At 42.7% G+C, this 72,089-nt stretch overlaps 2 protein-coding genes, 1 long non-coding RNA gene and 1 other non-coding gene across 5 annotated transcripts; 2 read left to right on the top strand and 2 right to left on the bottom strand.

The window, feature by feature from the left end:
• Positions 1 to 26,346: 26,346 nt before the first annotated feature.
• Positions 26,347 to 27,355, bottom strand: LOC124265133 (the record flags this gene model as incomplete). Its single annotated transcript, XM_046699928.1, is given in 2 exon segments — positions 26,347 to 26,889; positions 26,891 to 27,355. Coding segments are annotated over 2 exon segments (1,008 nt in total), but the record flags the coding sequence as incomplete, so codon positions are not given.
• Positions 27,356 to 32,982: 5,627 nt separating this feature from the next.
• Positions 32,983 to 47,856, bottom strand: LOC124265131 (ankyrin repeat domain-containing protein 1-like). 2 transcript variants are annotated; one of them, XM_046699926.1, is made up of 4 exons: positions 47,304 to 47,856; positions 34,303 to 34,374; positions 33,850 to 33,921; positions 32,983 to 33,526 (listed from the first exon to the last, which is right to left on the bottom strand). In XM_046699926.1, the coding sequence occupies exons 1-4, from the start codon at positions 47,839 to 47,841 to the stop codon at positions 33,123 to 33,125; spliced, it is 1,086 nt and encodes a 361-aa protein (XP_046555882.1). In that variant the 5' UTR covers positions 47,842 to 47,856; the 3' UTR covers positions 32,983 to 33,122. The 2 variants fall into 2 exon arrangements, with proteins under 2 accessions (XP_046555882.1, XP_046555883.1); XM_046699927.1 differs by lacking the exon at positions 33,850 to 33,921.
• LOC124265132 lies at positions 35,106 to 41,397 on the top strand. Its single transcript, XR_006895347.1, has 3 exons — positions 35,106 to 35,118; positions 41,073 to 41,077; positions 41,306 to 41,397. It is a non-coding gene; the product is annotated as an uncharacterized LOC124265132 (long non-coding RNA).
• Positions 47,857 to 55,168: 7,312 nt separating the features above from the next.
• Trnam-cau lies at positions 55,169 to 55,240 on the top strand. Its single transcript has one exon. It is a non-coding gene; the product is annotated as a tRNA-Met (tRNA).
• Positions 55,241 to 72,089: the final 16,849 nt, after the last annotated feature.

The raw sequence follows: 72,089 nt of genomic DNA, 5'->3' as shown, positions 1-72,089 counted from the left end.
GATTTTAAATGGTTCATGGTAGAATAGAGATAACCCTTGTGTGTTTGAAAATCAGAGACAAGCTTTACTGAATTGATGGCGAATAAATATTTCAATTGAAACCTCGCGTTCGGTTTCAATTGAAATATTTAGTCGCCATCAATTCAGTAAAGCATGTCTCTGATTTTCAAACACACTAGGTTTATCTCCTAATTATATTACAGTGTCACTATTAGGTATTATATTACAGTGTCACTGTTGTGTATTATATTACAGTGTCACTGTTGTGTGTTATATTACAGTGTCACTGCTGGGTATTATATTAAGTGTCATTGTTTGGCATTATATCACAGTGTCACTGTTGGGTATTATATTACAGTGTCATTGTTGGGTGTTATATATGTAGCAGAGACATTTTTCATGGTTTTAATAAGTCAGTTTGTTTGTTTGTTTGTATAGAACTATTTTACAATTATTGAATATAAAATGGTGTTATAATGTTTTATTGTTTACAAGTAAAATAAGAATAAAAAGATTATATAAGTCATAAAAAGGTCACTAAAAGTATTGAAGGTTGATGGTAGTGTTCTAAAGTTTGTGGTAGTGTTTTTAAGTTTGTGGTTTTATGCATATGTCAATCATATTGATATTTGGTTGTATTTCTCAAGTATTTCAGATGAATTTCATTCATCTGAAACGTTCTTATTATGTTTAGGATTCACAAAATATGCTGGATCTAGAGTATGGTCTCATTCTGGATTATTGTTTATCACATGACCCTAATTCCTAGCTTTTAATTGGCTAATTTCAAATTCCCATAATTCCCAAGCACCAATATGAGCACCCCAGTAGAAACACTTTAGCACAGCACAGCACCCAGGCAACAAGGCAACAAGGTCCACTAAACAGCATCAAACAGGTTAGTTAAATACTTTTACACTAAATTATGCTTAAGTGTAAATGTTCTTTTACATCTCCATTAAATTAATTGCAGTCTAAATGTTATTGGGTAATTTGTAATATATGGTCATGTTGTAAACCTACTAAACTTGGTTAATTACCTTAAAGCCAAAGTTCATGTTGTATTGTATTATAACTCATGAAAAACCAAATAGCATTATAAGTAATGTTCTGTTTTTACAACCATTTCCCTCAGATTTCTAAACGTATTTAAGTGCAATGGTTTTCTGTGTGTTCTGTGAGTGGAGAGCAGAAAAAATTGTGAAAGCATTGTCATGTTGGTGAATGTTCTGTATGAGCAACCATGGTGCTCAGCCTTCCCTTTGTATGTGCTTACAATGGTTTTCTTTGCGTTGTGTGAACGGAGATCGTCAGTGACGGTGAATGTATTGTCACAATGAAGAATGATGTTTGTAATTGGCAGGTTACATATGTATCAGCACAACACGGTCTAATCAATAAGTCTCTATTCCACAAATGGGTAAGATGTATTTTATATGTCAATGTATACCCTTTTTTTCTTTATGTACACCTTTCGCGAACCTTTAAGGGTTACCAAATATTTATCTGGCTGTATGTCATGGTAATTGTGAACTTTATTGTCTGTCAGATATGTGTACATATTTTTGTAATTTAACATTATTTGGGCAAATGTGTTATTTGGCAATGAATTATCTCCCTTAATTGTGGTAAGCTAATTGTGATTCCTATGCAAAACATTATGCAATGTGTACATGTTTCTAATAATTTTATGTGTGTTTCAGGGCTTGAAGTATGATATATAGTATCTGAATAAACCGCACCTCACCCCTACAGCGAGTCATGTGATCCTTTGACATTACTTGGCGTTTAACCAGCTGTAACATAGACATCAAGATAAGCGAACACCCGTAACATATCACATCATGATACAAAGTCAAGAATGTGTTTAGCTTGACCGCACTTTCATATTACTGGCAGATCCTTAGTAAATCAATCAAGCTTTTGCTACTAAATTCTATTGTATACAACTAGGATGTGTTGTCAAAAGGTCTGTGTTTATGATGAATAGGATGTATTGTATTGACCACCGGGCACATCCTATTTGCTATAATCACAGCCCATGTGGGCAACACATCCTATCTGCTATAATCAAAGCCCATTGGGCAACACATCCTATCTGCTATAATCAAAGCCCATTGGGCAACACATCCTATCTGCTATAATCACAGCCCATTGGGCAACACATCCTATCTGCTATAATCACAGCTCATTGGGCAACACATCCTATCTGCTATAATCACAGCCCATGTGGGCAACACTTCCTATCTGCTATAATCACAGCTCATTGGGCAACACATCCTATCTGCTATAATGACAACCCATGGGGCAACACTTCCTATCTGCTATAATCACAGCCCATGTTGGCAACACATCCTACCTGCTATAATCACAGCCAATTGGGTAACACACCCTATCTGCTATAATCACAGCCCATTGGGCAACACATCCTATCTGCTATAATCACAGCCCATGTGGGTAACACATCCGATCTGCTATAATCACAGCTCATTGGACAACACATCCTATCTGCTATAATGACCACCCATGGGGCAACACTTCCTAAATGCTATAATCACAGCCCATGTTGGCAACACATCCTACCTGCTATAATCACAGCCAATTGGGTAACACACCCGATCTGCTATAATCACAGCCCATTTGGCAACACATCCTATCTGCTATAATCACAGCCCATGTGGGTAACACATCCGATCTGCTATAATCACAGCCCATTGGGCAACACATCCTATCTGCTATAACCACAGCCCATTGGGCACCACATCCTATCTGCTATAATCACAGCCCATTGGGCAACACATCCTATCTGCTATCATCAAGGCCCATTGGGCAACACATCCTATTTGCACTAATTACAGCCCATGTGGGCAACACATCCTATCTGCTATAATCACAGCCCATTGGGCAACACATCCTATCTGCTATAACCACAGCCCATTGGGCACCACATCCTATCTGCTATAATCACAGCCCATTGGGCAACACATCCTATCTGCTATCATCAAGGCCCATTGGGCAACACATCATATCTGCTATAATCACAACCCATGTGGGCAACACATCCTATCTGCTATAATCACAGCCCATTGGGCACCACATCCTATCTGCTATAATCACAGCCCATTGGGCAACACATCCTATCTGCTATAATCACAGCCCATTGGGCAACACATCCTATCTGCTATAATCACAGCCCATTGGGCAACACATCCTATCTGCTATAATCACAGCCCATTGGGCAACACATCCTATCTGCTATAATCACAGCCCATTGGGCAACACATCCTATCTGCTATAATCACAGCCCATGTGGGCAACACATCCTATCTGCTATAATCACAGCCCATTGGGCAACACATCCTATCTGCTATAATCACAGCCCATTGGGCAACACATCGTATCTGCTATAATCACAGCCCATGTGGGCAACACATCGTATCTGCTATAATCACAGCCCATTGGGCAACACATCCTATCTGCTATAATCACAGCCCATTGGGCAACACATCCTATCTGCTATAATCACAGCCCATTGGGCAACACATCCTATCTGCTATAATCACAGCCCATTGGGCAACACATCGTATCTGCTATAATCACAGCCCATTGGGCAACACATCGTATCTGCTATAATCACAGCCCATTGGGCAACACATCCTATCTGCTATAATCACAGCCCATTGGGCAACACATCCTATCTGCTATAATCACAGCCCATTGGGCAACACATCATATCTGCTATAATCACAGCCCATTGGGCAACACATCCTATCTGCTATAATCACAACCCATTGGGCAACACATCATATCTGCTACAATCACAGCCCATGGGGCAACACATCCTATCTGCTATAATCACAGCCCATTGGGCAACACATCATATCTGCTATAATCACAGCCCATTGGGCAACACATCATATCTGCTATAATCACAGCCCATTGGGCAACACATCATATCTGCTATAATCACAGCTCATGTGGGCAACACATCATATCTGCTATAATCACAGCCCATGTGGGCAACACATCCTATCACATCATATCTATTATCAGTACACATTTGGCAACACATCATATTTGTTATTAGTACAGCTGTGGACAGCACATCATATGTATTATCAGTACACCCTTGGGCAACACATCATATCTATTATCAGTACAGCTGTGAGCAACACATCATATCTATTATCAGTACACCTTTAGGCAACACATCATATGTATTATCAGTACACCTTTAGGCAACACATCATATGTATTATCAGTACACCTTTAGGCAACACATCATATGTATTATCAGTACACATTTGGCAACACATCATATTTGTTATTAGTACAGCTGTGGACAGCACATCATATGTATTATCAGTACACCCTTGGGCAACACATCATATCTATTATCAGTACAGCTGTGAGCAACACATCATATCTATTATCAGTACACCTTTAGGCAACACATCATATGTATTATCAGTACACCTTTAGGCAACACATCATATGTATTATCAGTACACCTTTAGGCAACACATCATATCTATTATCAGTACACCTTTAGGCAACACGTCATATCTATTATCAGTACACCTTTGGGCAACACATCATATCTATTATCAGTGGACCTGTGGGCAACACATAATTATTATCAGTGGACCTTTGAGCAACACATCATATCTGTAATCAGTACACCTTTAGGCAACACATATACATGATCAGTACACCTTTGGGCAACACATATACATGATCAGTACACCTTTGGGCAACACATCATATGTATTATCAGTACACCTTTAGGCAACACATCCTACAATCAGTAGACCTTTAGTCAACACATCATATCTATTATCAGTACACCTTTGGGCAACACATATAAATGATCAGTAACCTGTTCGCATCACATCATATGTATTATCAGAACACCTTTAGGCAACACATATATGATCAGTACACCTTTGGGCATCACATATACATGATCAGTACACCTTTAGGCAACACATCATATCTATTATCAGTACACCTTTGGGCAACACATATACATGATCAGTACACCTGTGGGCAACACATCATATATAGTGTATATACCAAGCTCTCTGTAGTTCACCTGTCTACAATCAAATATAGTGAAACTTTGTATCCCAAAAGGGGATATTTAACTAATCAGTTTGAAATCTAGTTATATCATATGGATAAGTTTGTCACACTGGGCACGCAGCTGTAGTATTAAATCATAAATCCTAAAGGGTTAAGATTTCTTCGACCCATGAAGATCCGAGGTAGAATACGTCTTCAGCAACCCATGCTTGCCACAGAAGGCGACTATGCTTGTCGTAAGAGACGACTAACGGGATCGGGTGGTCAGGCTCGCTGACTTGGTTGATGACATGTACTTGGTTGAAACATGTCATCGGTTCCCAATTGCTCAGATCAATGCTCATGCTGTTGATCACTGGATTGTCTTGTCCAGACTTGTTTACAGACCGCCGCCATATAGCTAGACTATTGCTGAGTGCGGCGTAAAACTAAACTCACTCATTCACAATGATTCAACACTTCAAATGATATATGTCATCTCGATAGATAGAAATTAGAAAATGAGATCATGTTTTTATTCTACAATGTCAGTACATACTGTATGTTTCTAGATTTGTAGGTTTCATATAAAAAGTTCACCAATCAGATATGTTCTTTTTTTTTTTACATATTTTCAGTTCAGACATTTGTTTTGCAAAAAACTAATGCTGCCATTTTTGTCAATCAAAATGTTGATTTAATCAAAATTTCTCTTTTGTTCAATTACTTTCTTGTTGCTTTGATTATTTTATCATTGCTGTAATAATTTCTCTGAGTATATACCAAAATATGTGCATGTTGCTGCATAGTAATTACGTCAATATATGGTACTTGTTGGTCCCTGCCTGGCGCTCGGCATTAATGGGTACAACAAGGACTGGTCGGCTCGGAGTCAGTCTAATGTGTCTGGGTGGGGTATTCATGCTTCACTGCGGCATGGTATCTCAGTGGGCTAGCACTATAAAATCAGCTTCAGTCTGGGTTAGTACAAGCAGCCGCACATACATATACACACGCATGCACGTCGTCATATGAGTGAAATATTCTCAAGCACGAAGTAAAACCCAATTTCACCTCACCTCACCTATCTGCTTAATGAAGCGCTTAGTACTAGTAGTGTTGACGGGCGATGGGTAGCCTAGTGGTTAAAGCGTTTGCCGAAGGCCTGAGTTCGATTCCCCACATGGGTTCAATGTGTGAAGCCCATTTATGGTGTCCTTTACCCTCAGTCTAAGTAAACTTAGGCTCAGTATTATTCGTTACACTGCTATACTGAGTGTAGCAAAACCTTGTGGAAGGTCGCGTCTGGTAACCTTTGCAATTGACCAATCAGAACACAGCTTACCAAATCGCGAAAGTTGACATTCTGACATACCTTTTGAACTTTTACTTCGAAAAAGTTTTGTACATGGACGATTACGAATGCTATTTTCTGTATGATCGCTTCCGAGTGATGCACATGGAGCACGCCACAACAGTGAGTAAACAGTCGCTGAAAATAGCGTTTTGTCAGTATTCAAGGATGTCAGCTTGTGGAAATATTAGCTAATGATAACCATGTCAACAGAAACCCAAAAGCGTATATTCTGCTGGTCATATATCTGTGTTTTATGTGGGTTTTCATTTGTTGTGAGATCAGTGTTGGCGTCCGGGGAAGAGAAAATCCATTTTGTAAGTCCCGCCGAACCCTAAATAGTAGCCGTTGTCTGATTGGTTAAATCCGTTCAGTCGTCTCGCGTTTGATTGGGCGGTCATAGGTCGCTCAAAGGTTACCTGACGCGATCTTCCACAAGGTTTTGTTAGACTCAGTGTAGCAGTGTAACGAATTATACTGAGCCTAAGTTTAATTAGACTGCTTCTTCCCTGATATTGCTGGAATAAAGCTAAAAGCAGCGTAAAACTAAACTCACTCACTACTAGTGTTGACCCGCATTTCTCTCATAGACATTGTAAACCAAAAGTCACTGTGTTCTTTAATCTGATTGGTTGAAAAACGGGATCAAATGGTATTCGATTCCCGAAATTTGCTGCGTATTAATACATACAAACATCGCTCACACCATTGTATTGGTACGTCGTCAGCTGAGATGACGTCATTCAAATCATAAAGTCCGAATGACGTCACAAATGAGCAGTTCCAGATTCTACCCACTCTCCTACCGAGAGTTCCATGCGGCAAGCCAGCATAGTACCTCTGCCACAGGCCACAAAAATATGACGATTCGTCACATTTTACACAGTCCTTTCAAACAAATAAATGTACAGATAGGAAATTCCCTCAAGTACAGTTAAAATCATTTACCACATCAAACATGAACATAGTTGTATTCACAGGAAAGCAAACGAAGTAAATAACACTGCACCACTTGAAATGCGCGCAGTGAACCATTGTTTATGTCAGTTGTTCGGCTCACGTGCCGATAGCCCCCCACCCCCCCTGCTTAACGGTACTACATTGGCATAGATCTACTACAGCTGATTACTATGTACAACTGGGAATGGGTTTTGGGGATGAAACGCCTGTGAAAAGAGCCAAATGCTTTTGCTGTTTGGATTCCAATCCGTGGAGACTGTATGTTGTTGGGGGAGGGAAGTGGAAGAGGGAAGGTTTGCAAAAGAAAATTTACGAGTTGTGCGAAATTAAAATTGACAACGAGTTGGAGCACTGCGAAGGAGTGGGAATTTGTCACAGCTGTGAACTTTCGGTAAATAAATGTTGGGACCTTATAAAAAGCATCAAGGACAATGTGTCCAGGATTACTTCTGGACATGGCAAGAGGGAGGGGAAGACGCCGGAAGAAAAGAGGACCACTAAAAAAAGTCAAACATCAAGGAGTCACCCATGTCGAAAGCTATTTCAGTCTGTCTCTGATAGTCATGAGCCTTGTTCATATGAAGGACTGCCCGACAATGTTATTTTGAAATCTTGTGAGTACAAATCAGTCCAGTTCCATACTTACGCCAGTGGCAATTCAGATTTACCCGGAAAAAGTACTCCATATTGTACATTGAATCTGATTGTTCTAGTCTTCTCCGAGACAAGGGAGTTATCTGGAATTCACTATACCATGATATCAAGGAAATCAGTAAAGATCAAGTTTGCAAGATAAAAGATGCTGTAGACAGTTGTAACGTTGAAAAGATTGTGATAACATTGTGCAGCATTCCCCAAATTGAACTTTTCATGAAAAGGAAGATTTTGGAGGAGGTTGATAATTCCTGCAAACACTTAACTTCAACAAAGAACCCATCAGTCCTCAGAACAAACCGACCAGTGAAGGACTTGTTAGATGGAGATTTACCCGACAAGTGCTTAGATGAAATGTGCCAGAGGTAAGAATGCAAGTAATTAAATTGGTTAATAAAAAAAGATTGATCTGTCAATCACTGAGGTCATTTTTGAATTTCAGTTGAAGTTATTTAGTAATATATGTGGATTTATGTGAAGTAGTTGCTCATAACATTTGAATTACATGTAACTTACCATTGAGAAATAAAGTGTAGTTATGAAAAAATGTATATTACAATGTAATTTTGGCCATTCAAGTTCACTGTGCTGAAAACCTTTTTCTTTTCTTAAAGGATCTTGCTTAATGGACAATATTTGTTATCATTTCAGGGCTCCCATTTCAGATTCAAATTTGTATCATTTCAGATCCCCCTTCCTTCTTGACATGTTGGTTACTGTGGCTACACCCACATTCGAGCATGCCTCTAGTCGACACCATGGAGCCATATCACTGGTGTACAGCATCCTCATGTACATGAGGAATGAGCAGCTATCAGCATTTCAAAGAGTCATGACACTTATTGCAACAAAAGGTTCAGTTAATGAACAGCTAAGAGAAATCATGACTGCATATGTATATGTAATTTATGCAAATAAGACATTTTTCATATTTCACTAAACAATTCCAGAACTTTTTTTTTTCTTTGAGAGGCATTTTAGAAGTTGTGAAGATGAAGGAAAACTGATTTCTATGGATAGTCAACTTCTTTATTGCAATGAGTGCGACGTTTCGGTGTAGGTACTAACACCGTTATCAAGCAAGTGATACAACATCTGAGGTAAGGAGAATATATATATAGCTGTATAGTGAGTATATACAATTAACAAGGTTGATGTGATAAGTGATTACAGCATAGGAGGTTGATGTACAGAGTGATTGGTTGTGATTAGAATAAAGTTTATACAATTGATGAGTTTGGGTACTATAGTTGTGATTACAAGCACAAAGGAGGGAGCATGGAAGTCCGATGGACAAAGGAGGTAGGGAAGGATTACTGGTGGTGGTGTTTAATTAGGTGGTGATAGGCTGACGAGATGAAATAACCTTGATCTCGATTCATGGTGGGGTTGTGGGGTTTTCCTTCAATTCCAGAAAACTCTATTTCATATGAATGCATACAGAGGAATTACATTAGAGGAAATAGATGCATTGTGTAATGAAAGAATTATTGTGAAGATGAATGTACTATGTACATGCTATTACCTGAACAGGTTAAATGTATGCTTTCCTTCTCAAGTTCCTGAATGAGTTGTTTCGTTTGTTTGCTGTAAAAACTGTTCTTTCATAAATATCTGAAAAGCTCCTTGTCAACAAAAAAGCACCAACTGCGTTCTGTCATTTGCTGGTGAGATCAGCTGTAACAAATTATATCCTGTGGATTAGTTTGGAGGAACTCAATTTGGAAAAAATCCCATAAAACTGATGGAAGATTTAACAGAAATGAACGCAACTTGGGAAACAAAGTATTTCACTACATTAATTTTATCATCTTTTCAAGTATAAATGATCAACAGCTGATTTGTGCCTTATATTAGTTATGCCATGTAATATACCAAACATGTAGCCTGTATAAACATTTACATATCTGTAGCTGATTCTTACCCTCTGTTCTTCCCCCTTTGTCTATGCTAGATCCAGTGCTAGCTGATCCCCTTTGTCATGTGACATGTAGCTGATTCTTACCCCTCTGTTCTTCCCCCTTTGTCTATGCTAGATCCAGTGACATGTAGCTGATTCTTACCCTCTGTTCTTCCCCCTTTGTCTATGCTAGATCCAGTGACATGTAGCTGATTCTTACCCTTCTGTTCTTCCCCCTTTGTCTATGCTAGATCCAGTGACATGTAGCTGATTCTTACCCTCTGTTCTTCCCCCTGTGTCTATGCTAGATCCAGTGACTTGTAACTAATTCTTTCCTTCTGTGAGCAATTTACTTTGTTCATAGATCTTACATTCACAGATGTGCTATGTCTGTCATCCATTTTCTCTAATTGCAGGATAGAGTGATTTCCCCTTAATTAATGTCAGGAGAAAATATGATTTTATGATTGATTCAATCAATAATGTAAAAAATGTATTGATGATTTTTTTGTGACATTTCACAGTATAATACAAATATCTCTAACATAAAAATGCATCGAATAAATTGTGAATTAGAAAAAAACATACTAAGAATCAGGCATGTTCATTATTTCATTAAATTAGGACCCCCGAATGATAACAGTGAAGCATACAGCAACACACAAAAATAAAACACAATCAATATTCACAAATGATGGATAGATAGATAGATACAGACAACAAACAAACATACATACAGGTTGGCTGACTCGTTGATTGATTGATTGATAGGAAATGACATACATATGTTCTATATTTCTAGTGCCTGGTATCACTGAACAAGCTTGGAGTTACACTGTCTCCAACCTCCAAGATCACTCTACTTGATGAATGTGCCATACAGAACATGCAGACCATCATCAAAGCACTCCAGACATGTCCCTTATGCAACCTGGTTGGTGACAACTGTGATATAGGGATCCGTACTAGACATCAGGCAACAGATCACCAAGTCCAAGACTGCCATTACTTTGCCATCCTGCTCTTTTTTCAAGGCTTGCAGAAACAGCCTTGAACCAGTCATTGAGGAAACCCTTCACCAGTCCCACAGATCTAACACCAGAAAAATTTCTTCTGCCAGAGAGAGGATGCTACTGCTGCAGTCTTACAAAGTATTAATGGGACGACGGTTAGCCAAATACATCCCTGCCCTGGAGTGGATGGCATCTGTTTTGCCAGATCATATTCCTCACAGGTACTTCAGTCAAAGTTGTTATTTAAAATCTGTTCAGTTTTATATTTCTGAAATCAGTAATGGTTACATCTTACATAACTCAATTGTAAGCCTACTTTTATAACACTCACTATGAGAAGGGGACCATAATAATGCCATTGCAGATATGACATTATTTAATGTGTGCACATTTGAAACTATGTTGTCTTTACTTTTGAACAAAACAGATTCTCTGACACAATGGCAAAGAAGTCCATCATAGTGCCATCAAGACTGATGATACTGAACGAGGCAAAGTATGAAGACTGCGTACAGATCCTGGACAATACAGAGGACATTTTGAGGGAATCTTTTTCTGAAGCATTAGGTAAGTTAAGAGTTAAGAGATTATTACATAAAAATGTTGTAATCACAAGAAGAAAAATACAAATAAGTTCTTGTAAACAGTATTTTGGGTGCAACTTACCAGCACGGACACCATACCATAATGTGTTATCTCTTGGCATAACATTATGTATATGCATAGGTGCAGCAATTATAGGTAATGGAAGATACACTTAGGTGGATCCAGGAATTTTTTTAAATGTGGGTGGGGTGGGGGTTGGGTTTCAACCTTGACACCCCACCTCCCTCCTGAATCCACCAATGCAAAACATTAACTTTAATGTGGTCCTAAATAGTCTTGGTAACTTGATGATCATTGTTCACAAATAGTGTTGTGTATATGTTTCAATGCAGGTTCATCAGCTGAGCTTGAGGAACTAAAAGTGCCATTCTGGGGTGATCAACTAACACGGATACGCTTACAGTATGCCAAGCCTTTACGGGCACATGCACCAAATCCCATCAAGAGATTTGAAGATGTTGGCCCTTTCATGTGTACAATGTGGCACAACAAGCAGGATTTCTTGCATGTATGTCAATATTATTTCAACATGGTCATTGAATTGTAAGTTAATGTAATAAAGCCTGTGTAATTAAATTCATGTAATCATGAACATCCCCTCTGAATCTATCTATATTTGTGGATGGATGGATGGAGGACAGATAATTCATTTGATAAAACTGTGCCTGATCATATGATGTATGTGAAATTATAAGAAGAATACTTGTATGTCATAAAGATTTGTTAATGAAATCATCTGTGATTATTTGTTACGAAAACAAGATTTCTTTTTTTAATTTCAGAAAGCCTACAGACGCTTCTATAACAAGAATTCCGGGCGAGATAGAGGAAGTCTGTTTCACTTCAAGGTGTTTCTGCACCGAACAAGCGTAGACGGCCAGGTGAAAAACAATTATACTGGCCATGAAGAACTGTTTCTCCTTATTGGCGACATGTTAATGGTGGAACAGGCTCTGGAATACGTGGGTATGGAAACATATGACTCTCAACCAACAAAGGTAAATTTATATGACAACAGACATTATCTTACCTTAATGCAAAATACTTTAATTTCAATGGTCAATGACGCTTTTTAAAACACGTCTCCGTGTCACCCCTCCCAGGAGATGACAACTGGTAAAATATGAACCGGTGCCACAGTAACTGGTAAACTCTCAGCCAAGAAGCTGTATCACTAAAAACCATATTACATCATAATATGTCCCTTGCTCATCCACCACCATTTTTAGTAGGCGCTGGGAGATTAAATAGCCAAAAAAGTAGGATGACGAGATAGGGTGCGCCAAAACCTCCCTCGTCATACTACTTACATGGACAATCCCATTGATTGGTCATGTTCCTGAAAAGGACTTGGTTTTAGAAATATTTTTATTGATACAATCAATTTATTAATGGGTATTCTTAACATCTGACTGCAGTTACTAAGTGGAATGCTGTTGAAACATTTTAATGGATCCTATTTTGATATCTTCAGATCATTATTCCGGACAACATCATGAGATTACCACGACACACAAGAGCTGATCTGGCGGACAAAGTCCTCATTGGGAAACTGAATACCTATGACTATGGGAATTTTAGCTTGGCACAACATCAGGAGAGTTCTATTAATCCACCTATACACAACAAGATACAGACTGTGCATGTAGTAAATGGCCTCACTCCTGATGGTGAAATAATTTTCAGCCAACAGGATGTTCCGGTACAGGAGGACGAAGTCCTCAGTTATTGCAACAATCTTGCCCAATGGGCAATGCAGCTTATGCATATGAATGACACTGCCAAGGAAGGAGATATTGACAGAATGGTGCTTGGCTGTAAAGCCAACATACCATTCTTTTACTCACACAGTAAACTTTCAAAATATTTTGTTGAGAACATTGATATTTTGCTGAAAACTCAATTCCTAACATCGCCACAAATGCAGCTACGACTTTTGGAAGGAAGCTTTGTCAACCCACGAGGCGGTTTAGGCAACAATGTTGAGACTGACCTTGTCATGGAGCATTCAGTAAGAAACAAAAAAGATCTCATTCGTCAACTTGGGGCCAATAAAACAGAAAAGGCCATACAACGAGCATCTTTGGCAGCTGACACAGTGGCGAAGCTTACATCATCTATCAGCCTAAGCATTGGCACCAGGTCAAAATCATCTCGTCACACAAAACGGGATTCCGAAGTTGACAGGAAAAAAATTCAAGATGTTTTCCGTGAACTGCGTCCATTTCAATTCATGGCTGGTAGGAGGTTTGGAGGAGGAAATTATCAGCACAGCTCAAATTTTCATGGCATCAATCTTCAGGCAATGAGAACAGACATGGAACGTGTCATCACCAGATTGTGTAGGGGACAAATGGTAGAAGTGAATCCTGATGATGAATATGAAGAGTATGATGGTTTACCATCTATTTGACACTGTATGAAATGACATGCAAATTGTATGCCATGCCTTCATGATCCTCGTTGGCCTGAAGGTGTTTTCGGTACTTACATTTAAATATCTTAATCTGTATATTTCTTACATTCATGTCTCTGAATTTTGGAAACAAATTCATGTAGTTTAACCTATATGCCTAACCAAACATGTGAAGCTCTGTATGTCATAATCATGTACTTAAGGAATTAATATATGACATATACATAAGGAAAAGAATTAAGCATCCCCAGTATTTTTTCAGAATTGAATATGAATTGAAAGTGTTGTTGGGCATTTACTATAAGGCACATTGTTATTCTAGTAGTAAATTCCAAGGTTAACCTTTGACATCGCCAGGCTCATGTCAGGCACCCATAGCCATTACTGCCTTGTCACTCACGGGCTGATAACATCTTCACTGCTGAGGGGTTTTGGAGGTTTGTGCCCCAGCATTTAAGTTACCACAAATTGTCACCAAATCAAGTTTGACAAGCAACCCCAGATCATTATCAAACCACCACCAAATGCAACTGTTAGAAGGATGTTCCTAGATGCAAATCCTGTATTTTGCCGTCACCATACTCTCACCCAACCATCAGTACCATGTAGTATAAATCTGCTTTCATTCAACCAATGAACACTAAGTCATGTCCTTAGATTCCACCCTCTACACGCCAAGCACCATGCTAATCTGAGTCTACATGAACCTTACAGCACTGTTTTTTAACTGTTGCAAACATATCGTCAGTTACAAGAGTGGGTGCTTCACATGGTATCTTACTTAATATATAACACAAACATTATTGATGTGACAGAAAACACCCCTTCCAGCCTGGCAGTCGATAAATAATTAACACTGACTGACTGACTGAGTTTAGTTTTACGCCGCTTTTAGCAATATTCCAGCAATATCACACCAGGAATGGGCTTAACACATTGTGCCCATGTGGGGAATCGAACCCGGGTCTTCGGCGTGACGAGCCAACGCTTTAACCACTAGGCTACCCCACCGCCCCAAATAATTAACAATTGTCATGGTCAGCATGATGAACATGATTCAATTTATTAAAAACTTAAGTACTGGACAAGGTACAAGTTGATGACATGGATATACTCATGTTATTATTGACTCAGGGTCAATAATGTCAATATACTGTAAAAAATACAGTACTTATGTGGGAAAATTGAGTCCTTGGCTAGTTCTGGTTCCTGCAAATTGATCATTAATATCAAATATGTACAAATTGATGTTGTAAATACACTCCTCTTAAGTATTGGACAATGTACAGGTTGAGGATATACAAACCCTCATCCTATTATTGACTCGGACTGAATAATGTCACTATATACAGTCTCAATTTCAGTGCTTATGTGTGAACATTTAGATTGAAATATATGATAGGTGTATTTTATTAAACAAGACATGTATAACTAACTGTATTTTGCAAAGACAGTTTTGCATTTAATTATATGTATTCACAATTAAGAATGACAATAATGTATATTTAAAACAATTCTTAAATGATTCCAACAATACAAATGACTGAATGCTTCCAAACAATCTGTTCTTATTCCACCTTTGTATTTAAAAGTCCATATATAGTGCCTAAAAAGGGTGCTACTTCACAAGACAATTGAGCACAACTCACACTGGCACTGAACTGCACAGTTAGAACAACATCTGCATTTATTCATTGAAACAACAGGCTTTTCAAAACCAAAGACTCTTAGCATTTCAATCCTCAAACATTCTTTTGTACGGCAGTAGTTTATTATGTTTTCTTCAATGTGGGGTACATTTCTGGCAATATCATTGTCATTATAATGTAAAATCGCTGTTGCGTTTTGACCGTGTCTACCACCCCTTCTAATTTGTTGAATGTAATCAACATTATTACGGGGAGGTCTCCCATGGATAACTCTACTAACACTTGGAGAATCAATTCCCATACCAACACTTGATGTGCAGAAAACTAGTCTGATTTTTGGATTGTCTTTTCGGAGTTCATTTGTTGCATAACTTAAAACTGCCTCATCCTGCACAGAAAAAATGGTAATGAATTTGGTTGAACACAGGCCTGGATTATCAAATTTGTCCAAAGCATAAATCTGAGCTTGGGCACACCATTCAATGGGCATATACAACAATGTAACAGGAAACTGAGAACCCATGATGTACAATTCATCAACCAGGGGAACGTAAACAGACTCTGCACATGCTATAATGTCATAGTTGGATAAAAAAAATTTACCGCACAAGAAAATATTTGGTTTATCAGGGTTTGCTATTATCAGCTTTGGCTTCTTCATATTCAGAAGGCCAGGAAGTTTGTCCAGAGCTCTTGCCGTCAGCGGTGCACTTAGGGCAAGGGCAGGGCAAGATAGGAAGGTGGGCAGGGTGTATATATGGCCAAAGGCCTTTCTGGAGTCTCTTGACCTGTAAAACAAAATTATAGGTTGTACACTTCAAATAACATACAGCCTTATTTTATTAAGTACAGAAAGGAAATATATTACATATGCAAATCACATACAAATTTCTACACCTCTACAACAACCACAATGGTGAGGTAATCAAGGAGAGTTACTTGACTTTACCATATTCCACACTGGCATTAAACACCCTCCTTTATCTACAATAAAATCCTGTAAATGAAGGCTGCAACTATCAATTCTAACACAAATTACAGTATATTTACCATTGGTCTACTGTGTGACACTCATCAATTACCACAGCAAGAACATTGTGCTGAAATGTTCTACTGTTCAACAGAGCATCTCCTTGTGATGTTGAAAACAAGACCTCTGGATGACATAAGATCACATCATAGAGTCCAGATTATATGTCTCCCAGTGAAGCATCAGTCTCACATTCCTAGAATAAACAAATGACACAATTCATCATCTACCTAATTACTTTAACCATATTTCATATTCTTAATCATGTTTATAAATTTGAAGGTACCGTAACGCTATATTACTTTTCTTTAACAAATCAAATTCTTCAGACATTATAAAATATATTTCAACTTTCGACACATTACAAGACATTATATAAAATAATGTATATGTAGGTTGACAAGGCAACAACAGTTATGGGTGAATCAGTGGCGGTTTCATGGATTTGTCATGCCTAGGGTCAAATATATAAGTAATATACATCAAGTAAACATCAATGAATCTATTTTCGGCTATACTTGAGCTATACATAGATATGGAAAACCCATTTAAATTATTCTTGGGTGAATGGGTTTTTACCGGAACTATTTATAGACATTTTGACACGGGCATGGGCAAATTAATATTGCGATACTGCTATCTGTGTCCTTAATACACATAAACTAAGTTTTTTAAAAGTATTTTCAACTTTTACTTGCTCTTACGTTTAATTTTGGCTGATAATAATAATTGTAAATACTTACCATACAATATTCAGTGAAGTCATAATCATCTCGAAGGGTGGTCCCTTTACCGCTCACACTGAGCCTACATGCCTTAAGGCCACACTTAGTTACGCTTATCACCTGATCCCTCTGTATAATATTCAGGGGAGATATCACCAGGATAGATCCTGAATCACAACCTTTCTTCTGGCGAAGAAGCGGACCAAGCAGGTGAAATATTAAAGACTTGCCGTAACCTGTCGGAAGACAAACTATACAATCACTTTCTTCGGTGTAAATATACTGAAGAGCTTCCCTCTGATATGGTTTCAATATAACAGAATCACCATACAATTGCAAAATGTTATCCATATCGGATTGAAAGCTATCCATTTCCTTGTAGGTTACACAACACCAAATGTTTTCCCATAGACTTCTATAGTAGCCTTATATTTTTTTTTAAAATAATCCAGGCTATCAACAGCCATTCCATGTGCACATGGGTACACTCTGGCCTTTAAACTACCATAAAAACACACTATCTGGCCAACTTGTCCGGCTCGTTTTGCGAGCACAGGAAGCGGAACACATCAACCCCAGATCCGCACCAAATGTCACCTACTGGAAAATATATGTACATGGTGATGGAAATCACAGCACTGAATACTTAAAATTGTGGTCAGTTTTAATTACTGGTTGGATATGCTTTTAAAAAAACATTAACATCTTACACTATTTCATCCAATCACAGCTGTCACATGTCTTTATCTCTTCATTTGTTTACATACGCATCTCGCTCAGTGAGCAAGCGATTCTCATTTAGTGTAGTATAACCTGTAGGAAAATTTAGAAACATTTGCCCTAGGCAAATCTGTGACTTATGTACTGTTTATACATGCAACGTCTCAGAAAAAATATAAAACTGCATGAAGCTTCAATACTTTTTCCTGTCCAACATATCTATATGGCACAAGAATATATGGATTTGCTGCACTGACAGAGCTGTAAGAGTTATATCATGTCTATTTCACCAAAGCTATACAAAATGCACTTCTGCATGAATAGAGAAAGTTTTTAAATCATACATATACCATGGGAGTTTACTCTTATTTCACAAAAAAAGGGGGGACATGGGTTAATTCCATGCATGACTGGGACTGCCTTGATCATATCAATCCAAACTATATTTTGAACGACAAAAATCATTGAATTTAGGCCAGAAATTGGACAGGTTTAACATTAAGCAGCTTTAACATCCTGACATATATAAGGCTGGATGATGAACTTTGCCAGATTGTAATAAGTGAGGGGTTGGATTATGCCTAGCAGTCTGAAACACTGACCACAGTACCCTGCCGCCTGTTAGTCGATCAAGGGAAATGACCCTTTCAACAGATGAAATCACTTTTAGACCACAGCATGATAAGAACTTACATTTGAATCTATTGATTCATCACGCTAAGACTTTGAAATACTTCCAGAAATTCAAAACTATTGACTGTGAATTGTTTTGAGGCTGTTACACTTGCCAATTTCATGTATAAGCCAGTTTAGAGGGAACAAAGTGAAAAAATCCACATAACTTTGGAAATTTATTGGTTACCCTGCCCTAAACTGAATATTTTTAATTACAATTAACAGTATTTGACAATATCAGCTGAAAACAGAGCTTCTCTGCAGTAATTTATGGGTTACTGGGTTAGAGAAAGACACAATGTATTTGGGTAAACAGGGGAGATAATTTTAAGATACCGAACACTCTCATGTCAATAAAATGTGAATTCAGACCCATAATATTACATTCCACAAGGGTCAGTTGTTATTATTTACATCTAAGCAGCTTCTGGGATTGATGTACAGCCCTTATTTCATGTCTGGGAAGCTGAAATACTACACACTGAGGCATTAAGGGGACACTGTCAGAAATTTCTAATGTATGAGGATGACCGAGTGATGGAATTTGGTAGTGAGACATTTTGGTGCCTTAACTGGACTGGGACACTTAAATGTACTATATGTACCTACATGTCCAAGTACTGCAACTTCTACAAGGCGGTGAAGCATATCGAAGCAAAGGGAGTATGCTTGATTAGACACTGCCAACAACAGACTTCGGCCGGCTTGTCGAAATACCACATTGGATGTGAAGGCTTCTTTTTCTGCTGTATTTGTGAAGATACACCTCCCATTCACCAACAGGCATTCTACAAGCTGAAAATAGTGTTGAGATTACATTAAATGTCAAATCATAAAATCTATAACAGCAATGAGACAGTTGTTAATAAAACAGAAATTCATTTTGAAAGTCCTATGGGTGAAAAAAGGGTATATTTTTAAAAAAGGAAAAGAAAATTAGGTCGTTGCATATTCAAAAGGGGACAGGCAGAAAGAATTGATCATATGCTACACTGTTTGCATTTAAAACAAGGGTTTGTGACATGTTCTGCTGTCAGCAGTGAACAAATTTCATGATATTCTTATCATTTGACTTCAAATTGACCCTCAGGAGATGAACTTAGACACTCACATTGTTGTGGTAGTGGTGATTTTAACCTAATTTGTTGTCAAATTCATCAGTTCCAACAAATTTAGAAGCCAGGGAACCACTACTTGATGGTAAGACTCACCGTGAGGGTCTTTTCCCACTGTTCGAAAACAAAACGAAGCAACGTTCATATTCTGGACACTAAAACAATCTATTCCACTCAAAACAGCCCTATCTTTACTCCCAGTACCTTTAAATTTGCCTCTACATTAATGCTAACATGTTTCCATGGTGAAATAAACACAGGAAATCATGTAAAGTATGAATTACTGAAAAGTGCTCGAACCCTACAGGTTACACAACACCAAATGTTTTCCCATAGACTTCTATAGTAGCCTTATATTTTTTTAAAAATAATCCAGGCTATCAACAGCCATTCCATGTGCACATGGGTACACTCTGGCCTTTAAACTACCATAAAAACACACTATCTGGCCAACTTGTCCGGCTCGTTTTGCGAGCACAGGAAGCGGAACACATCAACCCCAGATCCGCACCAAATGTCACCTACTGGAAACTATATGTACACACAATAAGCATAAGTCATGGTGATGGAAATCAAAGCACTGAATACTTAAAATTGTGGTCAGTTTTAATTACTGGTTGGATATGCTTTTAAAAAACATTAACATCTTACACTATTTCATCCAATCACAGCTGTCACATGTCTTTATCTCTTCATTTGTTTACATACGCATCTCGCTCAGTGAGCAAGCGATTCTCATTTAGTGTAGTATAACCTGTATGTCTGCGCGTTGTTTTGTTTACATTCACGGAAAGTAGTCCGTCTTTGGTCACGTGATATCTACATCACGTGAATGACCTCCATCAACAAATGCGCAAATGTGAGTAGTCCGGTCACGTGATATGCAAATTAGCCTGTGGCAGTGATGTTGTGTTAAGTCATCACTGTGCCGGAGTGTGGATTCTACCATAATAGACAGCCGAAACGGCCGGTTGATGACATTTCACTGCTGTACCCGTACACGATGTCAATGAGTGCAGACACAAAAACGTGTGTGGACCTTTTGGTTTACTTTTGGGTTACAATGTCGATAAACATCATGTGTTGGCCAATTTCCGGGTGTTATTGAGTATTTGAAGCACGGGAATATTTCATTTGAAACCTCCGGCTGACGCTGTCGGTTCCAAATGAGTTCCCGTGCTTCAAATACTCAATAACACGCAGAAATCCCGCGGTGTTTGAGTCAATCCCACGTGTAATTTGAACCCACCATCTCAGAGTGCAACACCTTAAGACAGCGGGAATAATCCCGACTGGCTCAAAATGGGCTGTGTTTAGATGGTATTCAGACCGTCAGGATTCGTCTGGTATGCCTCAGTGTATGATAAGAAAACAGGAATAATCCCGACAGGCTCAAATGGGCTGTGTTTAGATGGTATTCAGACCAGACATCAGGCAAATATCTATGCCGGAGACCCAGTTTATTCAGGAGTCGTCTGTTATGCCTCAGTGTATGATGAGAGAAGGGGAATAATCCCGACTGGCACAAAATGGGCTGTGTTTAGATGGTATTCAGACCAGACATCGGGCAAATATCTATGCCGGAGACCCAGTTTATTCAGGAGGAGTCTGGTATGCCTCAGTGTATGATAAGAAAACGGGAATAATCCTGACTGGCTCAAAATGGGTTGTGTTTAGATGGTATTCAGACCAGACATCAGGCAAATATCTATGCCGGAGACCCAACAAATCCATATTTAATGACGCAAGTTAATCATGTTGTTACTTTATCTCGTAATAAAACATGTTTTTCATATCTGGACTTATATCTGACAATCCAGTTGATTAATTGTACTCAAAATGTCAAAAAAGAATGTTTATATCAACTGCAGTGAAATCCTGTGTCTCTCCGATATTTTAACTTCGGTCTGCATTAGTCACAAAAATCACTGTCATATTGCATCTACTCACGCCTCGAAATTAAGTGTATTTGGCAGAAAATGGATACGTATACATATTTCATTTCTTTTAAGGTAATATTTCTTGTAGCTGGACAGTCACATGTCAACGAAGTGTTTTCGAGGTGGAAATAGGGAGATCGCGCGAAACCTCATCGGTGACAGGTCAAATTATTCTTTGCATAAATACTATCCAGCAATACACCAAAGTGCTGTCGCATAACCTTAGTTATGATTACAGATATTTTACAGCAATAGAGCAAAACCTGCAATTAAAATGAAACAATATGTTTCTCATGGTAATATAATAATTTCAGACTTCCGATCACTCCGATTAAATAAATCACCGGTAGATCGCGGGGAGAATTGTGCACAGCTGATTGCCATTTCCGACGATGTATACGAGACAAATGCACACGCTAATCCTAATCCATGCGTATAAGACGATGCATAGCAAAACAAAAATATTAGACCTGAAAAGATAAATAAAATAGTTCAAGGATTATTAATTGAAAATATGACGTCTTTACTGACAAAATCGTCTTCTCTTGTTTGTTCACGGGAAGCGATACGATGTCGTTTTCTTACCCCCTGAAAGAAAGACTACATATCTGCCTGTCTTCATCATGGTATTGATTTCCTATACAGGTTTTTAGTGTTTGAGTATGGGAATATTTGATATTTAGTTGTTGGTTAATCTTAACATATCCTCAAAACTTAATCCATAGCAAACCATGAGTGGTAAACAACGTAAACTAATCTAAAGCAAGGGCACATCGGCGCTTGAGTGGGAAACAAGTTATGCCAAATGATAAATGTTTGTTACAGCATAATATTTTTAGAAATATTACAAGTAATTATAATCTCAGTGTTAATTCAAACTAGCCTGGTTTGTTTGACTGCATCATAACTATCAATTGATTGTATGTGCGATGTTAAACATCGGAAACAAGAAAGTCAGTTTCATGCACAAATGTCAAATATAACTTCCTCGGCGCGCAAGACTTCGGAACACATATACAACCAAAGGGCGACAGATATCAAATAAGCAGCCATGGAAATGTATACACGTATATAGTATTAAACGGCAACCATTGGGCGACATAGATATGTATATTACATAAGCGACCATTGGGCGACATATATATACGACCTTTGGGCGACGGTCGCCTAAAGGTCGCATATACATATATATACGTGTACGCCGTACACTTTACCTTTGGGCGACACGATATGGGCGACACCAAAAATATATTCTCTATTTGTATATATTTACAAGGTTTTATCCCCTTTTCATGTTTAATTATCAAATTCAAACGTTTATAACCGAAGCAGAATAAACAATCAGTGCACGTTTGAAATATATGGCAATGTCGCTCAAAGGTCGCAGATTATAGTACTGCCGCCCAAAGGTCGGATTTGCCCTTATATATACCAAAACGTCTCACAAGGCCCGGTCATGAGACAATTACGTCACGTATATTTCACATTCAGCTGCTACAAATACATGGCTGAGTTCCTCATACATTTTAGAGTCAAATAACAAATAGTCTTTGTCATCAATATCAAGTGTCCAGATGATATCAAACGAAATATGTTTGGTGAAAACGAACACTTTGCTCGGAAGACTACGCCTGTTTGACATGTAATCACAGAACATCAAGTTTTTACACTGTGTAACACTTTCTCACCTTCAGAGTCACCATGATTTGTACGGAAGTAATGTCACTCACAGGCGGGGTTTCGAACTCGCCAAGCTCGGGTTTGAAGTCCCGCTCTCTACCGATTGAGTTACTGGGGCCTCAATAAGAATAGGTTCAAAATTTAGGGTTATACTTGCGAGCTGGAAGTAGTTCTGCAAATAATAATATTGGCATTATCATGCTTGAAATTGATTTATCATTGGGGTCAGAATCCTACTCAAATGGACGCCAAGACTAAGTATGGTTTTTCAAGTTGGTTTTCAACAACTTGTGACTGGTACAATTTTTGTAGAGTCACGCTAGAATGGACAGGATAGGAGGGCCAGGAATAAATGTTGGGGACAGTTTGGTAACTGAAAATACCATAAATCAGTGTATGGAATAAGGCCCGTCCGCCCGCCCGAGATGGGCTAGATTTCTGACGGACGGTCTAAATTTACAGCTAGACAGCCCTATCTTCTGGTCAAAACGTTAAAATAATGTTCCAGTAAAACGTTGTCTGGTCTGGTTAAATCCATTTTGGGCTGGTAACATTTTGAAGTTAACTGCCCTGATGTGTGGCTGGGTTCTTGGCTCATTTCATACACTGCCAGGGGTGCAGCTACCATTATAAACAAAGCCCGGGCTTACACATGATTGTTGCTAAAAAGGTTGGACAAGCCCTAAATACCATCTAAATATAAAGCCCTTATACCTATCGGGCTTACAGGAAAAAAATGGCTTGTTACGCGCCTGACTGCATAAATGTCATGTTGTCGAAGGCCAGTGGGTGTTCGGTGGTGTTGAGAGGCTAGACACATGATTTTTTTGTGGTACCTGTAGCCAGCAGAGATTATCCCATTAATCAGTGTTACCTGGTCCAATCCTCATTCTTGATTGCTGAAAGCCCTACTGCCGTTTAGATAACGCACGGTTGGTTTTCACCAAACACCCAACACGCATGTTTTTGATGAGGGAATGCATATAATATACTTATATTGACATGCTTGTAGTGCTTGGTTGAATAACATCAACAGCAAGGAGGAAAAGACTGAGATACACACAAAAAAATCCCTTTCCCCTACCACAGTAATTGTAAATTTCTTTTGGCTCCTTTTAAACGGGGCCAAGGCCACCTAAAAAACCCTTCAGAATTGAAAATGACAGTATTCCTCAAAATTAAAAATGACAGCATGAACATAATCTGTTAATTTCCGTAAATGTAAACAACACTGCACTGAAGCCTTACAAACCCATATAATTCATGGATCCGCGCATCTTCGCTAAGCCCCGCCCCCTTGGATACTGTCGCGAGGCACCCCACGCTTTCTAACAAAATGGCCGCCGCCGAGCAAAGCAATTGTCTCGCATGCATTCCTGAAAACTTTTCTGTGTCCTTTTTACCGATTGCTGATCAAATATCGAAAAAGAGCATGCAAAAGGGACTTAATTATTACCAGCAAGGCTACATTCATGAGGTGACACTTCAGTTCCCGACCGTATCCGCCAAGTGTTGGCCATCACTCAGGAAAAACAACTCGCCTCATCGACTGTCACTTGACCTTGATGTCGACCGAATCAAATATGCTTATTGCTCTTGTAAAGCTGGGTAAGTTGCTATTTTTGCAGATGATTTTATACCTGTTACAAAAATGTGTGCGTACGATTTTAATTTATTGTGATACATAGTACAGCCAATCTTGAAAGGGTCTAGAACGTGGAGGCCAGACTCGTCAATGTCAAAATACCGTTTGGTTTTAATTATTGTGAGAGGCCCTAAATCAAATGTTGTTTATGAGGTTTTAGCCATTTCTAATAATACAATTCTCAAAGTGAATTAATGCAAATATACCACAAATTTTTGGTCCAGCATTTTCCCAATAAATCCATGCTTGAAGAAAATCTTAAATACTAGGTTAGAACATTTGTATGGTCATGGCATTATTTATTAGCGAGTCTACTGAGTATCAAGTAAACAAGGTAAACTATAAAATCTACTCATAATCTGCTAAATAAATTTGATCTTTGCTATTTCTCTTTCAGATTAAGTGGGAAGTGTCAAGACATTGCAGGGATTCAAGTTCCACAACTTCAAAGAAATTCCATCTGATTTGAGTTCAACATCCATGTCACAACAATGGAACAAGCCAAGGGGAGACAAAATCTTGCCAGTGCCTATCACCCAGGATGTGGTTGCTAGACCAACTGAGCAACGCAAGCGGAAGCCAATACAATGCCACACCAACATGAATTACAAGTATAGTTTTATTCTTATTTCATCAGACATTTTGCTAAAATTGATAATTCAAGAATATCCATGAAACATATGTACATATTTACTTGATTACAAGTTAAGAATGAATGATAACTGCTGTTATGTATCAGAATAAGGGAATTCTCTATTCATGATAGAAAATCTGCATTTTTAATGATGTGTAATTCAAGTTACAAACAACTGTAAGATGATTTTTTGTATATGATCTGTATGTATATCTGTGTATTTCAGGCTACCAAGGGTTGATATGGCAAGTCTTCAAACACTACAGGGCACACCACTCCTGCATAGAACAGCACAACATGACTTGCCTTTGGTGCAAACTCCTATGGGAGATGTGCCAATTGGATCTGCACTATCTTATCAGGTATATATCTACATATCTATGTCAAAGAGGTGCAACTAACTTAAAACATTTCAGAAGAGTTTGAAAGTTTGTTTTATTACGAGTTGCTGTATACAGTAGTAGCTTGACCTCATTGAACAACTTAGATATGCACCATCACTTAACAAAAACATCCTGAAATAAAGTCAGATGGCAACAAACAGACCAAATCGTGTTTATCCTTGAGAATAGAGATGTTGGAACACAATTTGACAATAATTTATATTGTTTCACCTTGTTAATAAGTCTCTCAATGTGAACTCTGTGCTTTGCCACTTTTTCTGTACATGAATTTTCTCCCATGTTGAATTGTTTTCCTGTCTTTCCTTTTGGAGGTATATTCAGTTTCAAACCTAGTTTTTCAACTTCATTCTTGATAGAAAAACCTTTGTCAACCATGATGCCATCACCTTCATTAATGTGTCCAATTTCTTTCATTGACTTAATGACATCATAAAACCCAGACTGTTCAGTGATTGCTTTATCAGATATTGAACCAGTAAATAGTTCTGAAACAAACATTAAACTTCCATTTGGATCACATCCAATCAAACCCTTCAGAGTAGAAGAGGACTTGTAATCACTGTAGACTTGACTTTGCAAACTTACAGCACATGGGGTCTGTGTTTTGACTTCTGTCCCATCAATGATAATTAATGTTGTTGGATAGTCTCTACGGTATTTTACAGTCATATGTTGTATTATATCATCCTTGTGTGGCCATATTGTGTGTCTGCCCTAGCTTGAAATATAACAGATCAAGCCATGTGTTGAAAATGATACCTGCTGACTGAGGACTTAGTCCAAAGCGAACTGCAATGTCTTTAAGTCCAAACCCATGCCTTAACCGACAGAGAGTAAGCAATAATGCATCCTGAGGTTTAAGTCTCTTGATGTCTTTTCTCCCTGATGAATAATCAATGTCCTCTCCTTGGGGTAACAGAAATGTTAGTAGTGTGAGAAATCTCACATATGTAACACCTGTATAGTGTTTGAATAAGTTTTTGATTTTTTTACCCCTGGTGATCACAACATCTATGGGAAATAATGATGATTGTTGAAGCTCTCTCTGTAATTCCTGAATTGTCTTCTCATGTGATGCCACTTTGATGTTCAACTCTCGTATTTCTCTTGACTTGTCTTGTAATTGTTGCTCCAAATCATGTTTCTCTGCTGCCAGAGCTAGTATGTCCATTGCTGATATCCCTGAAACGACAAAATATTTGAATGATTTATTTATAATTTCAGATCAAACTCATCAAGAATGCAACACCAACTACACACATATGTGGGAACACCAGTGTTATCTTGCCACCACCAGTGAAGTTTCCCCAGGAATTTGCTCATCTAAATGATGAAGATACAATCTGCAAGGATCCCAAATCTCTTGAAATGAAAACGCAAAGTCAGTCAAATGAACTCTGGTTTGATGAACGCAGGAAACGTCTAACTGCATCAAGTTTTGGAAAGGTTTTGTCCAGAAAAAAAAGACCAAATCATGGCTTCATGAACTCTATTTTCACTAGAAGAAACATAAAAGCACAATCACTAGAATATGGGAAGAAACATGAAAAAGATGCTAAGGCAAGGTACCATCAGAAATATCCAGATAGACATTTTCATGAATGCGGGTTTGTTGTAAACAATGAGTTTTTATTTTTGGGAGCAACACCTGATGGCAAGATTTGTGACAATGGTGAAAGTGGGATTGTTGAGATCACATGTCCCTACTCAGCACGCAACATGACAATTGACAATGCTTGTGAAGCTTTAGACTTTTTCCTTAAAAAGGAAAATGGTGTAACTTCTTTGAAAAGATCTCACCATAACTACGCACAAGTACAAGGTCAGTTGATGGTTACTGGGTGCAGGTTTTGTGAATTTATTGTGTTCACTCAACTGGACATGCATGTGGAGAAAATAACTCCAGATATTGCTTTCATGCAGTCAATGTTAATGAAACTAGCCATGTTTTACAGAGATCATGCGGTATCCTACCTAAAGAATGCAACCACCGAGGAATAAATGAACACAGAATCTCCATATATACGTACATGTTTCATCAGTCTGTGTAGATGTATTGATCAGGAAGTCAGTGGACTTGTTTTCTGCTTGGTCATTGGGTAACAATATCTGAACTGAAGCAGTCGACTGGGTGGATGGCTTGCTGGTGTTTAGTCTGAAAAAAAGCGAATGTATAATGTTTGACATGACTATGATGATGATTACACAATGCCATTTAGAAAGTGGTCAAATGTAACATATGTTATATTTGGGATTACACTCTCTTAGTAAAGTACAAATTCTAGTACTTTTTTGAGTTGAGCCCCATCCGGGATTCGAACTCACACCCTAGGAGTCAGGCACCTAATCGCCAGCACATAAAGAAGTCGCGGTAGCTAAGCGGGTTAGGCGGCTGACTTTGTGTCCTGGCGATTAGGTGCCTGACTCTGAGGGTGTGAGTTCGAATCCCGGATGGGGCTCAACTAAAAAAAGTACTAGAATTTGTACTTTACTAAGAAAGTGTAATCCCAAATATAACATATGTTAGACTATGATGATGTTTATTATTTATTGTCATTATGAATATTATTTACATGTATCTTTCCATCATTAAAAAACATGGATGAATCTACTCTGATGTGTGTAATTTGTGAAACGTATACAAGTCAATATTCTCTCTGAGAACAGACAACACTACATAATGAAAACATACATCTACAGTGAATAAGGGGATAATGAAAACTCTGGGCACTCTGAAAAAAAGATATGAAACACATAGAAATAGCAATGAAACCTAAAATTTGACTGAAGTTATTTAGAATAAATTTGCATACATACATTTCCAGGAATATAAATAATTATCCCACAATTATGATTTAGGCCTACGGTATATATGTATTTTCCATTATTGAATTTGAAGAATGCATCTAGTTTGATTTGTGTAAGTTTTTAAATACACACATGTCAATATTCTCTCCGACAAGAGATGACCTCTGCTTTTTATCCGATATGCAGGGAGTGTACTGGCTTGGGCGTTTCAGGGGTGGTTTCCTGACTGGCTTGGGGCAGGCTCCGTCTGCAGGCACTGGGTCAGGATATTCTCTGCTCGGTCCTTTTCCTCCTACAAAATGCTGGAATAAAACAAAATACTATCAGATAAGACAAACAGAAATACATGTCCATTGTCCAGCTATCTATATCTAATTACGCATCAGGCCTAAAAAATTACGTCGAATCAGAGATCGAGTTTCCTTTGCCAGAAATGGTTACAAATGAATTCTCCAGATATATTATTGCTCCGATCTCGGGTTATAACAGTGAACATTCTGTATAAAACTAAGTATGCCTTTTTCATAAATATTATTTAAGTGCAATAATTTTTATCTTAGAACATACAGCTTTGTGTTGATTTATTCTGGATAAATTTAGCTGCTCATGGGGACGACCGCAAGCGACTAATCCAGCGCTTGCATTTTTCTTCATTCCGTTTGACAGTTGGAAATCGGACGAAAAAACCTCCTTCCAGTCTTTCAGGGTAACGTTCGTCAGCATTGCATGTCCCCCAGGCGCATCCTAATACCATTTTCTGTGCTTTTCACCACACGGTAACTAAGGACAACGGCGTTTGTTGGTGGGTAAAATATGACGGGCGTTTGATAGCAGATCGGCACAGAATGGAAGCTTTTTTCTGATTGGTTGATACCAGCTGTCAATCAATATGCGCGGATCCATGAATAACAACATTAGGCTCGTACGACGAGTGTTATACATTAGTGCAACAATATTGCAACGTCACAGTTAAGCATGGGGACAGGTCGTGAATTGCAACAATACTTTGAAACAAAAAGATACAAATATGTTTGATTTCACGTGCGCTTATTTGGTGAGGGATTCTAAAAGCAGGCCAGGGAAGCCCCCTGCGTGCCGATGTCAGTGATATATTTAAAAAATCTGTTATTGGTAGTGATGTCGTATGTCAACATTGTTGTAAATGTTGAGCAATTTGTTTAAGATAAAAGTCGTTAAACACAGTCACACCGTCAAGCTACTTAGCCTTTGATAATGTATATATCTTTCAGATATTGATTCGCGAAGCTTATTTCATAATCTACATTTAGCCTTCAGGCCAGTCAGAAGCGATACACATAAGGCAGAGAGGTTTATGGATGTCAACCTCTTTATTATGAGAAAAACAATGATTTCGAGTAAATACTTACTCCTTCATCAGTTGAAGAATATTTACATTTAGGCTTATTCAGTATGATATCATACATAGTCTATTCAGTATGATATCATACATAGGCTATTCAGTATGATATCATACATAGGCTATTCAGTATGATATCATACATAGGCTATTCAGTATCATATCATACATAGGCTATTCAGTATGATATCATACATAGGCTATTCAGTATGATATCATACATAGGCTATTCAGTATCATATCATACATAGGCTATTCAGTATGATATCATACATAGGCTATTCAGTATGATATCATACATAGGCTATTCAGTATGATATCATACATAGGCTATTCAGTATGATATCATACATGGTCTATTCAGTATGATATCATACATGGGCTATTCAGTATGATATCATACATAGGCTATTCAGTATGATATCATACATAGTCTATTCAGTATGATAAATTACATAGTCTATTCAGTATGATATCATACATAGTCTATTCAGTATGATATCATACATAGTCTATTCAGTATAATATCATACATAGTCTATTCAGTATGATATCATACATAGGCTATTCAGTATGATATCATACATAGTCTATTCAGTATGATATCATACATGGTCTATTCAGTATATCATACATAGGCTATTCAGTATGATATCATACATGGTCTATTCAGTATGATATCATACATGGATATAGGCTATACGTGTTTGTATCCTTTGCAAGTGTCTGCTTGTTTGAACAATATTTAAAGACGAAAGTGACACAGTTAGTGTAGGACACCATAATAATATTAAAATTTGTAACCTGTACACAAGTGTTAGATGAAATGTAGGCATTAACTGCATCACGTGCTTTTGTACATATGGTGTGCAATAGTCAATATTCCTTGGAACAAACTTCACATAATTATTCTGACAGTTCCATACAAAAGGGTCTATTTTTTCATCTTTAATTGTTTACTTTTGTAGAGAAATAGTAACATCATCATGAACAGAGGATACTCTTATCCTGAAAATATGCTCATATGTTTTGAACTATTCTGTTTCATGTACGGTAAATCAAAATATACAATCAACTATTCAGGACATTTATTTAAATTCTAAGTCATTCATTTCATGTTCTGTGGAAAGCACGGCTGCCAAAACGAAGTCTCTATAGAATCTACGTACATTATGTGAGGTACATATATTAACTAATGGACATACAAATGCCCTATTTTCCGACGTCGCAAACAAATCTATAAAACAAACCATGAGGTAATGATTTCTCATGTTGTGTGCTTTCAACATTTCTTGTAATTTGTGATACTACCAAAACGTATCCGGTTACAATGTGTATTGGAATAGTCTGGTTCATCGTGAACGAAACCTCACGAAAATAAAGTGTCCTTCCCAACAGTGAATTCTCTCCAAGTGACCTGACAGACAGACAGACAGACAGACAGGTTTTATTCAGTAATGTAGGCACAGTGGCCCATAGTACAGTTGAATTTTCATTTTAACAAATATGTGACCTGAGTTACACAATGACATCGTGTAAAGCATAGCGGAGTTACGCCCCTCGTCTCTATGTGTGTGTCAGTTATGTCAAGCCACAATATATACTGAATGCATAACGTTGTCAGATCATTCCTCGCACTACGTTCACTTTTCAGACTTGTGTCACAAAACTCGACATCCAGGGGCTTGATATTATCAACTATTTGAACTAGTAACAAAAACCATCAGGCATTATTGATTGTAAAATGTATGAGGAATTCAAGGAGGTGTGTGTTGAGAGCTGAGTGTTAAATATTTGTGATGTAATTGGCATCTCATGACCAGCTTACGTGAAACATGCTTCAGTAAACACTATCAAACATAACAGAGAGCTCCCTTCGGCGTGTGTGTTTGCCTGCTCCCGAGACAGTCCAAACGATTTCATGGTTATAGGCCGGGTTTCAGTATAGTCATTGGCGACTTGATACAAACCACATACCACTAATCACTAACTGGCTATTTTTCAAATTCAGTTCAACGGTTTAATATCCGATATTTACCTTTACAACATACAGTAAACGATGCTACGAATGGCGAACTCTTCATGTGTCCAAAAATGGCGAGATTTACCATGTACATAATTCTTATCGGTCATTTCATCAATTGTGCTTTACCTAAAGAACGATATGTTAGATCAGGAAACAGAGACGTGGGGGAGGTGTTTGTCATTCTGGCATCCAGGGTTAACAAATATGAGATGTTGTGGGTGATGATTGTCATGTGTTTGATTTTGTATATTGTGTGTTTTGTCACTACAGAAAGGGTACACTTCCCTGTGGCACCAAAAGGGTTAAATCTCAGTAGTAATCAGCTACAGATGTCCATCCTTCCCTTGTTAAACGATACCCAACACATGGTATTTGACAAATACTGTTTGTGCTGTATGGCACAATGCCAGCATTGCGCCGCTCTTTGTCATTCTTTGATATTCTCAGAACAAAATTAACACAGAATTATGTTAAAACGGGCGACGTTTACGTACAATCACTCACGGTTTATGTTTACACTCACTTCACAATTTTCTTACCTGATCCTGCGAGGTTCCAAACACAACAAATGACAAAATGTCTGAAAATACTTTCAACAAGTTTAATTTACATTCAGAAAGTAAAAGGAAGTCGCGTGAATCGTGACACACGAGAACGTGGACGGCACACACCTCGTCAGTGTCAGTAACGACATGTGCTCCGTCGCTGTCCACACCTACACCGACTTCAGTGTCCACCACGTGACAGCAGGAACTCCGCCACTCGCTGATGTCCATAGCGTCTCGCCCTGTCGACCGCTGTCGACCCGCTGTTGTCCCTGGCGTTGATGTCCACCACGTTCAGGGACACGATCAGCTTCACGATCTCCAGGTCTCCACCAGCACAGGCCCAGTGAAGGACGTTGTTACCGGTCCTGCTGACCAGCGACACATCAGCCCCTCTACCCACCAGGAACTCCACCACATCTCTGTGTCCCCAAAATGCTGCCCTCATCACCGGTGTCCAGCTGTAGTCTCCTCCTCTAGTGTTGATGTCCACGTGACCCGCTGCCAGGATCCGCTTAACTCTCTCCAGGTCACCGTCCCTGCTGGCGGAGTAGAGGTCGCGGCCTGCTGCTGGTGATGGAGTCGCCGCAACACAAAGTAAACTGTGTACATCAGACATCTGTGTCACACATCTACAATGTTTTTATCATGTGATACGTGACTCGGACATTGCTACATCGTTTAAACAATTCCATCATGGCTGACAACAATACAACATGGCGGGAATGTCAACATGTGTTTTCTGGAATTATGGATGGTGTGTTTAATACAGAACTTTCTGTTAGAACCAGAAGTTGAGAGTGATGATGTTTGTTGAACTTTACAAGTTGATAATGTCAGTACAAATGTTGTTTGGTATTTATTAGGGCAATAAGATATAAGGCTGCCTGCTGGGTTTTCCCACCTACCGTGTGGATCAGGGTCTTGTGTCGTCACTGGCGTTGGTGGAACCGTGGTGTTCGGGCTCGGGTCAGTCGAGGCTGAAACAGGAAATATGTTGTTCACAAAACTATATAACTACTAGCTTCAGTTTTCGCCTTTCCACATGTGTCTTGCCATTCAATATTATGTATGATTTAATTCCAAATACATCTTTTATGGAAGAAGTATTAAATATATATGGTTCAATTTGATTTAGATAACTCTTCATCGAGACCGCGTGTCTGTGCAGGAAAAAAGTAACCCTTCCTAAATTTAGCTTTTACAGTTTGAAATCCTGTGATTGACAACATGAACGTCGATCGATATAATAGGTGAGACTCATCCCTCAAGTCAGATTCTCCACAGGTATATACATCAGCGTGTTAAATGGAAGAAAAATTAAGGACTGAGCTTCCTGCCTGCTGGGTTTTCTAACCTACCGTGTAGATCAGAGTCTTGTGTCGTCACTGGCGCTAGTGAAGCCGTGTTGCTCGGGCTCGGGTCAGTGGAGGCTGAAACAGGGAATATTTTAGTCAGAAAACTATACATAGCACATAAGCATTATAACTACTGGTCTCAGTTTTCTCTTTCTCACAAATGTTTTGCCTTTCAATAGTATGTATGAATAAATTCAAAATACGTCTGTTATAGCAGAGGTATTAAATATTAATATGTGGTTTGATTTGATTGAGATACCTCTTCATAAAAAACCGCGTGTCTCTGCAGGAAAAAAAAGAACACTTCCTAAATTTATTTTTACAGTTTAAATCTGAAAATGTAATAAGCTGTGCACTGACTGTATGTTAACAGCTGAAATGCTCCTCTTTGTTGAAGTGTTGTAACTGAATAGATTGTTGTTGTGTTTTTTTAAATATAAACATTAACGGTGAAACTAAAGAATCTGTTCGCCCCCAGGGTTGGGGCTAGGTTAGGGGCGGGTATATTCTACGGGGACTTCATATATATACATACATCATTATTTACAGTAGATACAGTACAGTAGATAAAGAAACAAAAACATCTGCACTTATACCTACTCATAATTCATCTTTATGGAATCACCACCTGCTTAGTCTGACTTCATTAATCGTGACTGGAATTCAAAATGCCTTTCCATTATGTCCCCACCCCACCCTCCCTGTTTAGTGTACATGGTATTTTAGGCAATTCCGTAAATTCTGATGTGAAGCAGATTAAAACTTAACAGTGTTTATCACGCAATGTGTAGGGCAGCATGGCAACTTTCCTCGGTGTTTGTGCAACACAGTTGTAATTTGTGTCAGGCACACTCTGTGAAGCACTCACAAAATGTCAGCATATCGAGCGATGCCGGCAGTGCAATTCTCAAACAACTCTTAACTGAGGCGGAAACTGTAGCTGACACAACCGCACTTGTTGTTGGAAGCAACGTGCTTTGATAAACAACAAGGGTACAAACACGTGGCAGTGTGAGGTGGTAAAGATCGAAATGTTTCAATATTAGAAATAACGAGAAAAACATAGTTGCCTTTCCATAATCTACATTCTACTGCATTTTTTAAAAGTGTTGCAGAAATACATGTGTTCCACATAAAGGTTTCAGTGTTAAAAGAGCTAAGCTACAGGCCTTCAATGTAAACATTCAGCTGACACTGTTGGTCGTGTGCTTTTAAGGGGGGGTGTACACTCATGGGACATAAGTATTCGTCAGTCGGCAAAATTCTCATAGACTTGCATGTTATTTAGTGTAGCTGTAATAATTTTCATTAATTCGGTTTTCGTTATTTGGTTGTCAAATTTTGCAGGTTGTTAGGAAATCATCTTGGTCACAGATACATAATTTCCATGTAATGTTCCTTCAAGTATTGTCCGCATTGTAGTGACATGAGCACATATATACAACCTTGTGTATTCTTTCCCCATAGACTGCCATGTTAAAAATTGTCTTAACCATGACACGCATCAATCAAAGTGCAGTCATTCTTGAAATACTGAATGGAAAATAGAACGGAAATTTGTCTCTGCAGCTGAGATGATTCATGACCCATGTGTAAAATATGAACAAGATCAAACTACAAATAAAATCAAGATGATGTTTCTAGCTGCACCAAATTAACAATTAAGTCTGTAGAAATTATGCAAAATGACGAATACTTATGTCCAATTACTGTATTTCAATGCAATGCAGTTATTCATTGACGCAGAACACAAGCTATAGACCCGGGCCAGTTATTTTCGGACAATTGACGTAACGTCCATAGACTTGTAAACATGTTAATTTAATGTAGCAGTGTCTGCTCTGGCTTAAATTTTCTTGGGGTCACTTGGACCCCTTCTTTTAAAAATTAGGGGTCCCCCCAAAAATGGATGGGTCCATATTTTGGTTTGTAATATAGCATAAACAACACAACACATTGGTTGTAAAAAATCAGATTTCAATTTGGAACTGTGAAAACATCAACAACATTAGTTTTAGCAAAACAGCTTTCTCTTTTTGTCACTTCTCCATTTGGTGACGGCTGGTGCAAGAGAAACATCCCTTACAGGAGGCCCTAGAGCCAGCTGCATCAGCGTGTCAAACCGCTCTGATGATAGCCTGTTTCTGTGTGACCTCTTTATGAGGTTTTGAACACTGAAACCCCTCTCAACAGTTGCTGTTTGAAGGGGCAACAGGACAGCGACTTGTGCAATCTTGAACAGATTTGGAAATGTATCAGGGTGTCTTGACGACAGTATCTGCCATAACTGACAGATACTTGTACAAGGATAATGCTGCTGATGCACCATATCCTTATCCTTGCACATTGCCCATTCTCTCAGGGTCTCCTCAGCATCTACAAAGGTCTTCTCACGATGACTGTAGAAGTCAATGATGTTTTGAAGTTGTTCTGTACCCCAGTGTTTTCTAGCATCTGCAACAGCAAATGAATATCGAAACAATACTAACTCAGACCAGTTCCACATCAGTTGTGAAATGTTTGTATCATCACAATATGAAAATGATCTTACTTTAAAAAAAGTAGAATGAAGATTATTTAAAATGAATCTACAGTCTATCGTAAAATTGTGTTTTTTATCAATATATTTTCTGAAATTATACTGTAGTTTCATGAAACTTTGTCTGTTTTCATGAGATAGGCTAAACTGATAACACATTTTACAGTTATGTTACCTTCAGACAAGAAAGAGAGTCCCCTCAGTAACAGTACTGACATGCATGTCACAACATTAGTGGCCACAGCTGGGAATCTGCACTCAAGCTCGCTCATTAGGTTTTGCAGGAAAGCAGCCCGAACATTTGAGAACCGCTTCTCAGCGCCAGCCTCTGATGTTATTGGGACACCATCAAACTCGCAGCTTCCCGTTGGACACTGATTTTCAAACTGTACAGGTGCCGGTCCATTTTCTTCCTTCAAATACTGCAGTTGCTAGAACAGAGTAACATGCAAACTGAGACTTTAGAATAAAGTTCTCAATCAAGGAGCATTTATTTCATATTATCCTGAGTAAGAACCAAGTAATTGTTTCAAATTTGAAGAAAAGTTTGCTTCATATATTGTTTTGGTTGAAACTGATTGCAAACATATAGCTTTCATCATACCTGTATAACAGCATCAATGGATGGCCTCAGTGCAGCAAGGTCTATGTCCTCCTTCTGAAACTGGAGGCTTAGTCTGGTCATGGTGGGGATGATGTCCATCAGAAGGTGAAGGACAAGAAGGAACTTGAAAGAGGAAATGCGCTGCAAGATGCCTTTGGCAGTACTGTTGTTTGTTTCCACCCGCTCACTCTCCAAGAACAGAGCCAAGGGCTTCCAAGTCCTGTAATATAAATTATCAAACAATATTTATGTAAATCTATTGCAAAGATTAAGATGTTTGAAAGAACTTCAAGTTTTTTTTTAAAAAAATTCAGAGCTTATTTTTAGCATAAAACTGGACAATATATTTGAGAAGATGTAGCTTACCTAAATGCAGCCTCCAAAGCATTGTAGATTGAAAACCATCTGACGCTGTGAATTTCTTTGTATGTGACATTTTCGCATTCAAGCACCTCCTCTAGTGCATAAAGACGTTCCCGTCGGACAGAGGATTTCTTGAAGAAATAGAAAATGTCTGATAATGTCCCTTGAAATTTCTTCAGATAGGGAACATTTTCAGCAGCCTGGCTAGTAACCAGGGCAAGGCGATGAGCAATGCAGTGGACACCGATGACAGACACAGTTGATTCCTTGTTGAGCAATGCTACGAAACCATTCTTGCGTCCAGTCATAACAGCAGCCCCATCTGACCCCACAGCAATGATTTTTGACATAGGAATGCTACGATCCTGTAATGTTTTTTTGACAGTTTCTAGAAGAGTAGTAGCCTTGCCATCAGGAATTTGCACATTAGCAAGGAAATTTGTTTCAACATCAAATTCTGAATTGAGAGATCTTGTGTAGATTAGGAGTTTCTTTAAATTTGTAACTGATATATCTGTGCTTTCATCAATCAATATGGATATACAAGGACTAGCACTGATTTTGTTGGTTACTGAGACACGAAAGGAATTAGCTATTGCATCTTGCATGTCGTCAACTGCACAGTGAGATGTGTATTTCATAGAGTCTGAATCACAACCTAATGTTTTTGGAAATGATAGCCCATGAAGCATGCATAATTCCATCAATGCAGCACATTTTGATGAGGCAATCTGCTCCTTTGCCAGCTAGTATATATTCAGCATTGCAGATTGAACTGCACATTCCTTGTCATTTAGCACTTTGAAAACAACTGTGGACATGTTCTGTCTCAGAGATGTAGCTTGAATAGCAGAATTGTGGTCATCAGCTTTCATGTGCCTTACCAGAGTGGAATGCCTATAATTATGGCAGCCAACAGTAAATGCATTGGTCTTGGTTTCAGAAATACAAACATGACAAGTCATACCAAGTGATGTGTCAAATCTTAACCAACTGTACTTTGTAAGCCAGTCACTTTGAAACCGTTTTTCAACTTTTTGTTTCTTTGGCAAAGTTTCATTTTCCGTGTCATTGTTTTCACCAGTTTTCTCAGCTGGTGATGGTTTATGGGCAGTAGTATTGCCAAACCAACTGACTAAACTTGCCTGAATACGATGGCTTGTCATCGCTGGAGCTGTCAAATTTACGCTAGCGTAGTAAACGACTTCCTTATAAGGATGTGCCGTATTTCACAGAACAAGGTAAATAACAAACGTTCGTGGACAGTGACAAATTTCAAGAATTAAAAACACAACTAGTCTGTTGTAGAATATCGAAATATTTAGGGTGGACAAAAGAAAAACAACGCTCATATTCAAGTTTTCGCATTTATTCTGTATTATACATATTCTGTTGCTTGTTCGCGCCGTTACCCCGTTTTGAAGTATACCCTTGGCGTGCCTGGCTATTTTTAGTTTGACACAAGGTCGTGATGTTTTCGACCAATCGCCAAGCTAACAACGTTGCCGAGCAGCTTCATAGGCTGTATCTGATTGGCTGACGGAAACCGACGGACCATACCGTACATTAACATATGCAAAACTGAAAATATATGTAGGTCAAGCAACCGGTTTGAGTAGTGGTGATAAAAAGTGCGAGACAAATAAAACCGGTTTGGTTTAACAACCGGAAGAGTTTATCAACATGTTTCGCAGACTGTTCGACATTAAATAACTGGTCCAGTACGCCAGGATATGCACACACAAAGCCGTACGTTTTTGATTTGTGATACAAAATTAATACTGCTCGAGTCGATGCGTCCAGGAGACCCACACATGTTACGCAGGTGCGTCCAAGACGCAAAAACGCGCTCTTCAGCCAACACTGATGTAGCATAAAGAATTTTCATGAATTTAATTTTCGTATGATCCAAGTCAAAATTTTGCATATTTGTGAGGAATCATCTTACCTACAATCACATAATATCTGTTTAATTTTCCGTTGCTTATTTATCGAATGACAACAATATAATCAACACGTGTACAGTGCCGTGATTTCCTTTAACATGGCGGCCTATGGGATTGTGCATTGTGGAACTATAAGTAAGTGGATAAATGTGATGTCATTAGTTACATAGTGGTCAGGAGAATTGAACTGAAATTATGAGCGCAGAGCAGAGATGATTTCAAATTTCTCTGTCAAATTTGAGAAAAATCTATTCTAAACTCACCTCATGAAAATTATTTATGCTACACTGAAATATCATGTAAGTCTATGGAAATGACGTCAAGTGTCCGAATATGCACATGAAACACATCCGTTACTTGACTGGAGAGATTTCAAATAATCTCATAAAATCTTCCTTGACTGTTGTAAATGTTATCAGTTCAAAGGATGAAACTTAAAATCTCCTGTAACCTTCATACTGCTTTACAGCAGTTTTACAATATAGATTTACACTATTTCGTCTAATTTCCTAAATCAGTTTAAAAGTAGAAACTGAGAACTTACCACCAATAACGTACGTCCTAACACGAGCCACACATCTCACTGCTAGTTATAAAATGCCTTGACTGGCGACACCACGGCCGCAAAGCTGCCAGCTATGACGTCATTGTGACGTTTCAGGTTAGAAGCATGGCAACGTTTGGCGCTTGACTGCTTGTACTGGGTGCCGTTCCACTAACCGATCTTATCTGAGATCAATCTTAGCAAGTTACACCAATTTTACAATCCTCTTAGCTAAAAAAAAGTTACACCCGTTCCACTAACCGATCTTAGGCCGTTTGTAGCCGGTCCCGATCTTACGATCCGATCCAAGCTTAGATCGAGACTCTTTCGTGCGAGAGATAGAGAAATGCGAGGAAGTAGTTTTCGAACTAAGTGTAAACGTGGAGAAAAAACCGCGAGCAAAATATTAGGGTGGTGAGCACCTTGGTTTCAGGGGCAAGTGCGGCTGAACGCCTCTACCTAGACTAACAACTAGTCTCTGAAATGAACATATTTTACTGAAAGAAAGTTCATAGTAAAACATAAATGAAATTTAATGAAAAGGAGCCCTGAGACTTTCTTCATTTGCAGACCTGAAGCTGAGGAAATCTAGACTTGCCACATTTTCTAGACTTGCGTTGGCTTTCTTGGATATATTTGCTTCAGAGTCTGTACGACAGGCTAGCCTCTACCTCGCCACAAGCACATCATCTGATAACGTATCTAGAATCTAGTTTAGTCAGTAGTCTTGAAAAACACGCGGCCTGCCTTAAAATTTAGAATCCCCTACCAAAAAAGCGCACGTGAAATGAAACATATTTGTATCTTTTTGTTTCAGAACATTGTTCACTTCACGAACCGTCCCTATTCTTAACCATGACGTTGTAATATTGTTGTACAAATGTATTACACCGACACCCTCGGCTGTGTTCCCATGACGACAGTGGTCCGACTGGCCTGACATTTGTAGGCTTCAGTGCAGTGTTTGTTTACATCACACAATTAACAAATTCATTTCATGGTTAGTAAAGAATCGACCGATCCAGTCTGTTAATCAAAACTGACGCATGCGTCAATTTTGGCCAATCAGCAGGCCGGGCGCTTTGTGGATTTGTCAGATTTATTTCCGGGTCAAACGATGCCTCCAAAGCGATGTGCTTCGAATTATGCCATTCACACTTGCTATATCTATTACATATTGCTGCGATTTCATGTGTACCTTTAACACAACCATTACGATCAAGACAAAAGATTTGAGGCGGATCAAGTAGTGCGATAGGTCTCGCGATCAGTTAAATGTCGGCATGTATCGTTCACGAAACCTACGTCTGCTCGAAGGTGAGAATTTGCACGAATTTCCAAACTTTCGCACACGTGCAAAATCATTACCAATGAATGACAACAAATAACAGTTTAAGTCTTTGCGAGTGTTATAAACACGGACATTTTTTGTAACTGCAAAAATGTTTTTGCTTAACGTTTTAGTCAATACTGGGCATTGAGTTGGTACGCCATAAAGCTGAAATGAGATTATGAATCAGATCGTTATCAGATTTGTTTACATTGTGTCACGGCTTTAAAGCCGTGACACAATGTAAACAAATCTGACAGCGATCTGATTTCGGTTAGGTCGACCGAAATAGCAAAACTTGTTACATTAAAGGACAATGTGGTGGATATTGTTGCCTTCGCTCTTAGATATTCTTAAATTTGTCACACATTTTTGGATGTTTTATAGTTTCACAAGCACAATTTGAATGCCTAGTGACAGTATCTGTTAATAGTGCAAAATATTCGAGGGGTAATATGTTTTTATTCAAACAGAAATGTAGTCAGTGTCTGCAGTTGCCTATCCAAATATCAAAATTAATTCAAATGAGTGTCTATAAAACCATGCCTTAAATATTTTAGAATTTCTTTAAAGAGATGGGACCTTGAATTGAATTGTACCTTACTCCGTGTGGATCGGAGACGAAAACTATGTGAGAAGAATAGTGACTTTCTGGAATATTAAACGGAGTGAAATAAAAGTATATTTCTTAACCATGAGAACATTATTTGTTTTGAATTTTTGTTACAACATAATTTTTTACATGTAGGGGAGGTATATTGGTACATTTTAGGAGTAATAACAGAACTGTCAATTGAATTAATTCACTGGACATGATAGCAAGGTATGTTTTAAAAATCTTGCGTCCTTTAGTAAACGTGGAAAGGTAATAAAATAAATAATAATCTAATCAATTATAAATAATTACTTAATTGACTGACATATCAGATTCATGTGATTTTAAGGCAGAACTAGGCGAACAAATTAAACACTATATACTTATCATGGCAGAACAATCACGTGGTACTAACTAACTTGTTGACTCTTGTTTTAAGATATCTTTGTTTTTTTCAATAATATATTTACTAATAAAATTATTCTGAAAGTGATTACTAGTATCATAACTCTTAAAAAAGTTATTTCAACACCCAGAAAAATTGAAAAAAGGCAACGTTTTCGTCACACCCATGATTCAGTCTTGAAACAGAATAAGTTACAAAATTCTCAGTTGACTATTCATGTAAGTGGAATGAATATTGAAACATATATTTAACCCAGATTTGATGTAATACTTCTTAGAAATCATCAGATTTTAAGGAGGTTACCAATATTTGAAGACTGAACCAAAGTAGTGTTTATTAAGATGTTGATTTTGGACAAATTGTTCAAGGTTTGGTGATGGTTATTTGGAAAATGAGCTTCATATTAAATTGCACACTGGTTTGAAGGAGGTGAATGCTTCAGGACATTTTCATGTCTGTTTTCCTAAACATTTCAATTTTTGAAACAACTTTAATATATTTTTTGACACTGTTAAGTATCCCAAAAAAGGAAATAGATCAAAATCAGTGTTATGTCCCTCCCTTAGGGATATGGTCTCAGATGTAATAAAACACAATAAGGTGCAGACTGTATCCTGGATCTTCTTTGTGTTCTGGTGCTGTGATATACCTGTACATACATGCTGGCAGTTCATGAAGTCCAGTATTATGGAAGTTTGTAAATTAAGTTTCTACAACAAAGTAAACATAGAAAAAACATTGGAAAGGATTTGCTTATGTTCAGTGTCATTTCAGGATGGTGTACAGATTTTGAAGAGGGAAATGTTACTGAGAATTGCTGCAGATTAGCTGCTGAATATTTGCGTCTTGGTACGTCAGATACATCCATGGAAACATAATGTTTACAGGCCCAATCACCTTTTGCAGATTCCCTCGAAAGATCAAATATAGGTTATGCTGTGATTGATTTGTTTACATTGATATATACAGACAAATATGGTGCACCTAGTAGTAGACGGGAAATATTTTTCTGCTTTGTTCATTAAAAGGTAGAAAACCCATGTTTTCACATTATTGATGTAACTTAATTTGAACAACTGATAAATGAATACACGTGCACTGTTGACAATCTATTTATAGATACCGAAAAATTCTGCAACTTGAACATGTGGCACTGTGTTCAGGGATTTTCTAAAATAACGATGGGAATGTTTGAGAAAAACAAACAAACATAATTCAGTTACCCCTCCCCTGCTAATATCTTATATTTAGACGGACGTGAATTGCCAGATAGAGTATTTGGTTCGAAAGAAAACACGCTTCGGGTCAGGAGCAGCAGCTGGCCGAGACGATTTTTCATCGGGAATGTAACTCATTTTCACTCGCCAATTGCAATCTGTCAACTAAAATCTATTAAAAATACAATACATATAACTTTCCTCTTTAAATATCATTCACAAACGACGGATACCACAAGAGAATTCATCAACAACGTTCGCAGTCACATACGGTTCGCCGGCGGTGACGCCTTTGTGATTAGTCAGTGGTTGTCCCCCCTAACGTCAAAAACGAAGTGTGCGGGGCTTATCGGCCGGGACTGGATCGGTCTATTAGGAGACGCTCACGGTGAAATGCTCGCTCTTCTTCTTCTTCATATAGAATATGAAAGCCACCACTTTGGTTTCTCTACGATTGATTTTAGCTGTCCTAAGTTGGTCCTGAGCAACTTAAGCTTAGACTTTGGATCTTAACGTTACGATTGACTTGAGTAAGATTGGTTAGTGGAACGGTAAGCTGATCGTAACGTCACACTAAGATTGGGATTTTAGGGTTTACGATTGGCGTAGGGCTAAGATCGGTTAGTGGAATAGCACCCTGATCAACAACTCAGTATGGAAATATTTCGATCCAACCGAAGTTTGGCCTCCGGTTTTATCAGATGAAAGTAGCATATTACAACACACTTCGTGTTAACTGTGCCATGACATGGACACGAATTGTATAAGCATATCGGGTACTTCCCTAATTCACTATTTGTATCCAAACTTGTAATATTTGTTTACAAAAATATAACTAAATGTCCCTTTCAATGCATATGTGGATATCATAAGGCCCCAGAGGCTTAGATGTAAATAGCTGCGATCATTCTGTCAAACAAGACCATTGTCGTACTTACACTGAGTTTAAACACTAAAAATAGCCTTGAAAGACAATGTGTGGTTTTCTGAGTTTGTTTAAAGTGTAGACTGCATGTATTCCTCTACTCAGTCCAGGTGTGAAATGCATACCGAGATATTTTTGTTCATATACAGTATCCATAACACGTCCGCCTATTCAGAATACCATGGTTTTAGTCAGTTCCCTGTAAATTTCATGCAATGATTATTGGGTCTGGGTTGTACTGTACAGGCCTGAAATGAAGGCTCTGGCCTGAAAACACCAGGTCGAGTCTTGACGAGTGAGCCTGAAAGCAGGTTTTACTGAAAGCAGGTCACACCATTCGAAATAGGAAGTGGTGCTGTGTCCTGACGAAACCAGTTCGAGTCTAATCAAGTGCAAAGGTACAGAAATAATTCAGTGTGAAAATAGCAGAGTTGAAATAAACAATACAAAGGCAATATTGTTACGACAGAGAATTAGTAATAGAAATAATGTCAGCGATAATAATATTCACCTCGCGGCAACAGTGGTCAAGCTAGACGGAGGTTAGACATCCAGGAAAATGAAATAAAATGAACACCACCTGATCTTGATGCAATGTGAGATGAGATATGTAGCGCCTGCCCCACATATACAACCTCATTACTGGAGTTGTCTATGGGTATATAATAAGATGAGATATGTAGCGCTTGCCCCACATATATAGCCTCATTCCTGAAGTTGTACATGGGTATATAATAAGATAAGATATGCAGCGCTTGCCCTACATATATATCCTCATTCGTGGAGCTGTACATGGGTATATAACAAGATGAGATCTGCAGCGCTTTCCCCACATATATAGCCTCATTCCTGCATTTGTCCATGGGTATACAATAAGACAAGATATGTAGCGCTTGCCCCACATATACAACCTCATTACTGGATTTGTACATAGGGCGAGGGGGGACAGCGGGAAGTGTGGCTATTTCATTGTAATGATGAGCCAGCCTGATGAACCGAGTTCGAGTCCTGGGTGGTGGTGGGTCAGTGTTGGGGCAGTTCGAGCTGCATAAGAGGGGCGGGGTCCTGGATCTTACTGGAGCACTGTATGGCTAAACCGACAAAGACGACGGCACATGTTTATGATGGTAACTCATATCCAGTGTGTTTCAGTGTGCTGTCTCAGTTATTCACTGATCTTAACTGTCTTGTGTGACTGATTTAGTTCTCTACGTTACGATGTGCTAACAAAATGTGGATAAGGGGCACAAGAAGCGACAAATGTCCTGTGAACCCCGTGTTAACACGACCAGTAAACATTACGTTGACATGTACCGTGAACCCTATGTTAACATGGCCAATAAACAATACGTTGACATATACCGTGAACCCTATGTTAAGATTGCTAATAACAATACGTTGACATGTACCATGAACCCTATGTAAACATGGCCAATAAACAATACGTTGACATGTCCCGTGAACCCTATGTTAACATGGCCAATAAACAATACGTTGACATGTCCCGTAAACCCTATGTTAACATAGCCAATAAACAAAATGTTGACATGTCCCGTGAACCCTATGTGAACATGGCCAATAAACAATACGTTGACAGGTCCCATGAACCCTATGTGAACATGGCCAATAAACAATACGCTGACATGTACCGTGAAGTCTATGTTAACATGGCCAATAAACAATACGTTGACATGTACCATGAAGTCTATGTTAACATAGCCAATAAACAATACGCTGATATGTCCCATGAAACCTATGTGAACATGGCCAATAAACAATACGTTGACATGTCCTGTGAACCCTATGTTAACATGGTCAATAAACAATACGCTGACATGTACCGTGAAGTCTATGTTAACATGGCCAATAAACAATACGTTGACATGTCCTGTGAACCCTATGTTAACATGGTCAATAAACAATACGCTGACATGTACCGTGAAGTCTATGTTAACATGGCCAATAAACAACACGCTGACATGTACCGTGAAGTCTATGTTAACATGGCCAATAAACAATACATTGACATGTCCCGTGAACCCAATGTTAACATGGACCATAAACAATACGTTGACATGTCCCGTGAACCCAATGTTAACATGGACCATAAACAATACGTTGACATGTCCCGTGAACCCAATGTTAACATGGACCATAAACAATACGTTGACATGACCGTTAACCCCATGTTACCATGGCCACTAAACAATACGTTAATATGTCTTCTGAACGCTAAATGATGTTCACAATAAACAATAAGTTATTTTGTTCTCAAGTTTACAAACAGCCTTTGAAACAAAAACGGTTTAACACTGTCATATTTGGACCTGAACGTTTTCCACAATGAAAACGCTGAACATGCACGTGCAACATATTGTTTCAAAAGCAGAAGACAGATACTGAATGTGCATGCAGTATGACTGTAAAACATTGGCTTAATTTAAACGAAGTAATGTTGTTATTCTCATATCTTCCGGTTGGAATATCAAGATAGAGTGTTAATTAAGCTGTATTAATATCTGACGAAAGACTCACCTGCTGTCGTTAAGGGATTCGTCGTGGTCCTGACATCACGCAGGTCAGCTGCAGTGTGATTTGGCTGCATCTGTAAGTCACGGATGTGTTTGGTCAATCTGCGACGTTGTTTTCGAAGACTCTTTCTGTAAGTGTCTCTATCCCGTTCGACACGTCTCAACCGTTCTGCCAAGGTTTTGAGTTTTGCCTTTGTGTTTTGCACTCTGGCTTTGGGGCTTTGAACTTCCTTGAGAACATGTCCGGTAATAATGTTGCTAATAAAGTCTTCGTTCATGATGTCGGTTATAGCTTGTTTGACGAGAGGCTTTATCAAGAGAGGGAGGAATCTTTCAGTCAGTTCTTCTTTCAGTGATGACTCCAAAACTTCAAACTTGTCAATCAGTTTAGTGTCAATATTAGCAGCATCCAGCTTCCACAAATTGATCTCTCGTTCCACCAGACGCACCCGTGTAGCCAAGGCTGCCAAACTGGCATCAGCATGGATGGCTTTCACACCACACAACAACAGACTGAAGAATATAATTGTTGATACCTCCATCGCGCAGCTAGGAAGACGACTGCCTCGCCGTCGGGTACACGGCTTTAATATAGCCCGACTCCAGCAAAATGCCAGCTCGGGGAAACACATTCTCCACCAGTGGTGTGCGTACACGTGGCATCAATAACTGACATGGCGATACCTACTTGAGAAAACTGAGATATCATCCCACCATTGATCTGTGTATTGCCACCATACACGTAAGACCAATTGTATTAGCAAAATTATCAAATGGCACCGTGACTGTTGCAATTATGTTTCGAGATAGTATTAACCTGTGGCCATGTCTTGGACAACTTGAGACGCAGTTCGACAAGTCATTGTGAAACCACCCATGCCATTATGGACCCACCCTAAATACGATCGTGCTGTACGACGTTAACCTGTGTACAGCGCTCGGCAGGACGTCTCCAGACTTTAGTCCCCCGGTCATGGATGTCGAGGCGAGCCTCAATTCTTCAGAAAACATGTCATTAACCCAATGTTGTCGTTCCTCATAACACGCACAAGTTCTATGAGACCTACTGTGTAGTGTGTGGAAAATGGAAGATTAGAAACATCATCTTTGGACTGTGTGAGACTGTGAACTATTTGAGTTATGTGAGAACCTCTGTGTACTGTGTGGGATGTGTGAGACCCACTGTGTACTGTGTGGGTTGTGTGATACCCACTGTGTACTGTGTGGGTTGTGTGAGACCCTCTGTGTACTGTGTGTGTTGTATGACACTGTGTAGTGTGTTGGTTGTGTGAGACCTACTGTGTACTTTGTGGGTTGTGTCAGACTTACTAAATACTGTGTGGTGTATATTTGACCAACCACTGTGTTGGTTGTTTGAGATCTAGTGTGTACTCCGTGGCTTGTGTGAGACCCACTGTGTACTGTGTGGGTTCTGTGACATCCACTGTGTACTGTGTGGCACTGTGTGTTATGTGGGTTGTGGGAAACTGACTGTGTACTGTATTGGTGGTGTGAGACAGTGTACTGTGTGGGTGGTGTGACACTGTGTACTGTATGGGTGGTGTGAAACTGTGTACTATGTGGGTGGTGTGAGACCCACTGTTTACTGTGTGGGGGGTGTGAGACTGTACTGTGTGGGTGGTGTGAGACTGTGCACTGTATGGGGTGTGTGAGACCCACTGTGTACTGTCTGGGTAGTGTGTGACTACTGTGTGGGTGTCGTGAGATTGTGTATTGTATAGGGTACGTGAGACCCATTGTCTACTGCGTGGATGGTGTGAGACTGTACTGTATGGGGTGTGTGATTCCCACTGTGTACTGTGTGTGGTGTCTGAGACTGTACTGTGTGGGTGGTGTGAGACTGTGTACTGTATAGGGGGTGTGAGACCCACTGTATACTGTGTGGGTAGTGTGAGACTGTGTGTACTGTGGGAGACCCATTGTCTACTGTGTGGGTGGTGTGAGACTGTGTAGTGTATGGGGTGTGTGAGACCCATTCTGTACTGTGTGGGTGGTGTGCGACTGTGTAGTGTATGGGGGGTGTGAGACCCACTGTGTACTTTGTGGGTGGTGAGTAGTGAACAACGTTACCCTGGCGTCGTTTTCAAAATGGCGGCACATCCGGTCCCCATGGGCGCCGCCATCTTGGATCAAGATGGCGACCCACGGTGACCGGATGTGCCGCCATCAGGGGAGATCACTCGGGTTCCGGTTCCGGTGCTTCCGGTTCCGGTGTGTGCGCACGCATGGCGATGACGTCACGTCCGGTTCCGGTGGTTGCGCGCGCATGACGATGACGTCACCTCCGGGCCAAGATGGCGGACGCGTTTCAAGATGGCGTCCCATCCGGTGGGATCGCGTGAGATCTCGCGGGATCTCGTGGACTCTCGCGGGATCTCGCGAGCGTAGACGCGTTTCAAGATGGCGGAACGGACGAGCGGCGGACGGGACGGGACGGGACGGAGAGGGAAGGAAGGGAGGAAAGGAGAGGGAAGGAGAGGGAAGGAGGGAGAGAGGGGTGAGGCGGACACGATGGCGTGGCTAGACAAGTGTGTGTGTGTGTGTGTGGTTAAAAACATTGGATGGAGCATTCTTTCGAGCCAGGTGGGTGGCCCTGAAAAGGGCCGTTAGTATGGGTGGGTGAGAGATCACCGTGGTATCTATTGTGGTGATGGTGGTGCACTGGAGGCAGTGCTGCTGGAATCGTCCATGGGTTCGACAAACTCCAAGATGCGTTGAAGTAGAGAGTACATGGTGTCTATGCGATCTTGAACGAGGAGAACCTTGTCATGGAGTAGAGCCAGTAAATGTTGGCTTTCACGTTTACTCACTTTCTTTGGCGGTTCACTTGGCTGGTAGGTGGATGCCGGACGTTTCTGGCCCTTGTTAGAGCAGTTCATACTTTTATGGTCCTCTTGACCACAGTGGCGACAGGGATGTGGACAGGCGTAACTGAGATGACCTTCGTTTTTTCCACAGTTGTAGCAGGTGTTGTTATCGTGCTTGTTGTTGTCCTTGGTCTTCTTGGGACATACGTAATGGCGATGACCTTGAGCACCACACTCGGTACAGGTCACCTTGGGACAGTGTAGATAACTGTGGTCATCTGTTTCGCACAGGCGGCAACGGAAGGAGGCGGAGGCGGAGGCGGAGGCGGGAGACGACTGCATGCTTCCAGTTTCAGTGAGCAACTGATGAGGAGAGCTGGAAAACCTCGAATTTATATAGCTGGGGTTGATGACGTCACTTTGACGCATCTGGTTCGCGTGAACTGGTTGCATCCGGTTCGCACCACTCTCATCCTGACTCCAACAGGACTAGGTGTGACGTCATGGGGTATGACATCATTCCTATAAATAACATATGAGCTCATGGTGCGCACTGGCACGACCTATTGTGACGTCATAGGGTGACGTGATGTATATAAACCAGGCTCAGCGTGGGTCTTACCAGTTCTCATCATGCAGTCACCACGAATGAACGAAGATGAACTTGAAGAGGAGCCTGTGCCCTACGAGTTGGAGCGGACGACTCAAAAAACAACCAAGAAATTCCGGACTGGTACCCAGCGCTACCACCTGAAGTTCAACCCTGTTTGGCTGCAGCGTCAACAGCCTGAAGACCTTCCCGTCGTTCTCAGAGAACAGTTTGATGCCGTGTTAGCAGATCTGAGAGACGATGTGGGTGGCCAGGATGGTGATCACGTGGGATTGGCCCTGGAACACCCCGCCCTGGATACAGACATCCGAATCACGTTTCGGCGGATGGGTGACCTCCAGGGGGAACACATCATGGCCGAAGTGGAAAAAGTACAACAAAGCAACCACGACTTACATATCGATGACACCATGGACATTTTCTTACTGCATGTAGAGGATTCTGATCGTATCGGTGAGGGACACGGTCGGCCAACACACCTCGTTGGCTTAAACGCTTTCCTGGAAAAGAAACAATGCATCGTCCAAATCAAGAATGAGGATCAGCTCTGCTTTGCCCGTGCCCTGGTCGTGGCCAGTCACCACAAACACCAACCTGATCATGTGACCAAAAAATGGAAGACGGAATGGAAACACCTGTGTGACCATCGTAGACCAGCGCAGTTGAAGGCTGCCAAGGGTTTATTTCGTCAACTCAAGATCCCCGAAGGTCCTTGTACAGGGCGTGCCACGTGGGAGTTGTTCAGTCAACGTTTGGCGCCTTACTATCAGCTCAAAGTCTACTCCCAAGAGGTGTTGAATCGACTCCTGTACAAGAGTGAAGTGGCTCAACCCACCAAGATCCTTCACCTCTATCATCACCATCACCATTACGATGTCATTACCTCCATGCCTGCTTTTACAGGGTATAGTTACTATTGTGAAACGTGTGACCAAGGCCACGACCACGCTGAAGATCATCGCTGCACCCGAGAATTTCGTTGCTACTGGTGTCAATGTCTTGGATACTGTGGTGACGTGGTCAGTGAAGGACTCTCCTGTCTCCAATGTGGCGGATGGTTCCGAAACCCTACTTGCTTTGAACGCCATCGGACGGCCTCCGCCAAGCATCCCAGCACCTGCTCCACCATCCACACCTGTCATCGTTGCTATGCCAAAGTCAACGTGAGAAAAATCCAGGGCATGGTCAACCACCAGTGTGGCACGAATCGTGACTGCAAGATCTGCAAAGAACCCTTGAAACCCAACCACCAGTGCTACATGTCCGTCATCGAACCACCGAAACAAAATGAAGACGGTGAAAAAATGGATGAAGACAAAGAACGGCAACAGCGTCAGTTCATCTTCTATGACTTTGAATGTACTCAAGATCAGGGACTCATGTTCCCAACTTGTGTGTGGTGCATCTGGGATGTGGAAAATGTATTTCCGAGGCTTCAAATCAGTTGTGCGACAAGTGTCCCTGGCGTAAGGAAGGAGAAGGGCCTAGCCGTATCAAAGTGTTTCGGGGATCGACGACCTTGAAGGACATGGGCGACTGGCTGATGTCCCTGGCGGAAAAGAAAGAGAAGCAGAAGAAGAAACGCAAGGCATCCCAACAGCAGCCGTCAGGCCGTGCCTCGAAACAACCCAAACTGACATCACCAGAACCCGATGATGATGATGATGTAGAACAACAAGACAACAACGACAAAGAACAAGACGACGAAGATGACATTTCCCCTACCATTGATGATGACGACGTGTTGGTCATTGCACACAACTACCGTGGGTATGATGGACACTTGCTCCAACAGTACTTCCATCAACATCTCGTGAAAGCACCCCAGGTCACACTACGTGGGAATCACATCTTGCAGATGACCGTGGGACGTCTTGTTTTCAAGGATTCCCTCAACTTCCTCACGATGGCTCTGAAGCAGTTTCCAAAAACGTTTGCATTGACGGAACTCAAGAAAGGCTACTTCCCTCACTTCTTCAACACCGAAGCTCACCAAGGCTATGTGGGCCCATATCCTCCCGTGTCTACTTACGATCCTGACAGCATGTTTTCTGCCGAACGCAAAGCTTTCTTGGCCTGGTACGATGCACGGGTGGCTGAAGGGACTGTCTTTGATCTGGATGAAGAATTGTTGACTTACTGTCAGAGTGATGTGGACATTTTGCGTCGAGGCTGTGCTGCATTCTGCAACATATTCATTCAACAGAACAACGTGGACCCTTTCTATGAAGCAGTGACTCTACCCATGGCTTGCATGCTCACCTTCCCGAAAACAGTTTTTGGAACCCCGCACCATCGCCATCCTACCTACTCAAGGTTATCGTCCCCAGCGTCGCTACTCGCTTCAGTGTCTCCACTGGCTCAACTGGGTCATGCATCAACACCCTGGGGTCCACATCCAACATGCTCGGAATGGTGGAGAAGTAGGCTTTGACTGTGCTGACGGAAGTCGTTACATGGCAGATGGCTACGACGCCAAGACACGCACCGTGTACGAATACTTGGGCTGTTTCTGGCATGGCTGTACTCGCTGTTACAAGACGAGTCGATGTGAACGCCATGCTAGCTTGGGTACCACCCCCTTGGGAACGATACCATCATACCATGTACCGACTGGGTGTGTTACGCCAACATCCCGACATCGACCAAGTGGTGACCCTCTGGGAATGTGATTTTCTGAAACAACAGAAAGACAACGGTGATCTGAGAGCCTTCCTGACTACCCTGCAAGGACCCCATGCCTACATGCCTGACCCGTTGAATCCTAGAGATGCTTTCTTTGGAGGTCGTACCAACGCCACCAAACTGTACTACGAAGCCAAAGAAGATGAAGAAATCAAATATGTGGACGTTTGCTCGCTGTACCCTTACATCTGCAAGTATGGTACTTTTCCCGTGGGACACCCCGAGATCAAAGATCATCCTCCCGTGTCTGACTTGTTTGAGCTCCACGGCCTGATCCAGTGCCGAGTCTTGCCACCCACCGACCTCTATCATCCTGTTCTTCCTTACAAGTGTCAAGGCAAACTGCTCTTTCCACTGTGCCGTACGTGTGCTGAAGAGCAGTTGGATGCTCCCCTGCCCCACGGGGATGAAGACCGGGCATGGATCGGTACCTACGTCAGCAAAGAGCTTCAGTTTGCTGTTGAAAAGTGTGGCTATCAAGTGCTTCACATCTTTGAGGCTTGGCACTTTGACACGCTTGCCACCTACGACCCTGACACCCAAGAGGGAGGACTGTTTGCCAAGTATGTCAACAATTTCTTCAAGATCAAGCAAGAGGCCAGTGGCTACCCCGAAGGTTGTCCAGACCCAAGACGCCTACATCCACGAGATACAGCAGAAAGAGGGAGTCACCTTGGATCCTGCTCGCATTCACAAAACCCAGGACTACGTGCCTTAGCCAAGGCCTGCCTGAACAATCACTGGGGCAAGTTTGGTCAGCAGCGTTGGGTTTGCCAAGACGGAATATATCAGTTCCCCTGAGAGGTACTTTTGCCCTCCTCCGGGATGAGCGCTGTGTGGTGAAAGACATTAACATCATCAATGAAGACCTCATCTGTGTCACTCATGAACCTCAGGCAGACTTTCACGACCCTCATCCAGCCCACAATGTGGCCATTGCAGCCTGGGTGACAGCACAAGCCCGTCTCAAGTTGTATTCTTATTTGCAACCGTTGGATCGACGTGTCCTCTATTTTGATACGGACAGTATCATTTACATTCACCGTCCACGAAGTTACAACCCGCCACTGGGAGATACCTTGGGGGAGCTGACTGATGAACTGGGAGGGGGCAACAGCATTCAAACCTTTGTCTCGGCAGGACCCAAGAATTATGGCTACAAGCTACGTCATCCTCAATCTGACGGCAGTGTGGGCATCAGCAAGGTCCGAGGATTTACTTTAAATCACAGGGCGAGCCAACATGTCCACTTTGACAGCATGAAGAACCTCGTCTGTCAGAGGGATCAAGCCAACATCACGGTCCCGTACCCACACCGCATCATTCGCGGAGGACTTCGTCAGGGCAACGTGTTGCTGTCCAAGGACACCACCAAAACCTATCGCTTGGTCTACACCAAACGCCGAGTGCAGTACGACCCCCAAGGCGTCCCCAGGGAAACTCTCCCCTATGGCTATAAAGAGTGAACCCATCCCTCCCATGGACTTTGATGTAGACATGCTCTGATCGATTGATGTTTAACCCATAAAATGTGATTGCCTTGTTCATTTGTTGTTCTATCATTCAATAAATTGTAATTGTATTGTACTCTTGTGTTATGTCGTCTCTCTCTTCAGGGCCAGACCTGGTGGAGTCCATGGTCACCCTCAATCCTGTTGTACCCTGTTCTTAGACTCAGACCTGGTGGAGGCCATGGTCATGTTTACCATGGCATAGGTACTGTCACAAAAAGGGAAGAGAAGGGAGAGCAGAGTGGCGCAGTGGAAGCGTGCTGGGCTCATAACCCAGAGGCCCGTGGATCGAAACCACGCTCTGCTAACGATTTCAATTTTTCTTTCTAGTTTGACGTCACACATCCTATGACGTCATCACGACCCTGTGTGTATATATAAAGAGACGTTTCTGTCAGAGTCATTACAGATTCTGTTGTCTAAGAAAGAGAAGGATGGAACCCGTTCACTGCGATAGGCTTAGGGAGAATCTTTGTGGTCTCGTGGTTCAGCTATCAAGCAGGTCGAAGCCGTGGTCGACCAACTGATGACGTTTAAAGTCCTGACCATCCTCATGAAGGCAGAGATTATCGAAAACCTCGGACCTCCTTTGACCGTGTCAGAGAATTGTTAGACATGCTTCCCGACGTGGACCCCAAGCTTACTCCCTCTTCTGCAAAGCTTTGGAGGAATGTGGAGAACAGAAGCCATGGCCTTGCTGGGTCTCAAGACTCCCACGGACAAGGCACAGTCACAAGTGACACTCCACTGGTTATTCTTCTATGGAATCCAGTCACCGTTCAGCAACTTTCATCCAGCAGTGTTTACCTTGGATGGTGTTACATTTAATTGTGTTGAACAGTGTTACATGTACTCTAAAGCCATGTACTTTGGAGATTTGGACAGTCGCGACGTGTATTCTGCACGAGGCTGTTCCAGCAAAGCAAAAACGTCTGGGGCGATGTGTGAAAGGCTTTACTCAAACAGTCAGTCTTGAGGTGATGACCAAGGCGATCACGGCTACATTTTCCCAGAACAAGGACTTGAAACAGAGATTGATTCAATCCTACCCAAAGTCGTTAGCTGAAGCTAGCCCCTACGATCAAAGATGGGGAATAGGAATGGGTGTATCTCATCCGAATATTGACAAACCCTGGACATGGTCGGGGAAAAACATGTTGGGAAAAGCGCTCATGCATCTTCGTGACACGCTGTTGTTGTTGTGAGTGACGCTATCCATGGACCAACTCCAATGACGTCATCCATGCACGAGCCACGTGACGTCATCCATGCACGCGCCACGTGACGTCATCCATGCACGAGCCACGTGACGTCATCCTGTGTATCTCTATAAAAAGACTCTGACCCCATCGTGATTCGTCATCATGCTGTTCACGCTGCTCTTTGTGCTTGCCACCTATCTCGAAGAGAGACACTTTATAGAACAGTTCAGAAAAGCCGTGCAAGAGGCCATCCAGAAACAACACGATCGTGACGTCATTTGAAGTGACGTCATTTGAAGTGACGTCATAGCTCGCGCTGCTGGTGTTGCCTATAAAAACGCAGGATCGATTGAGCGGGTCATCAGTTGCATCAGCTCAGTCGTTGAAGATGGCATCTCCAGGCAACCTCCCTTCTTCCTTCGTCAACTTGGCTTCGCAGGCAAAGGACCTCGCTTCTGACATGGCCCATCTCCACAACACCATGATGACTCAAAGCCAGTTATACAAGACCAACTACATGGATCTCCAGGACCGGTTGCGTGTGATGGAACAAAAGTTGCCGTCGATCATCCGCAAGCTGGCAGATATTCATCCGAAAAGAGAAACACTGTATGGCATGATGGGTCGCTTCTGTGAGTTGACTGAGGAAGACTATTACTGGATGGCGTATCACCAAGACCACTTGCGTATCCTCTCCGACAGCGCCAACAGATCGTGTCCTCGCTTGATCCTCATCGGTATCAACGATGCACATGCCAAGGAAAATGCAGGGGAGACCTTCCTCAACAAGCTGTTCCACATCGTGTTCAAGTTGAGGAATGGGCGTCCTATGGGCTATGACCATGGTGTACTGTACAGCAAGCTGCTGGCCAAACTCCAGGTGAAACTCTGGCCTCACCCACCCAGCTATAGTCTTCGATATGCCACCTGCACTCTACCTTTGTTCTCCAATGATCCAGAGGTCACCGACATGACGCCCAAGCCTGTGCCTCGAAAAAGAATACCTCCCAAGACCACGCCTGCCAAGACTTCTCCAAAGAAGAAGAAGAAGAAGGTCTCCACCCCACCCCTTCCCAAGGCACCCACCAAGATGACGTCACCTCCCCAGGGGACCCTGACCCCGGCTTCTCCAAAGAAACAAAAGAAGAAGTCAAACAAGGAGCCCCCCACCAAGACAGTCACCAAGAAGACGTCCCCTCCCAAGACACTCACCAAGAAGGCACCCCCAAAGCCTAAGAGTCTCAAAGCACCCCAGACTCCAAAGAAACAGTTGGAGATGACTGACTTGTGGGAGAGCGAGAAGGGTCAAGGGATCAGTCCTGCTAGCCCCCAAGAGATCCCCCAGGCAGAGTTACCTCCAGATCTTCAAGACTTGTATGATCTACTCCCGATGGCTGTCACCATGGAAGCAGAGCAGACAACTCCAGAGAGGGCTCCAGAGACGACTTCAGTGACGGCTCCAGAGACGGATCTGGTGATGGCTTCAGTGACGGCTCCAGAGGAGGAGCCTGAGACTTTTGCCGACATTCCCATGTTTAACGATGAAAACCATTTTCATCCCGGTCACTCCTGACCACCTTGGGTCGTGATCCCACCGAACAACATCGGTCGGGGTCTGTGCAACGGTTGTACGAAAGTCTAAGTGCTCCTCCTCCTCCCTTTGCTTCCTCCTCCTCCAAACAAAGGCGTTCCTTAAAGCAGTTGTACCCCACAGCACCCACCATGAACATGTTTGTCCCTGTCAGTATGTATCGTGCCTCTCCTGCTGCCTTCTCTACCCCTTCTTCTTTTCCGGCCTCTCCCCCTTCATTCAGGCCATCGTCTCCCACCATGATTCAACCCTTTCAACCCTTGACCCAGTACAGTACCACCAGCACCAAAGGCACCAGCAAGAAACGCACGGGTGCTAAACGCCCCAGCCCGGCACTTACGCAAAGGAAGCCACAGAAGCATGCCCGCCCGCAGAAAAGTCAAACCCATCATCGTGAAGAAAAGGCTGCCTTCGGCGAGAGGCGTGGCTGTCAAAGGCGTCATCGGCTGTTGCAATGGTTTGTCATTGCCGTGAGAAATCTGCGAGCAGGACGTGTTCCTTTGAAGACGCAGCACAAGACCTGGCTGTTGAGACACCAAGACATGCTGACCAAGATTGCGAATCCACGACTACCTTTGGATGAACGCCTGAGTTACCTGATGAAACGCAGTGGAAGTGGTACGTTGGCTGGTGTGTTGACCCGTATCTTGCTGAACTGGCAGTCCTACCTACAGGAAAAACAGCAGAAGCCCTCAGCACCTCGCCCCGCCGCCCGTGCCCCTAAGCAACCCCAGGGACGTCGCAAGTCACCCACCCGACAAGAAGAACAAGAAGAAGAAGAAGAAGAAAGGGTCACTTCCCCCTCAGCCCCAGGTGCAGCCTTGACCCGGATGGTGTTACGAAGTCAAAAGAAGAAGAAGAAGACCACAGCGGCATTACCCCCACTCCCTCCAGCGACATTACCATAAATAGAGGCCTCCCACCCCCCATCCAGGTCAGTTCAACGGTAGCAGCTGCAGGGACGACACCATCATCATCATGTCGGCACGTTTAAAACGTCACAAAGAAGCGCTCTGTCATGTGTGTAGTCCTTCTGCGACACCAGCCATGCGACAGGCTATTTTGAAACAGGCCCCATCGGAACTGATTCAAGCCATCTGTGAATGCGTGGTGAATTTGTATGGAGGCAACATTCCTATGACAGCACAGCAACGTCAACGTTTACAAAAGCATGGGTCACTGATGCATACGTTGATGAAAAAGAAGGTGTCTGTGTCCAAGAAACGTCAACTTTTACAGCAGAAAGGAAGGGGATTAGGTCTCTTGTCTGCCTTGGCATCGGTGGTGGGTCCCTTGGTGTCTGGCCTGTTGGGTAGATGATCCTCAAGGAAGATCCTCAAGGAAGATCCTCAAGGAAGATCCTCAAGGAAGATCATAAATAGAGGACACATCCTAGATTGGCGTTAGTTGCATCTGCACCGTCCTACCACCAAGATGAAGCATGCACGGAAGATGGTGATGGTCCCAGAAGAGGTATGGCAAAGTCTGCAAGAAGAAAAACGTCAACGGCATTTGCTCAAGTCCAACCTGTTGGAACAGAAACGTGTGCACACGCTTCACGATATGGATACCCTCGTCCGTGATGACACGGTTCCTTTTAGGGACCGAGAGCAGCAGTATAACACCTTGTTGCAACACACCTTGGCGTTTCAAGATCAAGCCGCGGTCAAACCTTTAAAAGCCACGGCACCCCTTTAGGACGGACACTCCCAGGACGGGCACCCCAGGGACGGCACTCCACACCCCAGGGCTGGATCTCCTCACCGTAAGTACGGTTAACTTACTGAGTCGTGTATCTGCATGTCCTGTAGAGGTCGCCTTCCTAAGAAGGAGTCCGCGAAGCCGGTCGTAGAGCAGTGGCTCATGGTTTGTTTGTTCTTTTTTGTTTCAGAACCCGATGATGTCGAAGCCATTCTGAATGAAGTCGTGCAAACGGTTCCCAAAACGCTACAGACCAAGGCCAGGCAGTTGATGGCCCGTATTCGTGCTCATCCCGACTTGGGTTGGAATGAGACGGGTCAATTCGTGGTGGAAGGGGAACCCATGCCTGGGACGCACATGGTGGATCTCATCAATGATCTTGTTCGACAACGTACCAAATTAGGCCCTCCACGGGGTTGGAATATTCTGGGTCAGTATCTCGCTTCCAGTAACGTACCCCATGAACTGATTGGTAACCTCTACGTTGGTCCTGGATGATGAAAACCAAAGGGTCATCCACCCAGCCTCCTGACACCCCCCTAGAAGCGTCCACACCCTCCACCCGTTGACTTGTTTTGACCCCACCCGCATCCAACCTTCCTCTGGAACCCCAGAAGAAGAAAAAGCTGTGAGACCCCTCCTCCTCCCCTCTCAACCGGGTGCGTCAGTGGATTCACTTTTAATAAAAGGGAGCAGAGGGTGATGTCAACGACAGTGTCATCATGAGACGTCCAAAGAGAAACAACAACAACATCAGCAAAGCATCATCATCATCGTCTCTGTCTCCTGCATGGACCACGATGGCTCCACCACACCTATTACGATCCCAAACACCCAGCAGGCTATGGAGGGTGGCTTGCCTTGTGGCAAGCAGCAGGACATCAAGCCAAAGCAGGACATCAAGCCAAAGCAGGACCCAGGAAGGGAGGAAGGAAAATGGGGTCAAGGCCCACCCAACGTCAGGTGCGCCAATGGTTGAAAACCCAGGACACGTACACCTTACACAAACCAGCCCGACGTTTCGTTTCCCAGGGATCATTACCGTGTGGGTGGCGTGGATGAATTGTGGCAAGCCGATCTGAGCGATCTCCTTGCGTATCAGAAAGAGAACCAAGGCAACCGGTATTTGCTGTGTGTCATCGATGTTTTCTCCAAAATGGCTTGGGTGCAGCCCATGAAAGCCAAGACCGGTGCCACTTTGATAGAGGCCTTTCAACGGATCCTGAAACAAGCCAAAGGACGTGTGCCATCCCAGTTACAGACCGACAAAGGGACTGAATTTGTCAATGCCCCTTTTCAAGCCTTCCTCAAGAAACGGGGTATTCATTTCTACACCAGTCAAAACCCAGAAACCAAAGCCTCTGTGGTGGAACGTTTTCAAAGGACGTTGAAAAACCGTATGTGGCGGTATTTCACCCAACAGGGAACACGCCACTACCTGAAGGCCTTACCCCAACTGATGCATTCCTACAATCATCGTGTCCATCGTACGATTGGACAACGCCCCGTGGATGTACGTCCTAACGCTCCCTACGATGAAATTCGGGTGTTGGATCACATGGAACGACAGAAGAAGCAGAAGCAGCGCCAACTCAAGACAAAGAAGAAGAAGAAGAAGTACCCTCTCTTGTTACCCGGGACCCGTGTCCGTTTGAACAAGACCAAGGGCACGTTTGACAAAGGGTACCTTCCCAACTGGACCACCGAACTGTTCACCGTGGATCGGGTGGTGAAAGGGCGTGTTCCTCCTGTCTACCAAGTGAAAGATGATCATGGAGAAGTGCTGCAAGGCACCTTTTACCCGCAAGAACTGCAACCCATTCAGAAAACGGATGACGTGTACACAGTGGATCAGGTCCTGAAACGACGACGTCGTCAAAAAAAAAGGATGAAGTGTTGGTGAGATGGTCAGGATACCCTGCCAGCTTTGATTCATGGATCCCTGCGGCTCATCTGGTCTTTAAATAGCGAGGCCTCCAGTCTCCCACCGTCAGTGGAGCCTCCACCATCATGCAGAGTGAACCGATCTCAAGGTGCAAGGAGGGTGGCAAGTCATCCCCACGCTGGTGTTGCTTTGGCATGGACTTGCCACGAAGTGAAGTGGTGTTTTTCTCCCAAGTGTTTCTGATATATGGCGTGGTCATCATGAGCATGGTTCAGTTGACATTGGACAACGGTGAGAAACAGTTGTGGACAGCTTTGTTGGCCAGTGGCTTGGGGTACTTGCTCCCACAACCCACGTTGGCGTCGTCGTCGTCATCATCCCCGTTGCCACCTTCCTCGACTGCATCTCCAACCCCCTCTGTATCCAGCCTGGTTCCCTAAGAGAGAGAGAGAGAGAGAGAGAAAGATGTTGGTGTCTGTGTTTTCCAAGCGGGACTTTTACGTGACCTTACCCAGCGATGCATCCATGGATGTTCATCCCGACAACAGAGTGAATCATTACGAAGTCAAACTACCCTTTCCCATTCAAGTGAATCGTCAGGAGTGGGAAGTCGGCGTCAGTGAACTTCATTTCCCCATGACATGGTACAATGTGTCATACCCCTTCAACTGGTTTGTCCTTCATGTGAACTTGGAACGCATGACCCGGACTTACAGTTCAGCAGAACACGATGCGACCGTGATAGAAGAGAACCCAGGCCTCATCAGAGCCGTCAGCGAAAAGGTCATTATTCCAGAAGGAGTGTATTCCAGTCGCCAACTGGTCCAGAGACTGAACATCCTGCTTCAACACACCTGTGCACGACTGGTGGACAAGCATACGCAAGATGTTTACCAACAGGATGCTCGAGGTCGTTTCACCGTCACCGTGAAGTACCCCAAAGAAGACCTCCGATTTGAAATGCGTGGCAAAACGCATGTCAACTTTTATGCTCCCACCCGAAGACATGTGCCGAGCCATCACGGGTTCCTCCTGCAGAACCTCAAGTCAACCTGACCACGATGCCTACAGGTCTGCCTACACCACCCGATTGGTGTTGCCTGCTCCTTTAGTACGTATGCTGGGATTCATACAGCTCCCCATGGTGGATGAAGCAGAAGAAATAAGCCAAGTCTCTGCTCAGCCTGTGCAAGTGGCTGTGTTTGACCGTCCTCCTCGTCGCGGGTGAACAGGAAGCACACCATCTGGCTGGTTTTGATACCGTGCACGTCTACCGGATGCGGTGGAAGATCAAATCGTGGGGGATACCATGGCTCCCTTACTGATGTATGTCCCCGTGTCGCGCCAGATGATGGAAGACAGCGTCGTGATCAAAACCCCTCAGCACCTACGCTACATGGGATTGCGTCAGGGAACCACGGATGCCATTCGAATCTATTTAACGGATGACGTAGGAAGTCTCGTGCCATTCCAGACTGGGAAGACCATCGTGACACTTCATTACCGTCCCCGTCGCCTGGGTACGTACTGAGACTCAGCATGGTAGGACACCAGTGTATCAGACTCCGCAGCGGCAGCGGCTTGGGTGGACAACAGCGAGGAGGAGGCAGCTTAGCCGTGTACCGAGGATGCATTCATCAACGAGGGAGAGGTTTCGGTAACATCTTGGGAAACTTGGGACGTTCAGCACTCTCCATCCTCAAGACGGTGGGAAAATCCGCTCTCAAATCAGGCGTCAAGATGTTGCCGGGATTAGTGCAAGATATCAGTTCAGGACACCAAAGTGTGGGGGACAGTTTGAAACATCATGGGAAACAAGCCTTACTTGCCACCTTGCGACAACACCCACCACCAGGATCACCCGCGCGCAAACGAAAACGGAAACAGCCCGTGGGATCCACCAAGAAACGTAAACCCTTGTTTTGAGAGAAAGAGATAAAGACCCACCCCGATGGGAAAGGAGTTCAGTTCAACACCAGACACCGTAGGGTCAAGACCTGTTGTGCAGACCTGCGGTCCAGATCAGCTGTCAAGATGATGCGCCGAGATGCCTGTGAATGCTCCAAGGCCCAAATGGATCTCTTTTCTGTGCCCCCTGTGGTGACGTCCGTCCAAGAAGGTCAGTGGATTCGATACAGCCCTCTGGCACCCCCTTCGGTCGCGGGCCCCCTCCAATTTAACATTGCTAACCCTGTCAATGCCTACATCGATTTGAGCCAGTGTTACCTCCGCATCTGCCTCAAAATCAAGAATACAGATGGTACGAATGCAGTTCATGATGGCGATCACGCACTCGCCGTGTCCACGGTGAACAACATGATGCATTCCCTCTTTCGTGAAGTGCGTGTGCAAGTGGGACACAACCAACTGGAAATTACTCCTTCCATGGGTACCTATCCCTACCGAGCCTATTTGGAAACGTTGCTGAGTTATGGGAAGGCAGCCAAAGGGACCCATCTCCAGTGTCCAGGATGGTACACCGATGAAGCTGGAAAAATGGATCACTTTAATGCTGGCGCCCAGAATGCCAACGCAGGACTTGTCGCAGCGCGACGAGGGCCATTCTACCCACCCGAGACGTGGAACTGACAGGGCGTCTCCACTGTGACCTGTTTCTCCAAGACCGGTACCTGGTGGATGGAGTCCCCATGAAACTAGAACTGATTCGCAGCCCGAGTGATTTCTACTTGATGAGTGCTGGAGACGTCGAGTGCCGATTTAAACTGACCAAAGCCGAGTTTTACTTGCGCCAAGTCAACATTGATCCTGCCATACGGGAACAACACGTGAAACACATGTCACCAGGAGTCACGGCCAAATATCCTTTGACCCGAGTCCAAGTCACAGCCCACGACATTTCAGGAGGAGGACGCGACACAAAGATCAACTGATTGGAGGCCAACTGCCCAAACGAGTGGTGTTGGGATTGGTGGACAATGATGCTTTTGCTGGCAGCAAGGAAAAGAACCCCTACCATTTCAAGCACAACAACGTGACCAGTCTCAAGCTGAAACTCAATGGGCAAGAAGTGCATGGCACCGAAATCAAAAGCGACTTTCAGGACAACAGTGCCTCGCTCAAACAGTTGTACATGAACCTGTTCCGCAACACGGGACACCTGTGGCAAGAACATCCCTGCAACCTCACCCTGGACGAATTCAGGAACGGATTCACTGTGTGGGTGGTGGATCTGACGGCAGATCTAGCGCAGATGAAGGGTATAACTACCCACGACAGACGGGCAAGTTGGGACTTGAACTTCAGTTTGCAGAACCCCTACCACGCCCGTCACGCTCGTCTGCTACGAGGAATACGAAAGCGTTTTGGAAATTGATCGGTTCCATAACGCTCTGATGGTCTAGGATGGACGACGACGCCAGTGGCTTCGACGACCAGACACTTGAACGTACATACAACAGGATCCCCTGCTGCGACCCCTCACCAAGGTACCTTTGCCCGAGATCACTTTGCCACCACCGTGCTGTGGTGAACAGCAGGAGGGACATTATCCTAAAAGCCTACATTGTCAACACGGACCCCCGCCATCTCCCAGGACAACACTGGGTGTGCGTGGTATCGTCCAGTACCAGGTGCCATGGACTACTTTGACAGTTATGGACTTCATCCCTATCAACAGCATCCAGACTTTCGGAATGTCATGACCTTCGCCGGATGGCTCCAACAACAGTGGAATGGCCAATCACTTCAACCCTGGTTCAGTGCCTCCTTGTGGGATGTACTGTTTGTATGTACTGGCTCATCGTGCCCGTGGATGGTCTTTTGACGAAGTGATGGAACAGTTTGATCCCTACGATACCCTCGTCAATGAAGAACGTGTAAGACGTTGGTTTCAACCCACACGCCTGACAGACAACAACAACAACGCTGGCCATGATCCACACCCTGCCAAAGGACACAACCTTATCGTTCTGATGTGATGATGTTACAGTTCTGATGTTACAGTTATGATGTTACAGTTCATACCGTTTGTAAACAAAAGATCAGGGACGCCCCTAATCCTGTCTCTTTTGTCAAAGTGTTCTTGTTAGCGGGGGAAATAAAACGTTTGAAAAAATGTCAACCTAGTGTTGTTGTTCTTGTTGTTGGCATTGGAATGAACGTTTCTTTTGAGAGAGATGGATGGCCCTGAAAAGGGCCGTTTTGTGGTGTGTACTTCACTCCAGGGACCACAGTTGGGGTCATACATTGGCAGGGATGAATGGCCATCTTTGTTTGACGGGGCACTTGCCCCATGAGTCAAGCGCCTGATGTATGTGTCCTTCAAGACAGTGCCACAGTAGACACATTGGAAGGTACCACGATAGTCATCAGTCCCATTAGCGTAAACAGGTAAACAGCCATAACATCGTTGGCACTGCCATGCTGGTAAGGGGGGTGGTGATGGTGTCTCCAAGGACATGAGTTCCAGATCCCAGTTTTCTCCAGACATGATTGCTGGTTGTAACACTGCTTCCGTCACCCCGCTCATCCTATATAGTGAGCTCACGATCATGACGTCACCGGTGCCACGTCATGACCCTCACGCGCGACCATGACGCCATCGATACCACGTCACTACCCTCACGCGCGACCATGACGTCATCGATACCCACGTCATCGATACCACGTCATCGACGACACGTCATCGCTGTCTCGTCGCCCATATATAAACTCCAACATGGATCAGTGAGGGCTATCTTGATGCAACATGGATACAAGAAAAGTGAAAGTCATGCGACCGGTGCCTTACAGGAAAAATTGTGGTAGACGGCAATGCTTGCGATGCAGCCCTACCTTACAAGGGAAGGCTGACATCAAAAGGGAAGAGGCAGCAACAACACCTGCAGAACCGATACCCACAACGGTAACAGAAGCAGCGGCAGCCCCACCACCACCACCTACGACAGGAGACACGGTAGCGTCACCACCACCACCACCAACAACAACAACATTACCAAAATGGTCATCCCAATGGCGCCTGATTATTTGCCATACCTGTTTTAAAGCGTATCCTTCCAATCGCTTTGATGTCGTGCCAGGAGCAGACTTCTACATATGCCTCTACTGTGGGGAAGGCATCATCAAGAGAGGTCAGCAACAACACGATGATGTGTGCCCCGGGAAAATTTATTTTTCGGGGTCTCCAGCTCCTTTGTGAATGCTAACCTGGCTGACTGATTCACATACCAACGGCCCTTTTCAGGGCCACCCACCTGGCTCGAAAGAATGCTCCATCCAATGTTTTTAACCACACACACACACACACTTGTCTAGCCACGCCATCGTGTCCGCCTCACCCCCTCTCTCTCCCTCCTTCCCTCTCCTTTCCTCTCCTTCCCTTCCCTCTCCGTCCCGTCCCGTCCCGTCCGCCGCTCGTCCGTTCCGCCATCTTGAAACGCGTCTACGCTCGCGAGATCCCGCGAGAGTCCACGCGATCTCACGCGATCCCACCGGATGGGACGCCATCTTGAAACGCGTCCGCCATCTTGGCCCGGAGGTGACGTCATCGTCATGCGCGCGCAACCACCGGAACCGGACGTGACGTCATCGCCATGCGTGCGCACACACCGGAACCGGAAGCACCGGAACCGGAACCCGAGTGATCTCCCCTGATGGCGCCCATGGGGACCGGATGTGCCGCCATTTTGAAAACGACGCCAGGGTAACGTTGTTCACTACTGTGGTGTGAGACGGTGTAGTGTATGGGGTGTCTGAGACTCACTGTTTACTCTGTGGGTGGTGTGAGACTGTGTGGAGTATTGGGTATGTGAGACTGTGTACTGTCTGGGTGGTGTGTGACTGTACTGTGTGGGTGTCGTGAGATTGTGTATTGTATAGGGTACGTGAGACCCATTGTGTACTGTGTGTGGTGTCTAAGACTGTACTGTGTGGGTGGTGTGAGACTGTGTACTGTGTGGGTGGTGTGAGACTGTGTACTGTAAGGGGAGTGTGAGACCCATTGTCTACTGTGTGGGCGGTGTGAGACTGTGTACTGTGTGGGTGGTGTGAGACTGTGTAGTGTATGGGGTAACTGAGACGCACTGTGTACTGTGTGGGTGGTGTGAGATTGTGTTGTGTATGGGGTGTGTGAGACCCATTCTGTACTGTGTGGGTGGTGTGCGACTGTGTAGTGTATGGGGTGTGTGAAACCCACTGTGTACTGTGTGGGTGGTGCGATACTGTCTGGAGTAGTGGGTGTGTGAGACCCACTGTGTACTGTGTGGGTGGTGTGAAACTGTGTACTGTATGGGGTGTCTAAGACCCACTGTGTACTGGGTGGGATATGTGAGACTGTACTGGGTGGGTGGTGTGAGACTGTGTACTGTGTGAGTGGTGTGAGACCCACTGTGTACTGTATTGGTTACGTGAGACCCACTGTATACTGTGTTGGTGGAGTGAGACTGTGTACTGTGTGGGTGGTGTGAGACCCACTATGTACTGTGTGGGTTGTGTGAGACTGTGTTCTGTGTGGGTGGTGTGTGACTGTGTACTGTATGGGGTGTGTGGGACTTACTGTGCAGTTTGTGGGTGATGTTAGACTGTGTACTGTATGGGGTACGTGAGACCCACTGTGTACTGTGTGGGTGGTGTGAGACTGTACTGTATGGGGTGTGTGATTCCCACTGGGTACTGTGTGTGGTGTCTGAGACTGTACTGTGTGGGTGGTGTTAGACTGTGTACTGTATAGGGTACGTAAGACCCACTGTATACTGTGTGTGTGGTGTGAGATTGTGTACTGTATGGGGGAGTTGGGGGTGGACTCACTGTCTACTGTGTGGGTGGTGTGAGACTGTGTACTGTGTGGGTGGTGTGAGACTGTGTAGTGTATGGGGTGTCTGAGACCCACTGTGTACTGTGTGGGTGGTGTGAGACTGTGTAGTGTGTGGGGTGTGTGAGGCCCATTCTGTACTGTGTGGTTGGTGTGCGACTGTGTAATGTATGGGGTGTGTGAGACCCACTGTGTACTGTGTGGGTGGTGTGAGACGGTGCAGTGTATGGGGTGTCTGAGACCCACTGTTTACTCTGTGGGTGGTGTGAGACTTTGTGGAGTATTGGGTGTGTGAGACCCACTGTGTACTGTATGGGGTGTCTGAGACCCACTGTGTACTGGGTGGGGTATGTGAGACTGTACTGGGTGGGTGGTGTTAGACTGTGTACTGTGTGGGTGGTGTGAGACCCACTGTGTACTGTATGGGTTACGTGAGAAACACTGTGCGTTGTGTGGGTGATGTGAGACTGTGTAGTGTGTATGGGTGTGTGAGACCCACTGTGTACTGTGTGGTGGAGTGAGACTGTGTACTGTGGGTGGTGTGAGACCCACTGTGTGTACTGTATGTGGGTGGGAGTGAGACTGTGTACTGTGTGGTGGTGTGAGACCCACTGTGTACTGTGTGGGTTGTGTGAGACTGTGTACTGTGTGGGTGGTGTGAGACTGTGTACTGTATGGGGGTGTGTTGGACTCACTGTGCAGTGTGTGGGTGGTGTTAGACTGTGTACTGTATGGGGTACGTGAGACCCATTGTGTACTGTGTGGGTGGTGTGAGACTGTGTACTGTATGGGGTACGTGAGACCCCCTGTGTACTGTGTGAGTGGTGTGAGACTGTGTACTGTGTGGGTGGTGTGAGACTGTGAACTGTATGGGGTATGTGAGAACCACTGTGTACTGTGTGTGGGGTGTGAGACTGTGTACTGTGTGGGTGGTGTGAGACTGTGTAGTGTATGAGGTGTCTGAGACCCACTGTGTACTGTGTGGGTGGTGTGAGACTGTGTAGTGTGTGGGGTGTGTGAGGCCCATTCTGTACTGTGTGGTTGGTGTGCGACTGTGTAATGTATGGGGTGTGTGAGACCCACTGTGTACTGTGTGGGTGGTGTGAGACGGTGCAGTGTATGGGGTGTCTGAGACCCACTGTTTACTCTGTGGGTGGTGTGAGACTTTGTGGAGTATTGGGTGTGTGAGACCCACTGTGTACTGTATGGGGTGTCTGAGACCCACTGTGTACTGGGTGGGGTATGTGAGACTGTACTGGGTGGGTGGTGTTAGACTGTGTACTGTGTGGGTGGTGTGAGACCCACTGTGTACTGTATGGGTTACGTGAGAACCACTGTGTATTGTGTGGGTGATGTGAGACTGTGTAGTGTATGGGTGTGTGAGACCCACTGTGTACTGTGTGGGTGGAGTGAGACTGTGTACTGTGTGGGTGGTGTGAGACCCACTGTGTACTGTGTGGGTGGAGTGAGACTGTGTACTGTGTGGGTGGTGTGAGACCCACTGTGTACTGTGTGGGTGGAGTGAGACTGTGTACTGTGTGGGTGGTGTGAGACCCACTGTGTACTGTGTGGGTTGTGTGAGACTGTGTACTGTGTGGGTGGTGTGAAACTGTGTACTGTATGGGGGTGTGTTGGACTCACTGTGCAGTGTGTGGGTGGTGTTAGACTGTGTACTGTATGGGGTACGTGAGACCCATTGTGTACTGTGTGGGTGGTGTGAGACTGTGTACTGTATGGGGTACGTGAGACCCCCTGTGTACTGTGTGAGTGGTGTGAGACTGTGTACTGTGTGGGTGGTGTGAGACTGTGAACTGTATGGGGTGTGTGAGAACCACTGTGTACTGTGTGTGGGGTGTGAGACTACTGTGTGGGTGGTGGTGTGAGACTGTGTACTATGTGGGTGGTGTGAGACTGTGTGTAGTGTATGGTTGTGTGACACCCACTGTGTACTGTGAGGGTGGTGTGAGACTGTGTACTGTATTGGGTGTGTGAGACCCACTGTGTACTGGGTGGGATATGTGAGACTGTACTGAGTGGGTGGTGTGAGACTGTGTACTGTGTGGGTGGTGTGAGATCCACTGTGTACTGTATGCGTGATGTACTGTGTGGGTGGTGTGAGACTGTGTACTGTGTGGGTGGTGTGATACTGTGTACTGTATAGGGTACGTGAGACCCAATGTATACTGTGTGGGTGGTGTGAGACTGTGTAGTGTATGGGCTGTGTGAGACCCACTGTGTACTGGGTGGGATATGTGATACTGTGTACTGTATGGAGTATGTGAGACCCACTGTATATTGTGTGGGTGGTGTGAGACTGTACTGTGTGGGTGGTGTGAGACTGTGAACTATGTGGATGATGTGGACTGTGTACTGTATGGGGTGTGTGAGACCCATTCTGTACTGTGTGGAATATGTGAGACTGAACTGTGTGGGTGGTGTGAGACTGTGTCCTGTATGGGGTGTGTGAGAACCACTCTGTACTGTGTGGGGTGTGTGGGAAGTGGACGAAGCCTTAGTGTTAATTGAACATGAGCCGTATTGGTCTCGGAGAGTCCTTGGATGGGTGACCATTCTTGGCCCTCTGACTCGTGAGAGTTTCTAGGAGTCTAGTACAAGCAGCATAACGAACCACTTTATGTGGTCTCACCATTGTGACTTAATATGAAAATTATCTGCTTAACCAGTAATGCATGGGTACCCGGTGGGATGGTTTTTCTAGCGACTCACAGGCAGTTTGCTTTGTTATAGACAGTGATCTAATGGCCGGGAGTACAATGTTAGCGCTTAAGCATACACCTGTCTAGAGACTTACAGTATGGAGAACTGGGTCTGTAGACTAACGCTTAGTCCCTGAATATATGATATATATAATACTGATAGTAACAAATATACGAATTTATATTGAAAAGAAAACAAGTTAGTTGGGAGATTGGGGAAATCTAAACTGGCTTTATTCAGGGCTTTAGCATTGCGGGGAGAGCAAGGCAGTAGAGAAAATTATGTGGTTCAGGGACTGTTAGACCGACTAAGTGACTGCATCACATACCGCGCTATCTGTCTGGTCTACACTGACGGTATCATTGCTCCAAGGCTGTACTGAATGCTGCGACCATGGATGTATAGTAATTCTATCCTCCGAAGAGGCAAGTCTAGATAAGTGGACAGTACAAGGACCCCGGTCTGTTATTTATTGTGTTTTTTTTGACATTATCATGTAAACTATTAATTTTTACCCTTGAGACTTGTGCAAGCATACACTAACGGCATCATCAAGCCCATGGGCCTAACAGTCTGTGCTGGACGACAACCCACACGAACTGGCTCATCAAGTAAATATTTATAACATTTTAATTTCAGAGATGGGACCTAGATGGCCCACCGGACTCGGGTCACGCAGTGTATTGTACAGGGTTGTTGGTTCTGTGATACAGCGCTGGTGTTTTGTGGGTAGGGGAAGACAGATACCACAGTACATCAACGTAGGTTCATACTGTCAGCTTATATAGTCTTTTGGATTTGGTCCAAGTCTTACAGTGTTGCGTTTAACACACAGTCTAAAAAAAAACCTGGCCTTCAGTGAAGACAGAATCAGTCATCAAGCTTTCTTACTCTGAATATGCAGGAATCTCCATCCTTTTTTGGTATAGCCTTAGCATGCTTCCAACCCTACAGCAAGAGGTAAGAGACGGCATATCAACTTACACCATTCTGTCGTAAACAAGCCACGTACTTTTCAATACTTGTAGGTGCCTTACGAAATACAACTGCTTGTAGCTCAGGGTCTTGTTCCTATCTTTACACTCAGTGAGATAAAGCTTCAAATCGTGTCCATCTCACATTTTTGTTGTTAATTGCCAGGGTCTGGTTGTCCAAAAACACGTTTCATTTTAATCCTCTCAATGCTACTGTCGAAACAATTCGACAGGAGAGCAGCATAATGACATCCCCAAATAAAACTTGCAATAATTATTCAACAAGTGGGATTCACGTGTCATTTGACTTATGTAT

Source organism: Haliotis rubra, unplaced genomic scaffold, assembly GCF_003918875.1.
Source record: "Haliotis rubra isolate DU_JTF1 unplaced genomic scaffold, ASM391887v1 Scf962, whole genome shotgun sequence".
Classification (NCBI taxonomy): domain Eukaryota; kingdom Metazoa; phylum Mollusca; class Gastropoda; order Lepetellida; family Haliotidae; genus Haliotis; species Haliotis rubra.
The sequence above is the reverse complement of the archived record's forward strand: the minus strand, read 5'-3'. Positions and strand labels throughout refer to the sequence as shown.

Coding starts and splice junctions, on each gene's coding strand:
- LOC124265131 (XM_046699926.1), bottom strand. CDS start 47,841: ATGGAGGTATCAACAATTATATTCTTCAGTCTGTTGTTGTGTGGTGTG. Junction 34,375..47,303: donor GAATCCCTTAACGACAGCAG/GTGAGTCTTTCG, acceptor TCCCTGTTTCAG/CCTCCACTGACCCGAGCCCG. Junction 33,922..34,302: donor ACAAGACTCTGATCTACACG/GTAGGTTAGAAA, acceptor TTCCTGTTTCAG/CCTCGACTGACCCGAGCCCG.